Genomic DNA, 63,944 nt, shown 5'->3' with positions numbered 1-63,944 from the left:
AATAATGGGGTGCAGCTACTCCTGAAAAATGACCCCCAGTAAGATTTAAAGAGAAGCAAGGTAAAGGAGCAAAGATTCCTCTGATAAAGATGACCATAGGCACTTAAAAATGTTCTATTAGGCAGTTTTTCTAAAAAAAGAAGCACACTTTATGAGGCAAACTGGAGAGAAATGCACAATGCTATTGCCTTGGTGACTTGCGGCTCTTCTGGCACTTGGTAAATAAAGTACATACTGTATCACCTTAAAACGTAGAGGCCCAAACTCTTAAATGTCATGTTTTTAACTGACCTTTATAAAAGACCCAATGATGAAGATGAAAGGGATCATCAAGTAGCTTGTATCAGTCTGTGGCAAGTACAGGAGATGGGTATTCTAACACAGATAATTTCCAATTTGAAACCATCTCAGACAGGTGTCCCAGAGGGGCTCCTAGCTATTCTTTATAAGTCTAACCAGTTGTGGTGGGCGAATGCCCTAAGTTCCATTTTTTAAGGGGTTTCCAAAACAGGGGTAATTCTGAATTTGTGAATAGGTGCAGTAATAAAGCCCATCCACAAGAGTGGTTCCTGTGAGGACCCTGCAAATTACTGTCCTCTAAGATGTTAATGTTAATGGGCATTTGTTGAGCGCACTGTCACCATGAGTTTCCTGGCGCTGATAGACCACTGAGACCGTGCGAGAGGGATTTTATTGGGAGTGTGAGAAAAGCAGAGTTTTTAAAGATTTCCTAAATGATAAGAGGGAATATGAGGTCTTGAGTAAGAGTGGAAAGAATTCCATAATTTGGGGGCTAGATGAGAGAAGCTGTGGCCGCCTAATTTGATAAGTTTAAACCCGGGAGTGACTAGGAGCTGAAGGTGAGTTGACCTCAGAGTACGGGAAGGGCAGTAGGGGGTAACCAAGGACTTCAGGAAACCAGGAGAGGGACCAGTCAAGGCTTTAAAGACCAGGCAGCCAACCTTGAAGGCTATTCTTTCACTGACTGGAAGCCAATGAAGTTGATGTAATAGGGGTTTGGCCGACTGCCATCTGGGGATTTTGAATGCCAGTCTGGCAGCCTGGTTTTGAATGATCTGTAGCCTAGACAGCAGGGATTTAGAGAGGCCGAGATACAAGGAATTGGAAAAATCCAGGCGGGACATCACCAATGCTATTAGAACTTGTAGCAAAGCTTCAGGGGTCAAGAGGTGGGCCGCTTTCCGTATCCTGTGTAGCTGGAACATACAGGAAGATGTTACGGCGCTCACCTGGGCCTTAAGAGTGAGCTCCGAGTCAATAATGACACCGAGGCTCTTTACACAGCCAGCAGGAGAAGGAGACGGACCAAGCTCAGATGGCCAATACTGGGGGCCCAGATCTAGGCCCAGTCTATTTTTATATCCCTCGCGCTTGGACTTTTGGCTATTGGAGAATTCCTAAAGAGCAGGGTGGGTTTTGGCTAAAGTGTTACACAATTGACCATTGCTTCTCTTTCTGTGACTCTGCAAGAAGGGAAACAAGCACATAGGGTAAATTATGCTGCTGTTTTGTTGACTTCAAGATGGCGCATAAGGTAAATTATGCTGCTGTTTTGTTGACGTCAAGGTAGCATTCAGAGCACTGGACCATGGGATCCTGTGTGGAAAAATTAGCTAGATAGAGTTATACCCAATACCTGCTGGCCTTGATAAGGAAATGATATGCAAACAACTGGGTTCAGATAAATCTAAATGGGCTAGGAATTTTTACGGATCAAATTACGGTTTAAGACAGGGATGAGTTCTAGTCCCCTTACTCTTCAGTCTTTTTATTTCTGGTCTTACAGAACTGCTAGACTGTGGGTTCTTGCTTCCCCGTGATAGAAACCTTTGCGGTACCGGAAGTGTGGTGGGAAACGAGACGCGGGATCGGCGCTGCAAATCGACACAGCACCGGGAGAATCGATACCCTCCGATCAAAGCGGGTCCACTAGAATGCCGTTTAACTAGAGTCCACCCGCCTCCTGTGAATCCCATTGTGGACAGCAGCCACCAATTAACAAGGCTTGCTGTACCCGTGTCCCACATTTGACCTCCGTGATTCTGTTCACAAACTTGTGTTTCCATTGGATTTTATGTTGTCCCGTCGGGTTAATTGCTTAACCCCAGTCAGCTCTAAAATCTTAGAGCCTGTTGTCCTGATGAGAACTTGTGTGAGTTCGAAACGCGTAGATAATTTATGCCATCCAAACAAAAGGAGTAATCCAAAACTTTCGTTCAACAAAAATGTTATTGGTGGGAATTTATTGTTAATGGCTTACTGTGAATATTTCAATTCCAGTGTGTGTGTAGATGTATGAAGATATGAATGGCTGTGGATGGATGAGGGTATGATTGTTTCTGAATGTAGACATTTTGATATTGTTGATATTGTACAAAAAGGTTGTTTGTAAATATTGTGTAAATTCATATATGTATATGAGGTCTTGTAATGTATAATGAATTGGTGAAATAATAACCAAAAGTCTTTGTTTGAGAAGAAAATTTAAAAATAAAACAAAAGATTCATTCAGACATTGTTGTGTCAATGGACCATAGCGTATAATTCTTATGGTTTTTAAGATTTAAAGAAAATAGTGAGACAGTATTGGCATCTTGTTGTTCAATAGTATCCCTATGATAGATGGGCACATACTTGTTGCCTTATTTATGCAGATGACTTATGGTCTGATTTATATATTGGCGGAGACTACACTGTCTCTACTGTGGACAAACGTCTCTGATTGCCCTGATGAGTAAGTGGCATCAGAGAAATGGCTACATGTCCGCCCCCCAGTTTAGATGGGAGGACATGTAGTCATTTGTTACTGTTCTTTCCCATAGGTAAGACCCAGAGGCAAGGAACAGTAAATAGTTATAATACTCACTGCAGCATTGGAGAAGCCTCCCTTGGCAAGAGAGCATTCCTTTTTTTCTTTCCAAAAAGAAAATCCCATTTTGGGATTTTCTGTTGGAAAAGAAAAAAAATACTGATTACTACATGGCTGCGTCCTTCCAGCGCAGCCCTGTAGCAAACAGTAAAGTATATTGACAGCAACTGCTGTGACGAAGGATCTTTCCAATGCCTTTATAAACGCTTGTAAATTACATATAAATCAGGCCTTTAGTCTTGATGGATCTTAAACCTATGGCAGTGGCATAATAATAGCCCCTGCAGCCCCCGTGATGTGAGGGGAACCCTGAGCTCCTGGGGTCTCCTTCGGCACTGTGCACTGGTGGGTGGGCCCCTGGCCTTAAAGCTGCTGATTGGGTCTGGCGTGTGGGGGGCCTCCTCTGTTAACTTTGCAGGGGGCCCCCTCAAGTTTTGTTACTCCTCTGACCTATAGGCTTGAAACAGAAATGGCAAGCCTTATATGCCAGCTCTGAAAATAATGTCCTGACTATTAATGTGGATAAAACCAAGACCATGAGCTTTTTCTGACGAGGCCAAATACATGTTCCTAGTATTTGAATACCTCCACTTAAGGTAATCTAGGTATTAGCTTCTCCTGGAATCTGAAATTATCTGAGGGGATTTCATCAGCGATACGGGGGTCTACCTATTGATCCACTTTTAAAAGCAGTATCAGGGAAACTGATTCTTCTGGCTCTATAAGTTGCATTAAATAATATGTATATATACGCAAACACACACAATATATATATATATATATATATATATATATATATATATATATATATATATATATAGAGCGAGAGAGAGACAAGCTTGAAATGTATGATAAACTTGATTTATTTTAGTGAATGATTTTCTATAATGTATTTCAATTGTTTTAAAGAAGATACTGTATGATGAATTTGAGCGTTTTAGTGTGAATTTATATATTCTATTGTAGGCATCATTTTAAGACAATATCAGTGATCATATTTCTATACGGTGTATGTTTTAGAAGTAAAGAGCCTCATTTACGGAGCCCTTTGTGCCGTCGTAACATCACTTTTTGTGACATTCCGTTGCCCAGGAGCCTGCTCCATATTTACGAGGCAGCACTAAGCCACTTTTTTTGGCTTAATGCTGCCTTGTAAATATTGTCCCCTTTACTGCAGTTAAAGGGGCGTGCAATGGGTGTTGCTGGGGGCGTTCCCAGCAACATCCATGGCATTTTGACACAGCCCCAGATTTCCGTGAAATCGTAAATCTAAGGGAGCACCAAAAACATATGGCTCCCCAGGGGAGGCTTAAGGGAGGCACAACGAGGAGAAATATCTTTATTTCTACATGTTTTTCCTTTTTTCTGTGTGTGTGCTGCAGAATAGAAGAAGGGAAAAGCCTCTTGTGATTGTTTTTGTGCAGGAAGGTTTCCTTTCCTTTCCTTCACAAAAACAAACATTCCGTCAACGTAGTCACACTTGCACCATGGTGCAAAGGTGTCTGCGTTGGCGCACCAACCCCATTGTGTACCAGCGCAGAGGAAAAGGACAGGAATGCGCCGTATCTCATAGATACGGGGCATTCCTGCCCTTTTCTTTTACCGTATGGCAGTACAGCAGGAAGGCCTGCGGTGCTGCCGTACGGTAAAATCTCATAAATGAGGCCCAACGTATTTAACATGTCAATGCTGCCATAGAATGTGCAGAAATGCACTTTCCTGTAATATCCTATAGCATGCAAAAAGGAAACTTGTTGTTTTATATATATCTCCTTTCAACTGATCACTGTTCCTTACAGACCGGCAGCTGTAATAATGCTCTAAAATCTGCCTTCCATCTTCCCTGCTGGCTCTGGCAACAGGCATTATAATATCACAACTCAACTGTAATAACTTATTACACTTCATCATTCTTTTACAGATGACTAGAGATTAATTAACTGTAGTGTGATTAGGAAATAAGGGTCAAGCTTTATACAGGATGTGCAAGCTCCCCTTCTATTAATATATAGGGAGCTTGCACATCATGTAGAAAGTGTGTCCCTTACTATAACAGTATTATTCATCCTGTAATTCCACTCCCATACTAAGGACAATGTGGCAAAAGAGGTGCCAACATTGCATGCCTTTTGGGTAATATTGCTGTTAGTTATTAATGTGAATTTCCTACAGCAGGTTGTTAGATTTGTTGTGTGTTAGTGGTAAGAATATACCACACTTGAATGCCTCGCTTATCTAAATTAGCACCTCCACTCCCATTTTTCCATCTTTACCTGAAGCAGCTCTTTACCCCAAACCTCTCCACCCTGCAGTTTCCATGTGCTGAGGGCATTTCTATAGTTTCCAGAACACAATCTTAGTGTTGCCACACAGCACCACTCATCAAATCAATGACAGAAAAGTGGAATTATATAATACTGCATTTTATTTTAAAAAATCTGTTTACTAGAAGAATTACATGAACATACAAGACAAAACGCAACACTACATTTAGCCAGCCCCAATGTATAAATTAATATGTAACTGCACCATGGTCTAGGTGTGGGCAATGTCTTAAAGTCCTCATTCTGACCACATAGCCCATCCCTCATAAATTCTTTAATCTGCAGAAAAGAGACACTGTGTTAACTCCCATGCTTCTCTTCCATCCTCTCCAGCATGATAATTCCTCTGAGAGTCATGAATGCGCCTCATATTGTGTTGAAGACTTCTTACGGATCATGTTGTCTCCTCATGCAGCTCTAGCAATTGTTGATTTATTTGGAATTTCATTCATCTTACTTTCAAAATCAGGTCCTGTGGTTCATGTACCAGTATCAGAATATTTTTCTAGTGCAACAACAAAGGATGGGTACCTATTGTCTTGTGTGGTTCCCTACACCAGTGGTCCCTTTGAAGTCCATCAGGTAGCATATTTGTGGGTTGGTGGATGGGTGATTGTCCAAGATATGTTCTCTTCTCATCATAATCGCACAAACCTGAATATTAATACAGATCTAGCAAACATATGAGACAACGTGCCCTATCTGAGTTTTAAAAAAGACAGCAAAAATTGGGGTAGAGCCTGCTATGCCCCTAGCAGAAACATTATAACTGAGGACTCTATTCCATATCACTTACAGGTACCAATTTTAGATTAGAGCCCCAATGCAGTCACACAGTCAGGGGAGGAACAGTCACAGGTGCACAAGCTTGAAGAATGTGAGATTCTCTAACAGTATGTCAGAAGACCTGACATAGGTATAGATTTTAACACATGGAAGGTTCCCTGAAAATGTGTTAGCAGTATTGAGCACTAAAATGGCTGGTGTTGGAGTGAAAGTGCTTCAATTGATATACAGCTATTGTAGGTAGTTATAAGATTGTGCCAGGAGGACATTCATACTGTACCTAATGCAATCCTGAATAATGGGCCCTTTTTCTGTCCAGGGGCACTCTCTGCCTAGCGGGGTACAGCACAGATCTGATATGGGTGAGGCTGTAGTGTTCCACCAAATATAGGGTCCACAATAACATTCTTCACGCCTTCGGGAAGACGGACGGTGAAGGCCCGGAGGAGGCTTGTGAAGAAGATGAAGAGCTCGATCCTGGCCAGCGTCTCCCCTAAACACACACGGTGTCCTGCATGATGAAGAACAAGAACATTGCAGTCACTTCTCTTATAGTAATCACATGCAATGTTTAACATACATAATCCCCAATAACATGGGAGAAGGCACATCCCTGAATATCCCTGATGTGGGGGTGGGCAAGGTGCATAGGAGCGCAGAGGGGGGAGACTGCAGTGTGACAGCTCCAAACAACTTTGAATGCAGGAAGACATCTCTTGACATCCAGATTTTGGCAGAGATTTACTATGATTTTGTGTTGGGTTGTGTCTGTTTCATGGCACAGCCCAGACGCAAAATCCTATTTGTTATTTACTAAGCAATGCAACGTTTATTTTAGTGGCTTTGCGTGGTTTAATAAATAAAAAGTGACAGCAAGCTTCTGTTACTTTGTATTGGAGAGGTGGATTGGATAATATTGTTTTTGTGCAGGAAGGTATTCCTTCCTGCACAAAAACAATACTGCTTCTAACACAAGCACCCTTTGCTTTGGCTCTAGGCAGCCTCAGGTGCGCCAGTGCAGAAAGAGAGCTGAAGTGCGATATAGGTTAGAAGATATGACACTGGTGAGCGCTCTCCCTTCTTGCAATGCAGCATGGCAACTTTGCTTGCCATGAACTTTTAATAAATATGCCCATTTGTGCTATGGTTTCCTTGCTTGACCATCTCAGGTCTTTTCTCAAAAACATTTTAGTGGGAAATGGTCTTTTTAAGAATAGACCTTGCTGTGCTTTTTTCCAGCAAAAAAACAATTCTTGCAGCAATATATTTTAACCCTCAACGTTTTAAAACTTGGCAAACATCTTTAAGTTACATGTTCAGATCTTCAGAAATGACTCAGACAGCCTGAATCTAGAGTAAAAATTGGAGAAAAGTGGAAACATGCTGAAATCAAAGATGTTACCATAAAAAATAAGTATTTTTTGGAGTTGTCGGTTAGAAGTGTCTTTGAGAATTGTTGCAAGAAAAACTTCAGATCTGAGAGGGAAGGCTGGGAGGACAGGAAGAGTACTTCATACAACAATTACTGCATACCAGACAATTTTCTTTGCACAACTCGCATTTGTAAAAGCTGGTTGAAATGTGTGTTGTGAAAAATAGCAATATTTCAAATTCTCAGTTTGAAACATTGGGATTACCAGTTACTCCTCATTCCAGCCTCTAGAACTCAGAATACAAGAATAATATTGCACAAGAGAAAATGGGGCCTGTAGTATCTGCATTCCCTCAGCTGTATTACAACTCCTTGAGAAAGGAGAGGGATGGTGTACCAATCCTCACCCCTACCTGCATTTGGACAAATCAGGGGACATAGCTATAAGCTGCCCCTATGTATGAATTTGGACCTCCCCCAGCCCCACCTCAATGCACATCAGAGAGTGGGTGGGACATTGATGAAACTCTTCAACTCATATGGAACATATTCCTCCACCACCACTGCTGAAGGTTTGGAATGAGTGTACCAGCCGCAGGGTAGTGTAGGGGTGAAGGTCTTTTTTAATGTGATCTCTCCCTCACAGGTGAAGCAGGCAGATGAGAAAGCTGCATGTTTGTATGTATGTAGAACTTATGTTGCAGTAATCTAGCTGGGGAGAAAAGGACTCTGCAGGCATACGTATAAACACAAAAAACAATGTTGGAAGAATGAAATCTCTTAAGACGTGTGATGTCAACCTTAATGTACTGAGGAGCAATGCATTTAATAGACCCTTTTAAAAGGAATGCATACACTTTGCACCTTGGATCAGTACTCAAGTCTGCACCTGCATGAGTCAGACCAAAACCATGCATAGCTCCACCAAAAGACAAGTGGAGTAGTTGCTTTCATTATGTTTTACTTCTCCTGCGAGTTTTTATGTACTTTGCTAGGGCAAGATGTGGAGGTTTTTGCTAATACATCACATGTATCACTCACCTCTGACCTTATTTAATTTAGAAGAAAAACTAGAACCTCAAGCTACTCATGGAGAAGTATTTGTTTAAAATCAAAATTGCCAGTACCATATCACCTTAAACAAAAGGCAGAGAGACATCAGGTAGGTGCAAGGAGGCGTAGAATGAGATTTCTTGATCATAATACATTAGGGGCCTGGTTTAGAGTTTTGCAACATGATACGAAATAGCAAATGCAATGGAATACAATGCCTACCAAACCCTCAGTTTGCACTACTCATTTAGAGACTGGTGGACCTTAAATATTCCATCTATGTAGCTCCGTTTCCTCCATCATTCGAAAACTTCTTCTAACAGCCCAACGGAGTAGGGGTCACCGAGGAAGAATATTACACTGTTTGCCATATGTCGGGAGGATGGTGTAGTTCCTTTTGTTTCCTGTCCATCACAAGGACAGGAAAAAAAACAATAATGACTCCCACACCTCAGAGAAAACTCCCATGGTGTGGTGGAGATTATATTTTTGTTTTCTTAGAAACAAACTTGCCTGGTAGTTTGTTTCTGAAAAACTAAAAAAATTGGTGGACAGCTGTTAAAACTGACAGCAGCCCTCCACCAAGGTTTTAATGCATTGAAAGGAACCTCTATGACAGCAGTGGCCTCCAAGGTACAGAGATGACTGCTTGGCCAGCGGTCATCTCGAAATTTGGCGGATGAAGTACCATTATGATGAAGGAGGTAATGTCTTCCAATTTCCTGACGAAGCTCTGTATCAGGAATTACATCTCTTAAACCCTGACTAGGCGTACCTGCAGAAAAGGGTAAAAAGGCCTCCTTGCTCATGAACTTCCCTTCTTTGTCAAGGAAATGTCCTGGATTGAATTGTTGAGGTGTCTCCCAGTGGTCAGGATCAAACAGAGCAGAGGAAAGATTAGGTATGATGAGAGAACCCTATGAGGAAAAAATAGGTTATTGGATTAGAATTACAGGCAAAAGATATTACAATTATATATATTTTTTTGAATAGCACACCTCTCCCCAAGGTAGGTGTCAGTATTCTAAGCTCTGGTCGGAGAATGTTGGAGATAGACCGGTGTCTTAATCTTTCCAAACTCCAAAACTCGTGCAGTAATATGAATGAGATTAATAATGTACATTGAGAGTTTAAAGGGAAGATGACTATGGAGTCATACAATTTCTGGGGAAGGATAATGGAGAATTCTTTGAGGTAATACATGATTAATGTGAATATTTGAATGGCACATCAAAACAGATAGTGATCCAAGGGAAATTCAATATCTTTGGGAAGCAAGGGAGAGCCCCCGCCCCAGGAAATAGACCAATAGGTCCACTATGATCTCCTTTTTAAAAGTAATCTGCTTGATGGGTTTTTCCCCTTGAAAGCTCTTGCTGGCTTGTTGGATAATATTTTTTAGAGAATACCCTTATCAAGATCCCTCTCACAGAGCAAGTAAGAGTGTGCAGATGGGTTAGAGTTGATTTGGGAAAATTATGGACAGATACTCTCTGGCAGGATTATTTGGGTTATGTGGTGTTCAGTACATAAAAATGTGGGAAAGTTGAACTCAACACTAGAAAATACATTTGATTCATCGGCAATCCTTAGTAACACTAGGGGCCTTCAAGGTCCCACCAGAAATGCTAACTGAAAAAGAAGTGGCATAACAGGAATGATGTGGTATGACATTCATGAAGAAGCATACACATAGAGTACTAGAAGGAAATTAAGATTGTAAAGCAACTACTTTGGAGAAAAGATCACAGCTAGTTTAGATGTCCAAATAGCAGTCTCTGGAAACTAAGGTGACCCCACCTGTTAAGATGCAGAATAAGAAGCTTAATTTTTGGACACGGCATTGCTGATTTCTCCTACCCACAGGTCTATAGTTGCCTGCCTCTCTGGCCTTAATGTGGATGAGTAACTTCAACAAAAACATTTTAAATGTCCATTTCATACTCTACTTCATGTGTGAGGTGAGTCTTGAATGAGACTAATGGCAAATCTAATGTAATCTAATGTAATCTAATGTAATCTCTGCCACTGCACCAGTTTGTAATGCTGATGATTAGTTTATTTTCATGTGATAAATACTGGACTTTTTTCTTCCTATCCTGCCTCACAATGCTAGTGCATGTACCTTGCTCGTGGATGTACGACATTACAACGCATGCTTTTACATCGCATGCTTTTACAACGCGAGTTTTACAACGCATACCATTACAACGCATAGTGCTTTGGGGCGCTGGATAGTGAATTATTCAGTCCCCGTGGATAGTAGAGAAGGTGTTGGATAGTAAATTAAATATATTCCCTATCCTAGGAGCCCCCAGCGCAATGCGTTGTAATGGTTTGCGTTGTAAAAGCTGCGATGTAAAAGCACTGCGTGGTAAAAGTTGCGTTGTAAGTGATGTTTCCCCTTTATGCTCAATGTTATTTTTTTCCTCACTATAATACATTACTAATACACTGACTGATGATAACCCTGCTCTGTCTGCTTCGTATTTTGTCTCTTAGTGCTGGTCAATAGGTCTCTCAATGCTAGCAAATAAGTACCTTCTCAATGATGAATCCCTGTAATGAGATCTCCTTTACATTAAACCTAAGACCACTGATAGGTACAATGTTGCTCATGCGCTGTATCTCGTGAATCACTGCATTGGTGTAGGGAAGCCTCTTCCGGTCCTCGTATTGAAGGATCTGACACTCTCCAAGGACATCATCCAGCTCTTTCTGAACATTCTCTAGAGAGAGATATTGACACAGATCAGGGAACTAGTGACATTCAAACCCACTAATGTCTACAACTAAGATTGTTTTTGCAAGATAGATGACAATGTAAGCCCATCCAGTCCCTCAATCCATCCTAATTTAGAACAACTAAGCTCCATCAAACTCGTTGGAACTCAACTATGCTCAGTTCAATTCAAACCACCCAAACCTTATGACATGTGATAAAAAACACCATCCAAGTGCCGATAATATGCTCTTTCATTTGAATTAAGGAAGGGACTGGCACTCTGGAAGTGATTTCACAAATTTGTTTTCCACAATGCTGCAAGGATTAATCACATCAACGAGCATAGTTGTACACAAACCTTGGTCACAATGTGCATAGCCATCTTTGATGGTGCTTTCTATCGATTGTAAAAAACAAGTGAAAACAGACCATCATACAAACACTGAAAACTAAACATATTTACATAAAACTAGGAAATCATTTGAGCACAAAATAATTCATAATCAATTTACACGCTCAATTTCCAGAAATGAGAAACAATTAAGTTAACTCAATAAACCCTCAGTATTCACCTGTATTAATTCATCAAACCCAAGTGGGTTCACTTTTAAACAAATTGACCCACCAAACTCAACAATATTTATCAGGCATATCTCATAATTAACAAATATTCACATAGGGTATGCCTCTTGCCAAACTAAATAAAATAAATAATAAGGTATAATAAATTAACAAAGTTAATTATATTCCTTTTATCTCCTTAGCTTCCCTCATGTCCCAGTGGGCTACCACGTGCAATCTCTGATGTATAGTGGAAGCCCACTGGGGCAGGAGGTCTGATCAGGAGTTCAAAGAAATATATTTATTTAATTCACTTATAATACCGCAATAAGAGGAACATAGTATTTTTTGTTGACCATTTTTTGTTATTGACCAATTTGTTTTTAAAAGGAAATTGGTGGGTTTATGTGGATCAGAGGACAACCATCAACAAACTTTTGCCCTAGCATATCTCCCCCTTTTTCCAGAACGATACCAATAACCTTGTACAGTTATAAAACATTTAGGTGCATAATGTGCTAATAATATATGATTTAGTACTCTCTGTACTCTTCTAGCTTTATAAACGTCTGCTGTTTTTTCTTTTACTTTATGAAACGTTAAATAAAAAGAGTTTGAGATAAAAAAACAATACGATAAGTTTAAAAATGGTCAAGAATTGGTATGGCTTTAGCGGAGAGTTATTGTCAGCTCTTGAAATAGGTGGTTGCAGTGGTATGCCATGAGAGAAAGCAGTCTGTGAATTAAGTATTCACTTTATTAGCAGCTAATGGCACAGAATCAATGTGTTCAATGCATGAGCAAATAGTTTGAGGTTTTTAATACCATTGGAAAATTATGAAAACAGCAAATTTATGCTTATAAGAGACATTCATGAGAAGACCCAGCAATATCTTAGCACAAATACTAGCTATAGAGAAGCCTATAATGACAAAGGTGTATTTATAGTGCCTTCTTGGAAATTGAGATACCTATACATATTGGAATTTAATTGAATGGACCTCATATTTGGCTAAAGACATACTCTATTTCTAAAGTTAAATGAGAATAATACATTTATAAACTTTAGAATGGGACTAAAATTGGAAAGTGGGTATGTTTTAGCTTTGTGTTTTAATTATGTGGCAAGTCAATTATCAGGTTTCTCTTAATTAGTAAAGAATAATCAAGATGTAAAACTGTAACCATCTCCTTAGAGTAAGGGTCACTGTTGGCAGAGGACTCCTTTTACGGTGGTCAAGCAGTCTCACTATTTAGTAAGCATGGGCGAATTTAGCGGATTCGCGATCCGCGAATTTGCGGATTTGCGAATTCGCGATCCGCAAAATTCGCGAATTTTTTTATTTTTGCGTGTTCGCAGGGCGCTTTGCATGTTCGCGGGGCGCTTTGCGTGTTCGCTGGGTTTTTTTTGTGCGAGAACGCGATGCGCCCTCCGGTTCATCACTGCCACCCTCTCGTTTTTTGTGCCCTTCTGCCCTCTGCACCACTCGTTTTTGTGCCTTTCTGCCCTCTACCCACTCGTGTTTGTGCCCTTCTGCCCTCTGCCCCACTTTTTTGTGCCTTTCTACCCCACTCGTTTTTGTTCCCTTCCGCCCTCTGCCCCACTCGTTGTTGTGCCCTTTCTGCCCTCTGCCCCACTAATTTTTGTTCCTTTTGTTCCCTTCTGCCCTCTGCCCCACTCGTTGTTGTGCCCTTTCTGCCCTCTGCCCCACTCATTTTTGTACCATTCTGCCCACTGCCCCACTCGTTGTTGTGCCCTTCTGCCCCTTGCCCCACTCATTTTTGTGCCATTCTGCCCTCTGTCCCACTCGTTGTTGTGCCCTTCTGCCCTCTGCCCCACTCGTTGTTGTGCCATTCTGCCCTCTGCCCCACTCGTTGTTGTGCCCTTTCTGCCCTCTGCCCCACTAGTTGTTGTGCCCTTCTGCCCTCTGTCACACTCGTTGTTGTGCCCTTCTGCCCTCTGCCCCACTCCTGTTTTATTTTAGAATGGCGCCGGCAAGCTGCCCTACTAAGTTAGCTTCATCAGGAAGCACTAATAGATAAAATAAAGCAGGTGCTCGAGTTGAAGCTCGAATTCAGTTAAACTCGAGCACCTGCTTCATTTTATCTATTAGTGCTTCTTGTTGAAGCTAACTTAGTAACTATTTTAGAATGGCTCCGGCAGATTGCCGGCGCCATTCTAAAATAGTTACAAGCTTGAAGCTTGAACTTTTGCCCCCCGGATCCGTTCCGCTCGCGGATTTGCGGATTTTCGGCAAATTCGCGAAAATCCGCAAAATCCGCGAGCGGAACGGATTTTGCGCCCATGCTTACTATTTAGCCACTTGAGTGAACATCACACTCGATCTTCCATCTGCCACCAGGGCCACTGGAATAAGAGACAATCAATCTCCTACAGACCTGGGGTGAGTAAATATGTTTTTCCTACTCACACCAGCCAGGCAGTGGTGTGATTGGAGGCAGAAGTGTCAATTAATTTTTCAGGTTTTTGTCTTCCATTAGTTGGAGGACCATTGTTTCCATAAACAGAAGATAGAAATCTGTTTTTCTTTCTTGATAAACCCAACCATGTTCCTGTGAATTACCTTCATCATCTACTTATTGAGTTACACCTAAATACCATGCATTGGGGGCTCGTGGGAAGTGATATTAACCCTTTGCCACATAAATCTACTAATCAAGTGTTAAAATCAGGGAGATATTGGCACTGCTGCTATTCAGACTACACAGAGCATAGATAAAGAAACCCCTGAATAAAGTGCATACATTTCCTAGTTTAGGGAGGTGATATTAAATGCACTGGACCTGAGGAACAAACGTAACTAACACTTTTGAGTAAATTTATGCTTTCGAATAAGTTTATTATTTTTCTGGTATTCAAAAACTGTGCTTTTGTAGTAACCCCCATACAAAATAATGTTACATGAAATCAAACTATTTTAAATAGTTAAAATAGTTAAAAAGATACATTAAATAGTGTATATTTACTATTTGATTGTAAAATAATTTAAATACCTGTTGTGAATTTGAAAAATAATGTAATGAAACATTTTTATGAAAAATCATTAAAATACCTAATTTAATCAGTACATCACTTTTAATAATTATTAATGCACATTAAAAAATATCACCACGCTGACTGCCATATTCAGGGCGGTGGCCTCAGGATGGTAAAGTAAAGAGAAAAATGTAACAACTAATAATTGTTACAAGTGATGTAGAGAATTAATTATAATTCATATAATTAGTTTTAATAAAAATTCATGTTGCATTATGTTAAATTTTGTTATACTTAACTAATAGATATTACTATTTTTTAATATTTTTCAACCATAAAAAGTATGTACTATTTTTACAAATTATGTTTAGAATTCATTTATATTTCTAGGTATTTTAAATAATCTGATTTAATTTAACATTCTTCCCGATTGGGTTTTATTTTAAGTCCTTACCTCCATTATTTTGGGAAGGTGTTACTATAACTGTGGCTGGTCCTTTGTAGTGCTGGCCTTACTATAATATTGTAATTTACTAGCAAAGTGTAAGTGACGATGGTTGGTTACTACAAATGTTTGTGAATAGCACCTTGTAGTAAGTTTTCTAGTAGTACTACTCTGCAACTACAAAAAGAAGCACAAAGTGCAGTTTGTGATTCGGGCCTGAAGTCTGGATGTTTGAAAAGTGTTAGTTTGCAGCAGACCTATGGGTGCTCTGCATCTGACGTATAATTAGAATATAAAGAGGAAATCCCGTAGGAACTTTTTTCACTCATTACATCAGTTGTTTGAAAGATTAATCTGAACTGTATTCAAAGTCAGGTGTAAGCAATCCATTAAACTATTTATTTAAGCATAGTTCTTTCAATACCAAATCACACTATGATTATTGTTTTTTTAAATACATACAACAACAGTCCCCTTAAATTAGTCCACACATCAGTTCGTAGAGACATTTGATAGTGTATGAACCAGTGAGACAAAAGAGAAAAGTCTTTGTAGTCAGGCTGATGGGAAATCACCTGACATATGGAGGCTACACCCTGGTTATATGTTGTCATGAAATCAAATATATCTGTCCACAACTTTTATTATTATTAACTTTTGTGATCTATTAATTGTGCACTTTTTTAACTTTATTTACTGCTAGCAAGACATTTTTTAACATCTCTTCCTGGTGTGTTATGGTGGTCAAAGGTAATGTGATATCGCAATTGTGAGAAGAATAGAGGCTTTATTAAGGATATGAGGCATATTTACAATAAAGTGGTGAAGCGTGTTTTTAAGCCAAGAAGGCTAACAACACTCTTTAGAAATGCAGGGTTGCATCATATTTACTAGAATATGGTGCCTGTCTGGGGTCTCCCCTGCGCTGGCGCTTAATTAAACTGCATAGCACCAATGCAGGCTATAGTGCAAGTGTGCCTGTGTTGAGGGGAAGATTGTTTATGTGCAGGAAGGTCCCCCTTCCTGCACATAAACAATCTTGAAATGCCGTTTTGTAATGTCAAAGTGTGCTGCTTAATGCTGCATACATAGAAGTTGCAAAAGTTTTGTTTTTTAAATGATTGTTTATGTGCAGGAAGGGGCACCTTCTTGCACATAAACAATCATAGACAATGTACTGTTTCTATGGGTGCTGCACAAGGCAGCACAAATGGAAACAGCAAAAACAAGGAGAAATAAAGCATTTCTGCTTGTTTTGCCTGTTTAAGACCAGGTTTTACCTGGTCCTAATTCTGGCACTGCCTCCTATTTACACCACACTTCTAAATATGGGGTAGCATCAATATCAATGGGTGTTGCAGTGAAGCACCCACATTACCACCCATTGCCCTCTCCTTTCACGCTAAACACATTGTGAAAGGGTGCCTTATTTACAAGGCAGCGGTAAGTCACGTTAAGTGGCTTACCGCTACCTTGTAAATAAGGCAAGTCCCCTATCGCCATCACACCGTCACTGAAAGTGACGTTGTGGTGGCGATAGTGGTTTGTAAATATGCCCATGTGTGACTTCACTTCTGTAACCCATGGCATTTTGGTGAATTACTGTCATTGACTGTTCGCCTATGCATGCCCTAAAGGAAATTCTGCAAATGGTGCTTGTTTTGAACTGGTTTGACAAATCTCACACATTGCACTGAAGCTGTAAATGAACATTCATCTCTCAGTGGAATATCATGCACCCCAAATATAATTCTTTAGTTACATTTTCTAATGTATTGAATATGCTCATTCCTTAGACTTCTAAAATAATACCATGTAGGGTATAACAACGTTGTGTAGTACCCATCCTAGCCCTCACCTTGGATTTCTGGGTATTTCACCATGTAAAGGAGTGCCCAGCGTAGGGTGGTGGTGGTTGTCTCTGTCCCAGCTCCAAAAAAATCAGCTGCAAGCCGGACCATGTTATGCTCATCAAATGTAGAGGTGACATCATGAGAGTCCTGAATGGAATATTAATGTGCAAATTCAGCAAATGTGAAATAATGAAAGAGTCTATTGTGAAGACATCATAACTTGAGGAACTGATTGATGATATAAAGCAGTCTAGTCTTGGTCATTAAATCAAATTGGCGGAAATTATTATGTTTAATTGCATAATTAAATTACACAGATTGCAAATTTATTTTTATCATCGGTATGGATAACTATGGGTTAGTTATTAGGGTAAGGATATATTATAAACTCTGACATGGAAGCATAATGAATGTGGATGAGTGATCATGCTTGCAGTAGATATGGTGAGATTAATTGATTATCCAGAAGAATGGAAGTGAAGAAAGAAATCTGACGGATGGACAGATTCAATAACCCTACAATACGGAGTGATCAGAAGTTGCAATATTTCCCTTTGAAAAGAGGAATGGAACAAATTAGTAGCAGATATGAATTTAGAAAAGGAAGAAAGGATGATAAAATCAGTGAAGGATATTGTATTTATTCAGCTTTTTTGTTCTGTAAATTGCCATATTTATTGCCTTTCACTTCCTTTGGACAGTTGTGAAACTATCTCTGTCAATAGGGTTTGGTTGACTTGCTGGGGCTGTGTGCAATTTGATCCTGTAAGGACCGAAGTGAGGTCCTAAGCTTGCTGAGTTTGGGGGCCTACTCCCATGATACAGAGGAAGACTGGTTACTCACAGAATTGACCAGGGCCCGTAATAAAGAATAGGGCTCACTCTCTATGTTACTGTGGAGGGCACCTATCAAAAGGTGCGCTTGATGTTAACAAAGAGAGTGCACCGTATTGAGTTGAATGTGCAGCCCCCAGGGCAGCAACAAAGTTGAGCTGCCCTGGGAGCAGGGCAATCATCTGAAATATGGAGCAGCTTTAGAGATCCCCTTGCAGGCGGGTGCAGTGGGTGACTGCACCCCCCTTTCCTCCCTCTTGAGGGCTGTCATCAGAGAGTGCTCTGACTGTGCAACACCTTTTAGGTGGAACACTGTCAGTGCTCCTCCTGACAACTTCTTAGCCTCTGCGTACGTATCTCTAATGCGGGGCAGAGGCAATGGGATTCCCTAATTTGCATGGAGCCCCGACCCGATGAAAACGAGGGAACACCCTCTAGTTATAGCGCTGTCTCTAAATGTGCGCTAGCACTATTTGTATTACAAGAAGGGTAGCACAAGTGTCAGCGGCTTTCTCTGTAATACCAAAGTGCCCCCAGGGTGCGTAAAGTGGGAGGACATGCCTGTTGCACCCCAGGACACTTTGTATAATACAGGTGCTGAATTAAGACCTTGAAAAGGAATGACTTTTAAAAGCTCAGTTGGTTTGTTAGTTAGGAGCTGAATCTAATCAAACTATTGAAATACAGAAGCTTTAATTTTTTATGTGCACACTTTATTCTGCAGTTAACTTTAATTAAATACCTATTTGCATGAAAAACCAATGATTCATAAAGATTCCTGTTGTGTGACATTTTTTCTTATCATCGCATGGGATTTTTCATGTACAAAGCACCTCCTGGGAGCTTGACTAGAGCAGCCAACATGGCCGAAGTAAACACTTACTCTTGCTATTTTAGCTTGGTAGTAATCAATCACGTCCTGGGGTTCCTCAGGCACTCCATTCTCTTTGTGACACTGGATTTCCTTCTTTACAAATTCTTCCACAAACGCATTGCTCTTGAAGACATCCTGGTGAGGTCCTGGAAGATACCGCATCAGCCAGGGGAACGCATCAAAGAGCTTGAGTATAAAAAATTGCATTGATTAAGCAGAGTGCCCTTTTCTGATCATACATTCAACTAAAATATTGTAGGAACTTAGCAGGATACTCCCTGAATGTTCTTGTTTGATACAATCTCCCTCTAATACAGATGTATTCTGGATTATTGACAATCATGAAGCATCACACTCTTATTTATGTGAGTAGGTGTGTGGGACACGTGTTTTACTGTCCGCGTGTCTAATACAAAATGAAATTAGAAACTGCATTGTCAGGAAACTTAGAACACAAGAAATATTCTGTTATGGTATGAACTGTACAATTACAGTAGTAGCATGTAAGGACTAGGCAAGAGAAGTTTGATTAAACCTAATCTATACAAGTTCTGATTCTTCTGTGTATTCTCAAAGGAAAGCCTTGCTATTTGTGTCAAGCTGCTATGGTTGAGCTCAGATTTCCTTCCAGTGACTAGAGTTTATTTCTAGGTGCCATATTTTTTAAAATGTGTTAGAACTCAGCCATAGCTCACATCACTTTTGAGGGTTCTCTCTCACAGCTTCAAAGTCCAGTTTCCTATGTACATGAACCCTCCTTACTCTACCTCTTGTTCAAATGGTCCCTGCTCACCAATCTTCTAAATCCTTTGGTGCCCACCACCCACAGACAGGTCCCAGAATAACAACAAATCTTTGCTACTTGTGTCCAAAAGCATTTCCTACATTCCTACAGTCGATTTTCTCTGTGAGGCAGTTCCCTGAACTCCAGTGAAAAATGTAGGCACCAAAAGCAAGTGACAGAACATCCATGTAGTTGGAGACTTAGAATCTCTCCTGAGGCCTGCATGCTAAATGAGAAAAACTGTAGCACATTTCAGAAAGGGAATTAAACAGAGTCAATGTGAATTTGTTTTTAATGGCATTCTGTCCTTTACTCTAAACCTACGTATGAAATTCAGAAACACATCATATTTAAGTATTTGCTTGCTGTCCTGTGTCCAATCTTAATGTATGATAAAAAAAAGCTCTCTCGCCGCCTCTACAATTCTTTAAAGTGCTTTGAGGTGGATTAATTGTGGAATAATGCAAAACATAAAAGCACCTATGTGAATTCCCTACATAACACTGTAAGAGAGAATGGTGCTAAGATTATCCCTGATCATGAGCATTTTAATATGATGTCAGCTACTGTGGGATTTTTCTATCTCTGAGAACATCCGCTTCCTTAACAAGTGTAAACTGCACCCCGCTGAGTATAAACTAAACCAGTCGATATTTCGGAAAGGTGTTGGTGTGAAATTGTGTAAGATTGAGAACAATGTCATCTCATCTTTTGACTATTGTATTCATCTCTTTCTCTTAAAACTTATATTTGATCCCACTTTCTAATCTAACTTCTATTTTTATTTTGTATCTTTCTATCTTCTCTGTCTTTGGTGGTGTGTTCCCTCTCTTTTATTTTATCTATCATTGCATTTGGCCTTTATTTTGGACTTGCACATGTTAATCTCACTGAATACGATGTCAATGTACGCCATGATATATGCATGAATAGCAATGTCAGTACCAGTAAAAACCATGTCAATGTATGCTATGACAAATGTACGCATAATAATGAGAATGTCTGTAAATATCATATCAATGACCTCCATGTTATATGTACACGTAATAGGTAACTCATATCATTGCTGTCTAATTCACCCCAGATGACCTACCCATCAACCCCAAGTCAGAAATATGTGATCAGACAGGTGCTGTGACCCAAACCCACACCTTCCGATTGATAGGTCATAGTTTGGGTTACCTTTAGCCTGAAGACAAATGCGCAAACATGGTAAACCCTGATCAATCCCACAGATAGGCAGTAACACCACAAACAGGTCCTAGGAGATTGACCCCAATAAAACATGGTTGGCCTAAAGCGTGCATTCCCAAATTACCAAAAAGTCAGATGCCACTTGTAGTTAGGAACAATCAGCCAATCAGAAAACAGCCTGCACACCACACGCAGTGATCAAACGCTCCCAATGACGGCTATCTGGACAGATACCCACTGGGCCACTCTATCTAGCCATGAGGTCGAGAACCACCAGTGCACCCCCTTATCAGATGGTTGTATTTATGGTTCATGACTAGACCTGGATCTACATGCTTCACAGGGATGTGTAATTATTCAATTGTACCTCAGGAACTGTATATTACTGGTGAAAACGTCTGTACTTTGAGACTGTGGTCAGACACAACTCTGTTGATGCTCTTTCAGATGCTGCATTTAATTAAACTAACCTGTTTCTATTTTGCCAAACTCCCCTTGTCTTTTCAACTTTTCAAGGTAAATTCTTATCCGAGCAACACACTTGTAATATTAATATTAGCGCTGGTATACCCTATTTGGGTAGCTATTTGCTCTACAAACTTTAATAATGATAATAATAATAATGTTCTATCGTCTTCTGCTGCAGTTTTTACTAAACATCTCTGCTTTCGTGTTTTAGCATACTTTCTCTCTTTTTTTTCTTACTCGCTCCTCTCCATTTTCCATTCCTGTTGCACTTTCCTCTCCTTCTCCCTTTTCTTTTTAAGTGCTCTTTCTCCTTTAACTACTTTCTCATTTTATTAAAGCAGTTTCCCTCCATATGGGCATTAATCTTCTTCCTAATTTTCTCTCTCAGTCTCTAACAGAAAGCTTACATGTCTTATTCCTCAGATTTTCTTTCACAAGTTGCATTCAAGTTTCCGTGCACAAGTTGTTCCCTCTGATTAAGCACTCACTTACAATATGAAGTCATCTTAACACTCACCCTGCCCCACGAGCTGACTAGTTTGCTAACAATGACATCATTTGCTTCAACGAGCTGATGGAATTCTTTATCGTCTCTGGAGAAGCGGTGTCCAAAAACCACAGCAGAGATCACATTAGTGACAGAATGGACGATCGCCAAAGACGGATCCAGGCTTTTCCCTGCAGCAACAAAAAGAAGCGACATAACTCACTCAAATAAGTTAACGTAAACCAGAGAGCTGTGGGGTCCACGGCTGATCATACCTGACAAACTGAGGAAAGCAACCGTGGACAGGAATGCTTTTCAGAGTAATTTAAGAGGTTATTTCAAGAATTCGACCACTCCACTTTTTTGTCAATATTTAGCTATCAGCGTTATTCTCATGTTCTCTCATGTGCCAGGACAACCTACTAAAGGGTGGTGAGATTCCAAGTGTTCAGCACTCACCAAGATACTGATTACTCTTTTTGCAATGAAAAGTTTGTTTCCAAAGCCCCCTTGACTTTGGTGGTAGTCAAGGTCTGTGTCAAAGGATATAGAGTGAGGCTAGAGTTTATATACAGTACAGATCAGATGCAGCTGAAATAAAGATTGTAAGAAAACAGGCGTTTTTACAGATGCCCCCCACTCTTTGCCCCAGTTTGACTACTAGATGCTTGTTTTCAACTCTGACAGTGCCCTGGAGCCTGCTGACCAGGCCCCAGTACCACAACTCTTTCCCCAAAACAGATATGTGTCAATTGGTAACCTCAAATGGCAAAGGACTTTAACCTGCTTATAAACCCCACATTTATGGTATCAGCGGTACCCAGGACATGAGTTTTAAAAGGGGCATCAGGTCTTGAACACTGTTTGTGCTACCCTGAATGATCCAAGTAAACTCCTCACAAAAGGCCTGCCAATGCAGACTCAACTTGGCCCTCACCATGTGTGGCAAAGTCCATTGCACTATTTTTAATATATGCCAGTCCCCCCTAAGGAAAGCCTCCATATTATATTAAAGGTGTGAACATGTAAGTGCAAGCTTATGTGTCCCTAGAGTGGCCTTTACTATTAAAGGATACTATAAGTGATAGACGGTCCATAGGATTACATGGGCTGGCACGCGGGCAAACCCGAGGTTGGCAGCTTCATTACTGTACTGCTATATATGTCATGTTTTGTATCAAACAACATCCCTCCTCACCCCTAACACGATTCTTGTGTTGAGGATGATGTGTCATGAAATCGTTCCTGGTAGAGCGGAGCTTTCAGGTTAGACAGGGAGGGCACTATTCCAGGGATATCAAACTGGAACAGGGTGTGCCTCAGGGCTCTGCCCTTTGTCCTACCCTGTTTAACCTGTATGTGACACCTTTGGCGGAGTTAGCGCAGGGCTATGGAATTGGGGTCGTCTCATATGCCGACGATACCCAGTTGGTGATCTCCCTATCCCGGGCGCCGGACGTTGCTGCCTCTAACTTCAGGGCATGCATGCAGGAGCTTGCCTCCTGGATGGCTTAAAACTGCCTGAAGTTAAATGGCGGCAAGACTGAGGTGCTTGTGGTGGGGGCAGATTCATCAGGATAGACGTCGTCGTGGTGGCCTCTGGTTCTGGGCCCTACCCCTTTACCGTGTACCCTGGTGAAAAATCTTGGTGTCTGGTTTGACCCTACTCTTTCCTATGAAGTCCACATCAGACATGTAGTGGGGAAATGTTTTGGAGTCCTCAAAAAGCTACGAAAAACGATGGACCTCCTTCCTATAGAGGCTAGGAAGACGCTGGTGCATGCCCTCATTACATCTCGCCTTGACTTTGGCAACATTCTTTATCTGGGCACCACGGCTAAATGCGATACACTGCAGGTTGTGCAGAACACTGCTGCACGGTTGGTATTGGCGCAGCCTAGGAGGACTGCCTCTAAAAGAGCCTTGGATACCTTGCATTGGCTACCAGTCAGGAAAAGAGTGATGTTTAAAGCCCTATGCACATGCCATCGCATCACCCAGGACACTGGTCCTTCGTATTTGAAGGATCTTGTTACCAGCTATGTGCCGGGAAGGTCCCTGAGATCTAGTGGGACCGGCCTGCTGATAGTGCCTAAGGTGAAGAAGGCCAGAATGGGAGGTATATCCTTCCAGTTTTGGGCAGCCCAGAACTGGAACAAACTCCATGTAAATCTCCGGATGGAGACTTCTGAAGCTAAGTTTAGGAAAGCGTTTAAAACCTATTTGTTCTCAGCCAGGTGGGCACAGTGGAACCGGGCCACTGCCATCCCCCCTCACCCCAGCGCGAGGACACACCGAGATGGCATAACCATGCGCTTTATAAATCCCTTTATAATAATAATAATAATTATTATTATTATTATGCAGTAAGGTGGCTACCTTAGAGTTTGCCCACATGGTTGACCCAGCCTTTTCTGTTAGTTGGGCGCCAGCCTGTGCTTGCTGCAGCAAAGACTGGAATCTGACCCCCTGCCAGGTCACACCTCCCTCCCTGGCAGGTTGGCTAGTGAAGTGGCACATCAAGGTGGTGAGCTTCAAAGGCTACCCGCCTGTGATATCATCCAAGCTGCCTTCCAAAGGAGGAAGCAGCCATCCACCTGTCCACAGGTACATTTGCACTGGGGGAGGTGGGAACATTAGATAATCAGAATGTGTACACATCCTGAAGGCAAGCAACACCTCTAGGTGGGGTACCTGGTTCCAGAAGGCACACTACACCTCTAGGGTGGGGTACCTGGTCTATACAGTTGAGGAAGACTTTTGCCATTTTTAAAAGTGGTAGAATAGTGGTTTTAGTGTAGAAAAGATGACCTACACCCCCGGATCTGGTCACTTTAGGGCGGATTAGCCACTGGGGCTAGTAGCCAAATGGCCACTTGCACCCACACCTCTAACATCCCTAAATCTATGATCTAAAGACTACCCCTGACACCAGAACCTCTTCTCTGATCCAACATGCATCAAAAAGGACAAAGAGTAAATCGAGTCTGTGACAATAGGGCTTGAACAAACTAAAATAGGGATACTACACTTGTGGCAACACTTGTGGAACTGCAAGATCGAGGCACGTCATTGGCTAAAGATCAGTTCCCCCAGACAGAGGGATCCCCGTGAGAGCCAGAAAAAATGTCAGACTCCCTTGGACTAGTAGCATTAATCCCCTGCAACTGCAAGTACAAACAACATACCAGAACCAAAGAATCAGGTCCTCCGAGGGATCGTCCAGAAATAGATGGTCCAGTCCATTATTGGAATTGAAGTCCTGCCCTCCACAAAGTTGCTGGTAGCTACCACGTTCCCCCAGACGTCAAATTAGCTTTCTACCGGGCTTACCGCTGCCAATACGTAGTGGTTGTCAGTCCGACAACCACCACCTTTACCTGACGCTTCACCCCAAGGCAGCACCGCAAGACCTTCTTTCTACATCAACATTGGCTTCTTTGTCAACATTTTGCACTCTGTCCCCCTCCTGTACTGTGTAAGCTGTAGAACCAGCAGTCATGTGACTCCTGCTTCAGCACCAGGGACTGCCAGGACAACTCTTCACCCAGGCTTCTCGAGCCAGGTAAAATGGAGCTGACTGTCATGAATTGGTCCTGGGACCCTACTGCAAACCTTTTGAAAAGGTTTTAAAATAGCACAAACCTCACACCTCACCAACCCTGCTGGGCATTGCAACTTTTAAAACTGTCCAGTGATGCACATATTTGCATATAATCTTTCGAAATGGGGCTCATTTACTTAATGAATGGCTGTCCTCTATGCCTGGCAGGGTCCAGCCATGAGCCGCCCTGCTTTAGACCCAGTGAAGCAGGCACTCTCAGGAATCCTTAGTGACATGTGCACCTGTCCCTGTGCATTAACCTTATGCACAGACAGGGCGGGAGCAGAGCACCACAGTGGTCTATCAGGGGGGTATGTTTCTGCACTCGGGTTGGAGGCTGGGCTGGGCACGAGGTGTTGTCCCAGTGACAGTCCCTCTGCGCAAACTGCTCTCTCTCCGAAGCTCTGACCCCTCCCTGTGCCCCGGACGGTGCCCACCATCCCTGAACAGCTAAAGAGGAGGGATAGAACAGAACAGGGCATACTAAACAAGGGATACCCTTAAAGGGCATCGATTGTGAGGTGAATGAGGAATACAAACAGCGCAAGAGGAAAACCTACCAAGAGGGGCCAAGCGGAGAGTATGTGAGTGAGGACTCTGTGGAAAGGCCCGGATGAATAATGAAGGTTTCTGGTGGTGGGCAGAGAGTGTGATGAAAGGGGCGCTGCAGAGGAAAAGAGAGTCCCGAGGAAGACTCAAATAGAGTTGCAGTAAGAGAGAGAGAGATGGGCCTCGGAGAAAAGAAACCATTGCTTTCACTGTCTGACGCTCTGCAACTGCTCTGCCCCTCCCCCTGCACTCGTGCCCACAATATATCCCTCATTGTCATGGACAGAGTGGGGGCCCTAATCTCCCCATCAAAAGCCCCCACCCAGACGTCTGTCACTACTTTGTCACATGTTGTGTAGCCAGGGACCCTGTACTGGGGTCTGTGGTACCTCACGGCCTCTAACTCAGGTCAGGTGACCGGGCAACACCACGTGCAAGAAAAAGCAGCATTGGGTTTTTTATTACTTACTGTGATCGGTTATTGCTCGTGGCACTGCCAGCCTTTTAAGAGGCCAAGCCTGCTGCGCAGCTGCTTTAGATCACCCGCCTCGACGTTGTGCTAACGTGCTACTCTTCCTTTGGAGTGTGTGTGCGGGGGCGTGCTCCACCGTACGTGAAAAAAAAAAGCTTACGCACGGCACACGCTGCCTGCCTAAGCCCTCTACCCTCAACCAAATTCAGCCCACTTACTGGCCCGCCCCGCCCACCGGCAGACACTGAAACGGAAGGCAAATTTATGTTAATAATTGGTACAGATTTATTATCGGGCTCGCTGCACTCTAAGCAGGATTGCGCTGTCAGCAACACTCTACTTCATCACAGAAGGAGAACGAGACTGTAACAACGTGTGCACACTGCATAAAGCCGGCAATCATAAATAATTACCTTTTACAGATGGCGTGCAGACTGCAGTCATGTAAGCTGACAGTGTAGACCCGGCCCTGATTAAAAGGTGCCGGTGCTAAGCACCGGAAAGCTCCGGCACAAATTAAGCACTGCCCTCATCACTTTTACCCTCCTTGGAACTCACACAACTCGACTTGCAAGTGACTGCTTGTCAAAAGTGATTTTCACCATTGACTCTAATGATAAAGTTTCACTGTATTATGTTGCACTGATTTCATATTGCTTCTAAAATGTGATTGTATGTATCTGATTCAGTTTGCTTTGGGGTCTAAATGAAGATCAAATCTGCTTTATTTATATAAATTTGTGTTGAATTTCTTTTGAGTCTTGTTAATTATTGATCGTCCATATTGGTACTCTGAAATGCTTAACACATGTTCCTCTAGTAAATACTGATTGCTCTTTGCCACTAGTAAAGCCTGACTGCTCTTTACCAGAACTGAGCTAAGGATTTATTACTGTGAATCCAAGGACCATCTTTGGAGTTTGTGAGAGTATTGCATGGTGAAGCCTAACCACCAACACCACATAATACTCCACCTTCCACAAAGATGAATGTTGTCCAGAATGCCTTTTGTGTATTATAGAAAAAAACATTTGTATCAGCATTATATATATATCACGCTCAATTTCCTCAGTGATTCTTTCAAAAATCAGCACTCGTAGACAAAAGGGTAATGCCTCTCCTGGGTTTATTTTTACAGTGTCAACAGACGCGTTTCAGCTACAAGCCTTCGTCAGTGTTGTCTACGCGCGCCTGGCAGCCAAAACATTTAAAGGGGTGTCATGTGATCGTATTCACGTTGCCGCCCTTGTCTGAGGGCTTTATAATTATATCCTCTTCTTCCTGCAAGGATTTCAGCGCTTTCCTTTCTTCTGTTGTTAAATTGTCCTTCCATTTTGATTTACAGGTTCCTTGGTTCCCCCTCATGTCCACCAGATCTTTAAGTACTGTTTCCGAGAATGCATCAATTGCATCCCAAGGCATTACTGGGCAAAAGGTTGAGGCTGTTTTAAAGGTGCTTTCCTCCCTTTCTTGTTCGATATTATGCTGTATAGCTTTATCGAGTATAGTTTCATTCTGTGTAAGTTGCTCAAGTCTCAGATTCTCCAGGGTGTCAATACCCTTTATATCCTCACATGATAATTTATCTGTGGCCGTCATCCTTTTTAGTGTTAGTACTGGACCTTTGGTTGCTGATCTGAGTTTATGATATTTATGTAGCTTCAGTTTTCTAATGAAACTATATAGATCGATCCTTGTTTGGGTGTACTCGCTCTTGTTGTTGGGGCAGAAGCTCAGACCCAAACTTAGAAGTTGTTCTTCCGGTTTTGTTAAATGTCTTGGGGTGAGGTTTACTACCGTGAGGCAGTCTTTTAAACCTAACGTTTGTGGGTCTTCTTCTTGCCTCTCCACGTTTGCCCTCTTCCTCTTCCGGCCGCCTCCGGAACCCCAATACTAGGATGATTGGCTGATCCACGGCTTCATGCTTTGCAGAGCTGGGAAATGCATACATGCTATTATAGCATTGCACTTTCCAATATGGCGCGACCCCTAGCACATCGGTCACAGTCCCTTTTCTAAATGTGAATACGATCACATGACACCCCTTTAAATGTTTTGGCTGCCAGGCGCGCGTAGACAACACTGACGAAGGCTTGTAGCTGAAACGCGTCTGTTGACACTGTAAAAATAAACCCAGGAGAGGCATTACCCTTTTGTCTACGAGTGCTGATTTTTGAAAGAATCACTGAGGAAATTGAGCGTGATATGAGTGCGGGGCCCCGCCGCCGCAGACTGCACCCACTCGCGAGTGACCCGTCACTTCGGCAGGGAAGAGAGCTTTGAATATTTATATATATATATATATATATATATATGCCTCCTGGGCACCTGCTTCGCCCCCAGCTATGCAAATTTGCATTTGGGCTGGTGGGAGAAGCAGGTACTCCAAGGGCCAGAAATGGAAAAGTGGTTGTCACACATAGTGGCATGGTTACGGTATATTGATAACCTTTTTATTCTTTGGAAGGGTAATATAGCCTCTGTGACAGAGTTTGTAGATTGCATCAATTCTTACAATTTGAATCTACTATTCAGAAGCAGAATCAGGGATACCGAAATTGAATTGTTAGATGTGAAAGGAACAAAGTCTCTGCACTTCCATTTACCATACTCCAATTGCAGGTAACACAACACTGCATGCAAACAGTTCACACCGACAACCACTCAAGAATAGCATCCCTTATGGCGAGCAACTAAGGGCCAAAAGAATTTGCGGCTCCAACAGGGACTACGAGTATGCTGAAAGAGAAATGTGTGCTAGACTAACAGCCTGAGAATTCAAAGTCATGTTTTAGCACATGCCAAACTTAAAGCCAGTAAAGTGAGAACAGAACTTCGGTTTAAAAAATCGGAGGAAGAAGGGAAGGTGCAGCTTGCGACTAAGTTTATCACCACATATAATCCACAACATAAGGAATTGAGGAATGCTCTAAATAGGCACTGGCATCTGGTCAAGCAAGATCCAACTATAGGTAAAGATATGCCTCGTGAAAACGATTTGACATACCGTCATTCACAAACAATAGGGAATAAATTAGTTAACACCTACACTATCACACAGCAACAGTGGCTTACACCTAGTAAAGGGTTCAAGAAATTTGCAAAATGTAAGGCCTGTCAGCATGGCAAGAATGTCACAGAGGTAACAACTGTTTTGGAGAGCACTTAAAAATTTCAAAACCACTGAGTTGTAAGTCAGAACATGTGGTATATTTATTGGAATGTCCATGCCCTAAAGATATGTTGGGAGCACCAAACTAGAGGCCCATAAGCAGGTCTTACAACATTTGCGTGCAATTAAGAACCCTGACACAACATACCCAGTAGCTCGACAGTTCATGGAACACCGCAATAGGGACCCCTCCAAATTGACATATTGTATCCTAGACCAGGTTGTCAAAACCTTGAGAGGGGGGGATAGAGAGAAAGCCCTGAGACAACTCGATTGCAGATACATTTTGAGAATGGGTACAATTGAGCCAGTAGGCATGAACATCGAGGAGACATATACTTTTTTATAAAGAGGTGCCCATGTCTCTCTTTTACAGAATGATTATGAACTTAAAGTCCTTATTTCTCTGTGTTCTTCATTTGGACTCTGCTGGTTGATGATCTGTGCGTTGCAGTAAAATGCCTATAAAGGCCTTTCAATTTATTAATTTTCATTTTGCTATATAAGTCACCAGGACAAGTATTTTAATAATCAATGTCTTTTTATTTTTGTTGTAGGTTATGCAGATTGATTACCCAAAGATGACATCTAAAGAGCTAAGATATCTAATTCCCTATTTTCAACTAATATTTTTTACTTTTACTTTATTATTTTTATTAATATTTTTGTTATTATATTTCTTTTTGGTATACACGTGACAGTGTTGTGCACGTGCTACCTTAAGACAAATAATCTACAACTATGGTAAAAAATTACTTTTGTCACAAAAATCTTTGTCTACTGGCATCAACAGTCGTGTGGCTAATATTCAGAAGGGGATGTCCTTTGCATATGCACGGATGACTTTGACCACTGTGGCTGAATTTCATCTATAATCTCTGTTTGTGGCTTTGGTGATACGTTTACAAGTCCTTTTTTAATTTTTTGCACTTTTGTCAGGCAAATATGTAGGACAAGATGTTCCTGATTCATATATTGTGACCCATGCCCAATGGGGCTGAATTTACTTTAATTGCATTTCAATTCTGCTTGTATATTTATGATAGGATTTGTAATGCACAACCATTCCATGTGTAATTACCTTACTTTTCGTTTATAGACACGCATTGTAAACATGTTCTAAAATGGCCGACTATTTTACTCTAAGACTGATTGCATAGAGTATGTCACTTTCTATGACCATGATGCCTGTAACTTTATTTGTTACTTAACTTGTGACCACAGCAGCGTTGTGAACAAGGTTTTCAAGCCGAAAGACGTTGTCTGCCTTTGCTTTAAGAAAATGAAGCTGTTGGAGCTGAAGAAAACATAGGTTTCAGGGGCCTTACAGTTAGTTGGACATTTCTTTTTTTTTTTTTTAAATATATTTTTTATTTTCCAATTAAACACAGTGTACAGACAGTGCAACACAATTTCCTATATAATTAGCAGACATTGAAAATAACTGAGCATTGAACATAACATTGGAAAAGAACATTACAGCACTTCATCTTGATCCAATACAACCTAATAAATCACCCAGTACATACATAAACAATCCTAAAAAAATAAATAAAAAAAGATTAAAAAAAATAATTAAAAAAAAAAAAAAAGAAAAAAAAAAGGTTTATAAAGACAATCAAAATTACTACTATAATTAATACGCATTACAGTACTTCAAACCATGCACAGTCCTACTGGACATTTCACCGGAGAAATTCAGCTGTTATAGTTAGTAGAGCTAACTATAACTCGCGCCCCTGCAAAGCACTGCTGATGACGTCACATATTACTTCACTCATAACATGCTCAGTGACATCACTGATGACATCACTGATGACATCTCAAATGATATCACTGATGACATCATCTACATGACTGAGTGTTTCTAAAAATTTCAAGAATGTTATATCTATATATGCTAAGGTATATTGTAGAATGATTGGTTGCCTGAGAACCTGTATGGGTGCCTGAGTGTATGTGTGGGTGGAGGTGTGTGACTCCGTGCATGGATGTGTGAGTGGGTGATTCACTGGGTATATGCGTTTATGAGTGCATTTGTTAGGAAGTGTATGGGTGAGTGAGTGGACGTTCTAGCTGTGTTGGTGAGTGAATGGATGTTAGTGGTATATGTGTAAGTTATTACATATGTGAAAGGCAGCATTTGTAGTGTTGGAATATATAAGTGAATATATGTGACAGTTATTGATTGTGACAGTGGCTGCATGGATAAGTGTGTGCTTATGTCAGTAATTGTTGAAGACAGTACGTATCTGTATGAATAAGGGAAGTGGTGTGTGTATAACTGTATAGGTGACTAAATGGCAGTGTAATTAATTATTTGGGTGACTGACTAGGTTTTGGAGAAACTCTTTGGGTGAGTGGCAGTGTGTGAGTGTCTATATGGGTGTATGAGTGGATATATCAGTGGCTGTATTGATGAATGACTGAATGTATGAGTGACTGTATGGGTTAGTGGGTGGATGTATGTTTAGACATATGAATCACTGAGCGGGTATTTACTAACTGCTATTGGTGTGTCTGTGGTTTCAATATTGGTAGTCTGTATTTTAGAGTGGGTGTATGAAAGGTTTTATTAGAGTGTGAGGAGGTGTATCAGACAATCAAGTGTCATGCGTAATGTCATTTGAGATGTCATCAGTGATGTCACTAAGCATGTCATGAGTGATGTAATATGTGACATCATCAGCAGGGCATTGCGGGGGCGCGAGTTATAGTTCGCTCTACTAACTATAACAGCCGAATTTCTCTAGTTTTGTATGAGTGAAATGTCCAACTAACTAGAACATCCCTGAAACCTATGGTTTTTTCAGTGAATTTTTAAGGTTTTTTAAATGCTAATTTCTAACTATAACGCCCCTGAAACCTTTGTTTTTTTTCTGTGAATTTTGAAGGTTTTTTAAATACTAATTTCTAACTGTAACGTCCCTGAAACCTATTTTTTTTGGTGAATTTCTAAGGTTTTTTAAATGCTAATTTCTAACTATAACATAGCAGTCGCATTTTCAGAGTGGTGGAGAAAGGTGAGCATGGCATCCAAACACCTCTTAGCAATCCCATTGTGTGGGATTTACTGGAGGTAACAGGAGGGGTAGTTAGTCCCCAACATCAACCTTGGGGGCCAAGTACCCCTTCTTTTGCCTCCAGTAAGCGCAACAGAGCTGGATCACAGAGAGGAGGTATGAGGCCATGCCCATTTTAACAGCACTCATAAAACGCGCCTCTGCACTGCTGGAGGGCGATGAGGTCCTCTTGTGTCCTGAAGACCTCAGAGCACAAGTGGACTTCATCCTCCAAGCAGCAGTGCACCAGGACCCACGTTTGCAGAGTAGTGTAAAAAGGGGCTTTACGTTCTTTGCTTTTGAAAAAAACAGGGATGGGGGCTGGCTCCGAGGAACCTCTCCCACAGGACCTGGCCTCTCCGTTGGGGACCATGGTGGGAGCCCCAATGCCCTAATGGTCCCGCGAGTTCCCTGTCTCCTGCGGGAGCCGGCATTGCTTTTGCACAAGGGGGGCTGATGACAGGCAGCTCTCCTGGTGCAAAAGTAATCTGCTTTGGTTTTTGGAAGCGAGAGCAGGTTTCCTGCTCTCACTTCCAAAAACCAAATCAGGAGGTTGTTATGGCAGGGTGGGAGCCGTGCTCCCGCACTGCCATAGCAAACAGCAACGTCCCGGGGGTAGGCACCCCGGGACATTACAGGAGCTGGCCATGGGGGGTGGCCATCCCCAGGGCCATCGAGGGCTCAAGGAGGGGGACCGCACGGCCCCCACCCAATGTTTGCAAAGCCCCAGGGAGGTGGTGGTCCCCGTGGGTCTGCAACGAACCCCCGCATTCAATTGATTAGTGCCCCAGAGAGGTAGTGGTCCCCGGGGCCATGTGGGTGGGGCAGGATCCCCCCACACTTTAATTCTTTTAATGAAGCCCCAGGGAGGTGGCGGTCCCGGGGCTTGGGGGGGCCACGAGGCTCCTCACCCTATAATTGTAAAGCCCTGGGGAGGTGGCGGTCCCCTGGGCTGCAGGGGGCTGCGTCCCCGTGGTCCGTTTTAAGTTGGGGGATTAAGTCCCCTTGAATCCTGAGGGTTACCTGGGGGCCAACTAGGCCACCGGGTACCTCTAGTAAGCTCCAGGGAGCTGCCTTGCAGAGTGGTGGTCCAAGGCCACACCCCCTTTTTACAGCACTCTGCAACACAGCTGTGGCGTTTACTGGAGGTAGCTGCTGGGCTAGTTGGCCCTCAGGGACCCTCAGGACTCAAGGGGACTTAATCCCCCAATGTACATCGCACCAGGAGGTGCGTCTGACCTGTGGTGCAGGGAGGGGGCGTGGCCTGATGTGACAAGTGTGCAAACATGCCCTGTGGCGCATTTTAAGTTGGGGAATTAATTCCCCTTGAATCCTGAGGGTCCCTGTGGGCCAACTAGCAGGTGGTGAAGGGAGGGGCGGGCCTGCTTTGACATATGTGTACTTATCACCCAGCGAGCACCATGTACTTATCCAATTACTCAACCAAAACCCAGGCACTTATAAATTCATAATGCACTCTCCTTGCAGTACTCTAATCTTCCAGTCAGTACCCATGTATTCATGGAGTGACCCAGGCACTAACGCATGCACTGCTACAATCCCCTGTGCACTACCCATGCAAACCTCTAATCACCTACACATTACTGATTCACTCCTCCAATTACCCAGGTTGTACCCATGCACTCCAGAAATACCTCTGTCAGTACCCATGCACTCCTCCAATCACCCATCCAGCATCATGTACTTATCCAATCACTCCGGCAAAACCCAAGCAATTATAAAATCAACATGCACTGTCCTTGCAGTACTCTAATCTTCCAGTCAGTACCCACGTACTCATGGAGTGACCAAGGCACTAATACATGCACTGCTACAATCCCCTGTGCACTACCCATGCAAACCTCTAATCTCCTACACAGTACTGAATCACTCCTCCAATTACCCAGGTTGTACCCATGCACTCCAGAAATCCCTCTGTCAGTACTCATGCACTCCTCCAATCACCCATCCAGCATCATGTACTTATCCAATCATTCCACCAAAACCCAAGCAGTTATAAAATCACCATGCAGTGTCCTTGCATAACTCTAATCATCCAGTCACTACCCATTTACTCATGCAATGACCTAGGCACTAACTCATGGCAAATACAGAGGAGTTCATGCTAATTACAGGGGTACCCCAACGCATAGTGTTCCCTAGTGCATGTAGGTGTTTTTTTTGTATTCTAAGTGTCTTTTAGCATAGCACTGGCTCCGGTCCTCGTTAGTCAGAGTCAGTTACCACCAGTACCCGTCACTAACAAGTTGGGGGCACAGGAGGACTTTCTGCTCCTCTGTTGGTTCTTTCTGCACATCTCTTGCTTGTTCCTGCACTTTTCTTCGACTTTCTGGACTTTTGTTGCCTCTTTCTGTATTTGTTTTGCTTCTTGCTGCGCTTTTCTTCCTCCACTTTGTTGGCATAGTTAGAAATTAGCATTTAAAAAACCATTGAAATTCACTGAGAAAACCATAGGTTTCAGGCATGTTATAGTTAGAAATTAGCATTTAAAAAAACATTGAAATTCACTGAAAAAACCATAGGTTTCAGGAATGTTATAGTTAGTTGGACATTTCACTTGTACAAAACCATAGCAATTCCCCCATTATACTTAGTTCAGTTAACTATAACTTGCGCCCCTGCAATGCACTGCTGATGATGTCACATATTACATCATTCATGACATGGTCAGTGACATCCCTGATGACATCATTGATGACATCTCAAATTACATCACTGGTGACATCCCTGATGACATCATACACGTGAAACTCTGATGCACCTTCTCACACTCTAATACAAACTTTGATACACCCACTGTAAAATACAGACTACCATTTTCTAAACCATCAACACACCAATACCAGTTACTACATACGCACTCACTGATTGTTAGGTCTAGACACAAAGCACTCATTTACCCATAAAATCACTCATACAATCACTCATACATACAGTCACTCATCAATGCAACACTATCATATGCACTCATACATCTATTCAGACACTCACTCACCACCACTAATCCATGGAGTTACTCACACCCCTAGTCAGTCATACAAATAATCAATCACACTACCATTTCCTCACCTATACAGTTGTACGCACACCACCTCACTTATTCGAACAAACACTAACACATACTTACTCTCTTATACAATCACTGATACAAGTACACATACATCCATACAGCCACAATCACTGACTCACATATAGTCATTTATATACTCCAACTCTCACATACACTGCCTTTTACATATGTAGTTACTTGGACATGTTCCACTGAGACATCCAATCTCTCACCAACACACCCATACACACACTCACCCGCCCATGCAGCTGTTTCCACATGTACTCTTGAACCCATACACCCAGTGAATAAACCACACATCTATGCACAGAGTCACACAACCTCCACCCACAAACACACTCAGTCTCCCATACAAATACTCAGGCAACCAATCAATAACCCATATAGACACTCATGTAGCTACTGACCAACACATGCAGCAGCTTATACAACAACAGACATACTGATACACACATTCAGACAGTTTAGTCACTAACCCATGCATTCAGTAAGACACATTTAATCACTCACCTATACAGTCAGTCATGCACCTAATAAATCCTTCATCCAGACACTTATACACCCACTTATTCTTCAATACACCTTGGCATATATGTAATATGTGACATCATCAGCAGTGCATTGCGGGGGGAGAGAGTTATAGTTAGCTGAACTAACTATAACAGGGGAATTTCTATGGTTTTGTACGAGTGAAATATCCAACTAACTATATTGTCCCTTGTTTTTTTCAGTACATTTCCAAGGTTTTTTAAATGCTAATTTCTAACTATAACGTGCCTGAAACCTATATATTTTTTCAGTGAATATATATATATATCCGTATATGTATATACATATATGTAAACAGATATATTCCAAAGGTAGCATGTACTCTCCCTCCAGTACCATGCAAACAAGCTAACCAACGTGTTGTAGTGAAAATCCTTTAATCACAGCAAGTCTCCCAGCAAAGGAGAATGACGTTCATTTGCTCTTTTGTAAACACAGCTTCGAAAACAGTGAGGAAGTACCAAGGTATACAAGCATTACACCAAGTATTTAAAGTGGCAGTGGGCTGGTCTTTAAAAATATTCTGCACAGATGTATTGCATGAAAACAGTGTAAACTTCCAAAATTCCATGTGATAGTCAATCCAATAAAAGTACAGTAATTCACGTCTACTGATTTCAACTCTGCATTCACGTTGCTCATGTACTAAAGTCATAAGGACCACAACTACCATAATACTTTGTAATCGTTTGTATACACTGTCCCAATCCTTCAATGTCTTTGACTTGATTCATTGATTACCTTTGGTTGCAAGTATCAGCATGCCCTTTTTGTGCCATCAAAGGATATGATTCCACATATAGCAGAGCCATTTGGCATCCATGTAATGTCAAAGGAAATGACACTCTTGTTTTAAAACCCAGTTATCTAATGGTTGCACGACTTGACTGCTTCAAGTTTTCTTCAACACGGAGTGCACGAGTCTAATGCTCCCACAAACTCTGGCTGTTTCAACAAACTTTCCAAGTTGGGACGGGCCTCCTGGACCCGCCAGCCACAATTTTCTGTATCCTGAAATTCAGGCGGCAGCATCCCTTTCCAATATGTTCCAAAAGCATGTGACACTGGGGACGCCCATCCTCTCAGGTCGGGGCCTAACAAAGGTGCGTCAGTCACAACATATTCCAAAAGAAGCATGTACTCTCTCTCCAGTACCATGCAGACATCTCAAATGACAGCACTGAGTACATCATCCAAAGAACCACTTACACACTAACTCACACCCCCATACAACCTACCATATATCCACTCATACCCCCACAACCACTCATATACTCATTCAAAGACCCATACAAGGACTCACACACCCACTTACTCATGCATCGAGCCAGTCACACATCCACTCACTAACTTATACAGCCACTCACACAACCATTCACTCACCCATACAGATAATCACATTCCCACTCACTTACTTATACTGATACTAACACATCTACTCAGCTACCTAAACAGTCACTGAGACAACCACATATTCCCCAAGAGCCTCTCTAACGCTTGCTGAACTCACCTATAAAGCCACTCACACACCTGCTCACTCATCCATACAACCACTTTCAAAACCACTCATGTACCCATACAGACATGCATGTACCATCTCCCTCAGCCATACAGCTACTCATCCCCACTTCATTCACCATTTACAGCCACTTACACAGTCATTCATTTACCCATACACCCACTGATTCACCCGCTATTTCACCATTTATAGCCATTTACATGTCCACTCACCCACCCATACAGCCACTCACACAGCCGCTCACTTATACTTACAGCCAGTGACACATCCACTTGCTCACCCATATAAAAACTCACACACCCACTCACTCAACCGTACAGTCTCTCACATACCCACTCACTCATCCATACACCAGTTACAACCCACTCACTCACAAACAGGCACTCGCAGACCCACATATTCACCCATGCAGCCACACACACCACTCACACATGGATACACACAGTTACACAGACATGCACATAATCTATGTTTTAAAACAAAATTACTCATTAGTAGTACACAAACTAAACTAATCAAATTTTTGGGGTACCTTAGTATATATCCTTAACACTCGTAAATGTTTAGAGAACACTGTCAGAGCTTAACACCAAGTGAATTGTGCAGGAGCAGACTGACGCTAATTCCCAACTTCCCTATTCACTTTCCCAGCCACACACCTTCAAACGTAATTGGGCTGAAGAAACCAAAAGGGAAAAGGGGTAGAGGACAAGAAGAGACTACTACACTTCTTCCAGGTTCTCTCCTTGTTGTTTCTTGCGTGTTTCTTTTTTCGTGAACTGCAAAAGAAACCTAATATTTCAACTTTTTTAAACACACTGGTATTTACTACAATGCCTTAATAACTCTAATTCACCCTGAGACTTAACGTGATGAACATTCCCGTCAAAGACACTATATTTCATTTACTCACTAAACAGCTAGTAAATATTATGGAATAACCCTTTGAAATCTAGTATTACCTCCACTGGTAAACAGAACACAATGTCAGGAGAAAACACACTTCAGAAATGGGCAATTCCACACAAGCGCATGTATTTAGATAACGAGCTCCAACAGATTTAAATTGATACAACAATGGATTTTGTTTCGGGCAACTCTAGGAATCAGTCACCCCTCACAATATGAGTTTCTATGACAACCAAAGAGTAGACTAAAATGGTTCTGATGGATCAGGATGTAGCAAAATGAGGGCTGTAGTAAAGGGCTCCTTTAGCAGCACAAATGCTTCTTCTGCCTCCTTGGTCCATTCAAAATGAACTCCTTTCTTTAGCAATTTCATAATAGGCACCAGCTTCTTAGCAAATTCTTTGATAAACCTCCGGTAGAAGATTGCAAATCCAATCAAGCTCTGCACCTCCTTGACGGATTGCGGTGATTTCCACTCCAGCACTGCATCCACCTTGTGTTTGTCTATTGTTATTCCTTCAGGAGACAAGATAAAACTCAGGAACTCTACTGAAGTTACTCCGAATGTACAGTTTTCCAGCTTTACAAAAAGACTAGTTTCTCTCAGTTTTTGCAGTACTCTTTTGACGTGCTTCTCATGTACTTCTTCGTTATCGGAATATTTCAAGATGTCGTCTATGTACCCATAGAACACTGATCTATATATTCCATCAGAACGTCATTGATAAAGTATTGAAAGGCTACCGGGGCATTGCAGAGGCCATAGGGCATTAATTGATATTCGAAGAGCCTGTATTTAGTCCCGAATGCAGTTTTCCACTCATCCCCTTCTTGGATATGTACAAGATGAGGGGCCCCTCGGAGGTCCAGTTTGGCTTAGATTCATGAGCCTTTTATTTGATCCAGGAGGATTGAAATTAGTGGCAGGGCGTATTGATTCTTTACTGTAATTTGATTAATGGCTCTATAATCAATAGATGTATAACTATTGCACTAATTCTCCCTAAGACTTAACATAATGAAAATTCCCGTCAAAGACACTATATTTCATTTACTCGGCAAACGGCAAGTAAAGATTATGGAATAACCCTTTAAAATCTACTATTCTCTCTGTTGTATATCATTTTAGGACCCTAGTGTAATTTTCCCTATTCATGCCCTTATATAAGTACAAATCACCTTGCCCTTATATAGGCATAGAAATCATAACCATATTTAGACATAGCCCATGCAGTACAAATACAGTCATGGATACTTCCACTAGTTTCGAAAAGCCACAACGGTTTCTTGGAAAACTCGGCTTCAGCAGTCAGGGACTTCCCCATGCTTAAATATTGATTTATCCAGGAACTTATGGAGTTTTCAAAGAACTGCGATTCTTTGATGACGTTATTATGTCCAACTTTACGTCAAACTCGGCCCCTTCAAGGTATAAATATGCCAACACTTGCCTTAGCAAACACACAGTGGTTTGGAGCAGTTCGACTATCTACTTGCCCGACACAGCTCGCTACAGCAAGTGCCCAAGGAAGCCGACCCTCCAGCTGACGCACTGAGAGATGCTGAGAAATCCAGCTCCAGTGTTTCCAAGCTCCCCATGCGGGGTGTTGGGAAATCGAGTCCTGAGACAGAGAGATACCAGACGTCCTTCTTTCTAAACCAAGGTACGGAACTGATTAGACCCTAAGAGAAAACTTGGATAGATTATTGGCAAAGAATATTAGACCTATGCTACACGACCTTTACTTCTTCCCTCCTAGTAGACCTAGGTTAGGTACATTGGGGTAGGCGTATTTTAGAAGCACCAGTTGAGTACTTTTAGTCTTTATTTATTTATGTATGTATTTTATGGCTTAGAAACCATATCATGCTTTTACAGTATTATTTTATAATACTCTTCTTGCTGTACGCATTATACTTTACAGCCAGTATTACGATTCTAGCAGTTCATTTCTTCTGCATGAGAAAGAAGACTGTTCAATAAATACCTTTATTGAAAACGCCCGTCTCTCTGCACCTCTGGTGAAACGAAGCATGCACGATTGACTGAGTGAAATATCTATCTATTGTTATCACGACTCTGAAGATACGTTTTATCTTGGGGAAACAAAGTTGTCATGTTTATGCGGTTGTCAGAAACAAATCCCTTCTTGTGTATTCGAGAAAGTTTCTAGTGACCTCAGAGCTCGATGGCACTCACAATTAAGTTTAATATATTCGATAGAGACCTAGTCGACCTAAGTCCTACGTCAATTCTATAGTATATATTATTCCAATGCGCAAAGCCTATTGGGAATATAGGAACTATACCTCTACTGATAAACAGAACGCTATGTCAGGAGAAAACCTCACTTCAGAAATGGGCAATTCCACACGAGCGGGTGTACATTAGATAACGCGCTCCAACCGATTTAAATTGATACAAAAATGGATTTTCTTTTGGGCAACTCTAGGAATCAGTCACCCCTCACAATATGAGATCTATGACAACCAAAGACTGTGCTAGCAAGCGCAACAAGAACTCGCTGTGTAAATGCTTCTGAGCTCGATAGTTATGCGAGCTATATTAGAAGACCAGTGATACTAGAAACACTCTCTCTTCAACTCAGGGAATATAAGAGCGATGTTGTAAATACCGGTAGTGAATTTAGACTCCCGCAGAACAGTGACGTCAGAAACAAGACTCTAGTTCAAAACCTGCCTACTAAATACAACACAGTAATATAACAACTTCTAGCATCACGCAACAATACCAATGAGACAGACAAGCGACGGGCACTACCCTTACTAGCTAACGTGCCTCAAATTCATTGAAAGACTTTCATTACCTTCCAAATCCTCAGGTGAAGTGTGAGGATTCCAATGCCACAGCTGTCAAAATTCTATCTCTGACTTTAATTACAGGAACCACTAAAACGCAAAGTAGAACCTTTCCCTCTCCTTCTGGCGGCCATCTTAGGGTTCTTCCAGGAGTGGAATCTGAACCTGGCTGCTCCATTTCTAACCCTGCGCAATGCCTGTTGCCTGACTAGGTTGACTGACAACTTCACTTTTGAGTCATCTGGGTGAGTTCTGACAAACACTCACAATCACTGGATGATGTCATCAGTGATGTAATTTGAGATTTCATGTAATATGTGAGGTCATAAGCAGTGCATTACAGGGGCATAAGTTATAGTTAGCCAAGGTAACTATATCAGCTGAATTTCTATGGTTTTGTGTGAGTGAAATATGAGTCTAACTATAATGTTACTTTAACCTTTGTTTTTCAGTGAATATATATTTTTATTTACATACAATACATGTATACGAATACCTACATATATATATTATACTCACTGAAAAAACAAAGGTTAAAATATATATATATATATATATATATATATATATATATATATATATATATATATATATATATATATAATATTTACTGAAAAAAACAAAGGTTAAAGTAACATTATAGTTAGCAACCTCCCTCCACGAGCTGTTATCGGCCCATGGGACCCAACCCCTGGGGCAGGCACTATGAAAGGTGCGTGTTCTCATGCCCACCCAGGGCAACCACCATATACATGTTGGTGGCCGCAGGGAGTTTCTCAGGACCTCAGCCCCAGTCAGCTACCCACATTCAGCAGGAGCCGGCACTGCTCCCACCTGGAGGGAGCAGCTAATGATGTTGCTCCCTCCTGGTGGGAGCAGTAGCTTGATCTGTCTCTCTGCCTGCATCACAGTATTTTTAAGTTCCTACCAGTTGGAAGCAGATTTAGTGTTTGCTCTCGCTTGGCGGGAGATTAGAAAAATACTCCTGCCAAGCCGTAGCAAACAGAGGTTTCCCTTCCCACCCCAGTTCAGGAAGGAAAACAGTTATCCCTAGGGCCATTATTGGCACAGGGAGGGGTACCATGTGGCCACTCCCTTTTCAGTAGGTTAGTAGCTTCAAGAAAGGGTCCCTGGTGCCTGTAGAGGCTCAGGGAGGGGGGCACACAGCTCTCTCACCTTTATTATTAAAATTGGCCCTGGGGGACGGGCTCCTTGGGACCTCTGGAGACTCAGGGAGAAGGGCTGCATGCTCCCCCTCCCCTTTCATGCAAATATTGGCCCTGGGGATGCTATGTGAATGCCACGTTGTGACTTGTTCCATTGTGAATTTAAACTAGACTGATGACAGTCTGGTTTTCTTGGCCATTGCATCTTGTTCTGATTACAACGGCCATTTTGAAAGATAAATTGTGCCCGCTTGCTTTTCTTTAGTTCTTGCCTTTGGTTTGATAATCTCCACTTACCCTCACAGCTAAAGTGCTTATCTTTCTGTTAGAATACGTTAATGTGGATGATTGGTGCTTTAAATGTATGTAACTACGCAAAATGTTGACCCATATCCTAATCCATACATATTGTTTTGCATGATGCTTGTACGCAGTAGTTACTGTTTATTTAAAGCACTTAGAGATCTATTCGGATCTGGTTTATGCTAAATAAAATAAATACATTAATTAATTAATTAATTAAAAAAACATAAATGGTGATTGCTGAAACTGAATGAGACCAATATGGGGCTCAGGTGTTTAATATCATAGAAGTGGCACCTGGGTCTGAAATCATTTACCTTTCTTTGTTACAAAGAAGTCCACCAAATTCTGGGCCTCCTCCTGGATTCTTGCTTCTAGACTTTTCTTCCCGAGTCCGAGATTCCTCAGAGTCGTGAGGCCGAAACGTCTCTGCTGCTTCCAGGTGTGTCCAGAGGAAAAGACAACTCCTAAGTAATCAATTGTGTGTTAGGTTTTAGTTATTTATATCTTCAATGTAACATATGTATTTAATTTTTCAGTCTGGCTAAACAACGCTTTGGTCCTCTCTGCTAACGTAATGCCTGTACAAGTAGAAGTATTCTGTGCAAAAGGCTGAAAGAGTAACTTGGGTTTTTGAGCTTCAATTATCAGGCTCTCCCTCTCTCGCTCTCTCTGAAACTCATTCAATTCTTGCTGCTGCCTTTACTGTTATTTTATGGTCTGGCTAAAGAATGCTCTGGTCCTCTCTGCTAATGTAAGGCATGTACAGGTAGAGGTACAGTATACAAAAGGGGGAACAGCCATTACAACGTGGTTTTTACCACGCATTGCCATTACATTGCATGCGTTACAACGCATACAATGTTACAACACGTGGTAAAAACCATGCATACCATTACATCGCATGCGCTTTTACAACACATGCAATGTAATGGCTATCCACGTCGTTGTGAGGAAACTAAGGCTGTTTCCTCACAACGACGTGCACCTCTGACGAGGCAGGAAGCAGGAACCGGAAGCAGAGATGGCGACGCTGAAACCCCGAGGAAAGAGGTAAGGCTGATTGTGCTTCGGGTGGGTGTTTTAGGGTTTAGGGTAGTGTAGGGGTGGAAGTAGTGTGGGTAGTGTTGTAGTGTTTTAGGGTTAGGGGTAGTGTAGGGGTGGTAGTAGTGTGGGTAGTGTTGTAGTGTAGTAGTGATTTAGGGTTTAGGGGTGGGAGTGGTGTGGGTAGTGTTGTAGTGTTTAGGGTAGTGTAGGGGTGGGAGTAGTGTGAGAAGTGTTGTAGTGTAGTGTTTTAGGGTTTAGGGTAGTGTAGGAGTGGGAGTAGTGTGGGTAGTGTTGTAGTGTAGTAGTGTTTAGGGTAGTCTAGGGGTGGGCGTAGTGTGGGTAGTGTGTAGTGTTTTAGGGTAGTGTAGGGGTGAGAGTAGTGTGGGTAGTGTTGTAGTATAGTAGTGTTTTAGGGTAAAGGGTAGTGTAGGGATGGGAGTAATGTGGGTAGTGTTGTAGTGTTTTAGGGTTTAGGGTAGTGTAGGGGTGGGAGAAGTATGGGTAGTGTTGTAGTGTTTTAGGGTTTAGGGTAGTGTAGGGGTGGCAGTAGTGTGGGTAGTGTAGTAGTGTTTTAGGGTTTAGGGTAGTGTAGGGGTGGGAGTAGTGTGGGTAGTATTGTAGTGTAGTAGTGTTTTAGGGTAGTGAAGGGGCGGGAGTAATGTGGGTAGTGTTGTAGTGTAGTATTGTTTTAGGGTCAGGGGTGGTGTAGGGGTGGGAGTAGTGTGGGTAGAGTTGTAGTGTTGTAGTGTTTTAGGGTTTAGGGTAGTGTGGGGTGGGTGTAGTGTTGGTAGTGTTGTAGTTGTTTAGGGTTTAGGGTAGTGTAGGGGTGGGAGTAGTGTGGGTAGTGTTGTAGTGTAGTGTTTAGGGTTTAGGGTAGTGTAGGGGTGGGAATAGTGTGGGTAGTGTTGTAGTGTAGTAGTGTTTTAGGGTTTAGGGGTGGGAGTAGTGTGGGTAGTGTTGTAGTGTTTTAGGGTTTAGGGTAGTGTAGGGGTGGGAGTAGTGTGGGTAGTGTTGTAGTGTAGTAGTGTTTTATGGTAGTGTAGGGGTGGGAGTAGTGTGGGCAGTGTTGTAGTGTTTTAGGGTAAGGGGTAGTGTAGGGGTGGTAGTAGTGTGGGTAGTGTTTTAGTGTAGTGCTGTAGGGTTTAGGGTAGTGTAGGTGTGGGAGTAGTGTGGGTAGTGTTGTAGTGTAGTAGTGTTTTAGGGTAGTGTAGGGGTGGGAGAAGTGTGGATAGTGTGTAGTGTTTTAGGGTAGTGTAGGGGTGGGAGTAGTGTGGGTAGTGTTGTAGAATAGAAGTGTTTTAGGGTTTAGGGTTGTGTAGGGGTGGGAGTAGTGTGGGTAGTGTTGTAGTGTTTTAGGGTTTAGGGTAGTGTAGGGGTGGGAGTAGTGTGGGTAGTGTTGTAGTGTTTTAGGGTTTCGGGTAGTGTAGGGGTGGGAGTAGTGTGAGTAGTTTTGTAGTGTTTTAGGGTTTAGGGTAGCGTAGGGATGGGAGTAGTGTGGGTAGTGTTGTAGTGTAGTAGTGTTGTAGGGTCAAGGGTGGTGTAGCGGTGGGAGTAGTGTGGGTAGAATTGTAGTGTTTTAGGGTTTAGGGTAGTGTGGGTAGTGTTTTAAGGTTTAGGATAGTGTAGGGGTGGGAGTAGTGTGGGTATTGTTGTAGTGTTTAGGGGTTAGGGTAGTGTAGGGGTGGGAGTAGTGTGGGTAGTGTTGTAGTGTCGTAGTGCTTTAGGGTTAGGGGTAGTGTAGGGGTGGGAGTAGTGTGGGTAGTGTTGTAGTGTAGTGTTTTAGAGTTTAGGGCAGTGTAGGGTGGGAGTAGTGTGGGTAGTGTTGTAGTGTAATAGTGTTTTAGGGTAGTGTAGGGGTGGGAGTAGTGTGGGTAGTGTGTAGTGTTTTAGGGCAGTGTAGGGGTGGGAGTAGTGTGTTGTGTAGGTGTAGGGTTAGGGTTGTCACTTACCTTGCAAAGTTTAACCACAAGTATAGCTTTACCACGCATGACTTTGCGTTGTAATGGCATGCGTGGTAAAGGCATACTCGTGGTAAAAGTATGCGATGTAATGGCATGTCGTTGTCATTGACATCATGTAGTAATACCCGCTATGTGATGGCACGAGTGGTATTAGTATGTGATGTAATGACATACATCCATACAAAAGGCTGCAAGGAGACTGGTTTGTCAATTACTTTTTCATTTTTGAGCTACAAATATAATTCTATCTCTCTCTCTCTCTCTCTGGCACCCATTCAGCTCATGTTGCTGCCTTTACTAACTGCAGAAAATACAATTTGATAAAAGAGTCGCTGATACAGAGTGGGATCTACAGTTGTCTTCCTCCCTTGCACATCCAGAAGCACTGTATCTGCAGCATAGGATGCACGGGGGATTCACTCTGTTTTTGTTTGATGTGTAGAATGCTAGCTCTTAGATTCTGATTGCTGCACATGTATGCCCACGCCACTGTGCAGGGCCCATGCTCTTTCGAAAGCTAGCTCAGTGTCAGGCTACCCTCTTGTGTGATAGTGCGCTCTACAAATCTGCATAACATAACAGTGTACTTTGCTAGATTTGCAGGGTAACACCACTGCAGCCGCTGTCCAGTATTACACACTTTAGGGCCTAGACAGAGAGAGCACTGATCGGTATCCCACTGGAGAGGGAAGGCTTGCTGACGGGCTGGTCACTATACACACTCTGCCCGAGAGGCGGCAACTCTGTATTGTGTAAATAATGCACAATGTTCACAAACTGCCCACTTTGTAAGCCCTAGTTCTTCATTGTCTGTGGTATTATTGCCCCACAGTCCATCCGTTTTTCCTTCCTTCTATCCATACATCTATCCATCCATCCATCCATCCATCCATCCATCCATCCACTTCCACAATGTATACCCAATTCACAAAGCTTTACTCCATGAGTAGAAATAGGTCAAGAGTAAGACAAAGAAATCTGTATACATCCGCTAAGTAAATTGTTACAGCAGTCATGAATATCTACACAAAGCTTGGATTTCATCCATTCATAATCCAATCAATGGCACCTCTTGCTCTCTGACCCCTGCCTGCTTTTTAATACTCTTAAAATCTGGATGAATGGCTTATTGAGTTACATCTTTGAGGCTGGAAAAGGCTGTGCAGATCACACATTCAAATACTTGCATCCTCTTGGTCTTCAAGGTTGGTAAATTAAGTGCCATTAAACTGAATCTCAAAAATCCTATTAATTACAGAGCTTAGAAATGACTAAAGTGCGGTATGAAGCATTATATAAAAACAAGTTATTTGCTGCTTAATTATGCTGTTGTGAAGCAAGAGCTACCTACCCCTGCCCCTTGCCATCTCATGAAAAGTTGGGATTGTAGGGCGTCCAACAAGCTCTTCGGAGTGTGAGATTAGACCATCTCTTATAGCCTGGCATCCATTCAGCACAACCACTGGCTTCGGCCCCAGCCACAGAGTGAAAACATTCCCGTAGGTCTTCGCAAGCTGGGGGTGAAAGTAACCATGCAGTTATTGAATAGAACAGCAAACAAGAAGAAAGCATTTACTAACCCTACCAAATAAATATCTGATCTCTTGGGGGAAGGTAACTATTATCTATTTCAGACTCTGGGCAGCCTGGGCAAGTCATGTTACCCATGTACAACGTAAGTTACTTTACGTAGGGTAGTAAAACTGGCCTACCATCCATGAAGGATCACTGACATAATATCAATAACACAAATATCGATGTAGCAAAATATTGAGTAAAAAATGTAGAATACAAAAATATCAAACTCCTATCTCCAAACAGGTAAGTGCAAAAATATCGAATCAAAAATATCGTTACTATTCCAGAGAGTGCAACAGTAGGGAAAGCATTGGATAGCAGGAGGGTAAAAATTACTATTCCCACTTCAGAAAGTGCAACAGTAGGGAAAGCGTTGGATAGCGTAGGGGTAAAAATTCCTATTCCTACTCCAGAGAGTGCAACAGTAGGGAAAGCGTTGGATAGCGGAGGGGTAAAAATGACTATTCTCACTCCAGGGAGTGCAACAGTAGGGTAAGCGTTTGATAGCGTAGGGGTAAAAATTACTATTCCCACTCCAGTGAGTGCAACAGTAGGGAAAGCGTTGGATAGCGGGAAGGTAAAAATTACTATTCCCACTTCAAAGAGTGCAACAGTAGGGAAAGCGTTGGATAGCGTAGGGATAAAAATTACTATTCCCACTCCAATGAGTGCAACAGTAGGGAAAGCGTTGGATAGCGGGAGGGTAAAAATTACTATTCCCGCTCCAGAGAGGGCAACAGTAGGGAAAGCATTGGATAGCGGGAGGGTAAAAATTACTATTCCCACTCCAGTGAGTGCAACAGAAGGGAAAGCGTTGGATAGCGTAGGGGTAAAAATTACTATTCCCACTCCAAGGAGAGCAACTGTAGGGAAAGTAAATAATTCATATATAATTAAAAATAAATTAAATATTAATACCAATTACAAATTAATTAAAATTAATTACCAATTAAATATATTATAACAATTAATCAATTAAAATAATTAAAAAAAATTAATTACTAAAAAATATTTACCGATTAATGCAAATTAATTACCAATAACAATTAATTATTTAACAATTGAAAAATATTTAACAATTAATTAAAGAAATACCAATTAAGAAATTAAAAAATGTAATTACAATTAAATTACTTCCCACCCAATTCCCCTATAAACACACAAACCACTACAGAAAATAAATTATAAAAATGAACATAATTATCAATTAATATATTAATAAAAATTAATTACCAATTATATTTTATATAATTACCAATTAAAAATTAACTAACAATTAATTCAAAATAAATACCAATAAATAAATTAAAATATTTAATTAATTATATTTAAATTACTTCCCACCCTATTCCCCTATAAACCCACAGCCCGCTACAGAAAATAAATAAATAAAATTAACATAATTATCAATTAATTAATTAATAAAAAATAATTACCAATTATATTATAGTTATTTACCAATAAAAAATTCATTAACAATTAATTCAAAATCAATACGAATAAATAAATTAAAATATTTAATTATTTATAATTAAATTACTTCCCGCCCTATTCCCCTATAAACCCACAACCCGCTACAGAAAATAAATACATAACATTAACATAATTATAAATGAATCAATTAATAAAAATTAATTACCAATTATATTTTAATTAATTACCAATTAAAAATTAACAATTAATTCAAAATAAATACCAATAAATAAATTAAAATATTTAATTAATTATATTTAAATTACTTCCCACACTATTCCTCTATAAACCCACAACCCGCTCCAGAATTATATTACGCAAAAAATAAATACATAACAATAATTAATTAAAATAAATATTAAAATAAAAATACACTTTTAACACATATACTAACATAAAAAACATTTACCTATTATTAAAATATAAATATTTACTTACTTACCTAAAATTCGATATTTTTGTTGTCTATATTCTGTCCATTCGATATTTTGTCCATTCTATATTTTGGATTCGATATTACTGCTATTCTATTCGATATTTTTGTACTCTATATTCTGTCCATTCGATATTTTGCCCATTCTATATTTTTAACTCGATATTTTGTCCATTCAATACTTTTTTACTCGATATTATGACTGTATACCCCATGAAGATAGTGGCTCACCCAAACCTTCCCCCATCCTAGGCATTATTTACCATCTGAGAATTTAAGGTAACACGACGAAGTCTAAAGGTGCGCAGATTACAGTTCATGCATCCAAATGGCTGTCCTAAACTAATCGCCCCTTCTCTTTTTTACTTTGCACTTTGAAAATCTCCCTTTACACATTGCATTGTGTTGTAGTCTTCCTTTTACCTGCTGCACTCTCCTTTCAATAGTTCTCTGCCTACCTGCTCAACTTGTGATGAAGTCATGCAGAATGTTAGAGTGGGTTTGTAAGAGTGGAATGTCAGTTGGATCTGGATGGCTGAGCAGCCAGGAGGCTGCTCCTGGTGGGGCAATAACTAGGGTAATTACTGAGGCAACTTAAGAGGCATTTAATGAACTAATCATCTTCCTGTAACTAAGAATAAATATACTTGAATATCTACAAGACCAGACTACGCATCATCCTTCATTACAATACTGGCGACGAGTTGGAGAACCTACATAATCTACATTAAATTGGCTTGTACATATGGATATGGAGAAGTGAAAAAGAAACTAATTGACTGTTCATATGAAATTGAAGAAGCGCAAGCCATTTGAAACTGAAGAAGCATAAGATAAAGAAGAAGTGCATGAAGCAAAAGCAAACTGGCTGTCCACTAGCCCCACCAGTGACCAAAGACCGATCGGCCCCAACGTGGATGTGCCAGTGCTTGTTGAATTTGGGTGAGTGTTAATAATCCCCAAACTAGTGATTCACTATTTGATTTTGCTGGACTAGAATGACTCTTCCCTAATGTAATCAGACAACCTGTGTGAAAAGCTGATCTGACTGAGTAAGCGCAACATAGTTTATTGCAAAAGTAAACTACAGCAAAACTTTTAACCGTTTGGAAATTACACGCAGCTAATATTTGGAAAGCTCTTGTTTCTGTCACAGCAGCAGTTTAAAAGTAACGCATGAAGTGTACTTTTCCAGATGTAGCAACGCTTACAGCGCGTTTTCGCTGTAAAGAGACTTTAGTGCGCTCTAACTTAAGAGATTTTTAATTCGAGCCAACAAGTATTCAGCATGCAGCGCTGTGAAAGGAGGCACAATTTCAATTTGCCTGTGAAGCATTGGGTCTGACTAACAGCGAGCTTGCAGCGCGTCTTGGCAGCAAAGAGAATTTCATTTTAAAATCGGACAAGAGTTTCCTCCTGTGCTAGCCGACTCACCGTTGGTCAGAGTGACGGTTGGTGTGTGGAGCTCTTCCCTGTTCGCCTGCCTGTTTCAGAGTGATGACGTGCTAGAATCCTTCGTGGTGTTGGTGAAGGTTTCCTTTGACCCTTATGACGTTCAGTGCCTGAGCGAGCCCTACTCCCTTTAGAAAGCGACGCTGTACGACGCTGTGGCGGCCATTTTGACACATTGGGATGAATCCCTTATTATCCTGAGTTTCACGACGTTTCATCACCAAGTTTGATGCGCAGATACATCGCAAGGGAGTGATGTTAACTTTTGCCAACATCTCATTACGTGAAGACTAACTTTATTTTAGCTGTGGCAAACCTTGTTTAACATGCGCAAATCTGGATTTACAAGCGCAAATGAGAATTCATGGTGATTCTACATCCAACCATGAGGAGAGTTCTTGTGTTGATGGTGCTGTTTGAGGCGAAATTCTCTAATTACACTGGATGTTACCTACAACATTATGACTTTGGATGAATGATTACTTGAAGTAGACTTTTGGGAGAAGTATTGGACTTTCGGGTGAGGTTTCGCTCATCTATGATTTTGACTTTCTGATGAAGTTTTACTCATCTTCACATGGACTGGACTTTCGGGTGAGGTATCGCTCATCTACCTAGACTACGGTGACCACGTTTATTGTTTTAGTTTGTTGTGTTAGATTACCTTCAGTTTTTACATCTGCATTTTCACAACATTGTATAAGGGGCATGTTACTGTTGTTGGTTTGTTTGTAACCTTGAAGTGTGTTTTGCTGGAATTGTGTTGTTTTGCTGAGGACGTCGCGAATCTTCCCGTATTTACAACATTCCTTACTTGAGACAGCTCACCGGAGCATGAGACATTCTTATTTTGCTGGTCATTTGTAACTTTTTGTCTCTTGTTTTCTGGAATGGTGTTAGTGAGCGTGAGTAGTATTTCTTTTGACTCTGGTGTAGTGTTCCCTTATACAGTTGTACGTGTGTGTCAAAGGTTTAAAGGTTTTCCTAAATTTAGTTTGGCGTGGATTTTTGATTTCCTTGGATTTAGTTTCCCGAAATCTGTTTGCTTTAGGTCTAAAGAAACCTACCAGATGTTTGCCATGAGTAAGGCGATTTTCATTATTTTGTTTTCCTTTGGGTGATGAAATTCCCAAAAATTTTGTCTATCTTGGGATTATTTTCCCTTATTTTGTTGTCCTTCGGGTGAAGGAGCGTCCTTAGGGTGAAGGAGTGCCCAGGGTGGGTTGCCTTTGGGTTGGTATGGCTCGCTGTGTGCTTGTTTTTGTTATGATGTACTTTTGGGTTGTTGTTTTGCATTTGCAGTTGGCATGACATTTTTGCTTTGTCTTAGGGTGACCCATGTTATGTTTACCTTGAGTTCTAAGTACTCATAATTTAACAGTTTTGGATTTACTGTTACCCATAGTTTTTTTTATGGGTGTTGGACCTCTCATGTGGCGTTTTAGGTACACCGTGTGGTGTGTTGTTTTTGGAAACGCTGTTTGTAGTTTTTGATTATATCTTTTTGACTTACATTCTTTGTTTTCCATATTTTATCAGAGAGCTGGGTGTATTATATGTTTTGTAGTGCATCCTCTCTCTGCCATATATATGTTATACCATGTGTGTTTTACCATCTTCATGCATATATGAGTAAAGGGGTAAGATGTATATTATGTATTACTTCATGACGTTGGTAGAATGAGATATGTTTTATTTCAAACAATTTTCTTCCACTCTTAATTATTATTCTACCACACTACTTCCTTACATTTGTTTGTTATAATTTTCACAACAAACGGAGGTGGTGTACCTTTTCGTTTTACTGCTTCCCTCTGAGTTTTAACGTGTGAATAATAACTTCCCTTTAAGTTTTAACGTGTACATAATAACTTCACACTTTCTATTTGATCTTTCATATTATAATGAGGGAGATGTGTTGTAGTCTTCCTTTTACCTGCTGCACTCTCCTTTCAATAGTTCTCTGCCTACCTGCTCAACTTGTGATGAAGTCATGCAGAATGTTAGAGTGGGTTTGTAAGAGTGGAATGTCAGTTGGATCTGGATGGCTGAGCAGCCAGGAGGCTGCTCCTGGTGGGGCAATAACTAGGGTAATTACTGAGGCAACTTAAGAGGCATTTAATGAACTTATCATCTTCCTGTAACTAAGAATAAATATACTTAAATATCTACAAGACCCTGTCTACGCATCATCCTTCATTACAATACATTGCGGATCCAAATCTGTCCTCCAGCTTTCAAGGATGGAATTATCAGCATCATTAATAATGGGTCGTACATCTATCAGCAATCACTTGACTTTAGAAATATCTTTTGGTGTCCCATTAATAAAGAGTTTTCTGTGAGTAGTCTTGTCTGATTCCAGGCCTGGGCATTTTTTATCCATGTACTTTTAGGAATAAAACATGCATACCAATGAAAGAAGCTATGTAAAGCACATATTCTCTAGTCTGCATTACAATTTGGTCTCAATTAGAGCTACCCACACACATGAATTTCCCTCACATGGTCCAGACTCGTTTGTAAATCCTCTCATACACCTGTTTAAAGACTTTGCTTTGGAAATAGCATACAGGAGTTTATTGAAGTGATGGCCTTTCACATCAAGTTCACTAGACTGCCTAAAAGAATGACAGTGCCACATCCATGCACTATCACTTAAAGTCCTGGGTCAACCTTGTAAACAGAGATGGCAATTACCAGAGACTTGCTATAAACAAAATGTCTTGTGGGAACTATGAAGATAGACATGTGCCGCAGATACATGCTCTGCACTACCAACGTCTGCACCCTGTCTTTGGATATGAAAGAATATTTAATGTATGATTACAATGGAGATGGCAACTCGCGTGCAGTCCCCAACATTATACAAATCGCCTGCAGGAAAAAGAACAGTTTATGCCACCCCACTCGTATCATTATCTTTCTGTTACTATGTTTGTTTGTGTGATGGGGCAATGTGTGCTTTACAGGATCAAAGTGGACATCACCATGGTCATTTGATAGGCAACATAGAAAAATACACAGCAATGTGTGCTTAACTGTGGCAATGTGGAAGCTGGTTTGATAATGTGTGCTGTCTGGGGCATACTTGAACACTTACTTATTGCACATTTTGAGAAGCTTGAGGGTAAATCTCCTGCCTCAGCATGGAGAGCCTGTAATCTCTACCACCAGCTCTTTCTAGGAATAGCACCTCTCCTGTCTGAGTTGCATCACTGCACTTTGAACATCTGTGGCTCATTAGAGCCCCATCATTTACAAGTTGACTGACACTGAATACCACCACCAAAGCCCAGCAATATGTAAGAAGCACAGTGTACTATCTGAGCATCAGATACAGAATGGATTTACCCAGATCTTTGAGGCAGAACAAGGCATGGAATGTGGCATTCCAGAAATAAGTAACATTTGTTGGTGGGCTAATAACTGCAACATCAGCAAAAATATTACATGCATCAGGCACCACGGTCCTCTGACTGAGGTGTTTGTGTTTTTAGTATTTTGTGTTTTGCTTGTGTATGTAGTTTTCTAACAGGTACAGACATGATCTGCTGCAGACAATAATGAGCATGGGACTGAGGCAGACCTGGCTGTAAGGATGCACATATTGCATCCTGAATCTGACTGCCACTGAGGCTAAGGCCTACCTCTTTGCCTCAGCCCTCTTTGCTTATGTTAAAATAATAATCAATTCACACTTGGGCAGTTATACTGGCAAACTGAGTCAAGCCTAATGGAATAAACACCCCAACAGTGTTGGTGTTAAAAGGTCACATGGCAAAAGTAACAGGGACATGTGAGCAGGGACATATACAAGTGGTTACATAGAGTTTCTGCAATAGGCAGCTGCTTGTCTTGAGCCAACAACAATAGAAAAACATGGACTAATGAATCTCTGAGGAAATCCCATGGCTGATTCTTCGGACTTTAGTGCAACATTGAATGAGGCGTCCTCATACTCTGCTAATTAACTGACTCTTTTTTTTATGTCAAGGGGGTCAACACTCAGTGCTAGAAAGGCCTGGCTAGCAACCAGGACCCTCGGGGGCATATTACCAACAACTAGCGATAATTATCGCTATGTTGGCTTAGCGGCAATATTTTGATCGCCGAGCTGCGGCGATTTTTATCCCTTAGGAACCTTGCTATTATCAAGGTTTATCTCCTAAGCGATAAAAATCGGACGAAATGCATGAATATCGCTGAAAAGTCAGCGATATTTATGCATTACCGAGCTAATGCTCTTAGCCATGTTATCCACCTACCATTGGATAACATGGCTAAGAACTGCTCAGGGGCAGGTGTTAGCTTTTGGAGATATTCGCGCTTAGCGCGAATATCTCCAAAAGTTGGTAATAGGAGATAGCGGTGTTAGCGACTGTTTCCAGTCGCTAACATCTTGGCACGCCCACTTTGCATGTCATTAGTGATAAATTTCACTGACATGCAAAGCGGGGCCCAAGATGGTCGCTATCTCCTACTAGCTGTCGCTAACTGGTGTTAGCGACAGCTAGGTAATAGGGAGATAATTTTATCTCCGCTTTCTTGGCTTTTAAAACCAAAAAAGCGGAGATAAACCCCCTTGATAATATGCCCCTCGGTTTCTTGAAAAAAGCCTCCCAGGAGCCATCTCTGAGAGTTTCACTGAGATAACTTTGTAGTAAATGGTGAGTGCAGTTGAGTTTAGGAAAAATGTATACTTGTTGCAGTAAAAACTGCTCCGCAGGAACCGTGTCTGAACCTTTGCACCTGAGCACATACCCATAAGAACCATATATCTACCTATCTAGCTTTATATAGAAAAGCACATCCTTTTCCTTGGCTCCTGTTCAGTGCTCGGAGCTTATGCCACAGGACCGGATGACTCATTTATTTTGTAAAGGGCCAATTTAATTGAAATTGACCTCTTGGGTACAAATACGGAATAATTGCTCTAGGTATTTTTAAAGAAAAGGTGACCACAGACATGTTAATAAGATAATGTTAGTCTTTTACATAACACTCCGGGTTATCACCTCCATGGTGGATCATTTTCTGTTTGTCACTTTCCTTTTATCGTGTGACCTCTCTAAAGGGCTTGCAAATGAAGTGGAAACAGAACAGTCTCTCTGGGCTTTGCTCCAGTGCTTGGTGGCTGTGCCTGAGGACCTGATTGCTCAAGGGTGTCCACTTGCCTTGTTAAATGAATTTTAATTTAAATTACTCTTTAGACAGAAACATAAATTGTTGATTGTGGATGTTTTAATGTAAATTACTTTGTGCAAGAAACATTGTCCTTGAAAGCAGAATGTGAAATTAGATCAAATGACAGCATATGGATAGATATGTCAGAGCTGTATTCCAAACAGACCTCATCCACCAGCTTTCCTCATCAACTGACTGACTGACTACCTGTCGAAAATTGCCTCCACTTTCCATTACATCACATTCTTGAACATACGTCTTCCCTTTTTTTTAATCCACAAAACAGAGATACCACCATACTACTAAAATAAATAAAACAATATATTACGTGCAACAAAAACTACACTTTCTTAAAAAAATATTTTTAGCATGTTCTTTCATGTAGTTATGGTTCTGACTTTTTCTAGCACTCCAGCTTCTTTCATTGCTTTCTTGATGATTTTCATCATTTAGGTTCACAATCCTTGACAAAGAGTATTCCTCCCTTTGCTTCAGTCATCTAAGAATATCATCAACCTTTCAAAAACATACGTTTTTGTAATAGCTAATTTGTCTCTAAACATGGTCAAAGACAAACTCCAGCCTTTCATGAGCCACTGTGATAGAGCAACTCACCTGCACATTTTTCTTATGCCCAAGTATCAGAGTGTGTGTCTGTGTAAAGAGCGCTATAAACTATGGGGCCCATTAGGATGGCGGGCGGATTGCCCCCGCCAGGCTGGCGCTAGCCAATCCGCCCGCCATCCACACCTAAATTCCCCCCGGCCATATTAGGATGGCGGGGGGGACCGCGGCGGACGGAAAGGCCGTCCGCCGCTTTTCCGTCCCGGTCGCCTTGAGGCCGGGGTGGAAAAGGTTTATTATGGTGGCGGTGTCTATTAGACACCGCCAGCCATATTAGCATTGCCCAAAACAGATGCCTTTCCGTTGTGGCATCGGCATGCGGTCTTCACTTCGGGGGCCCCCTGCGAGCCCCCGGAGTGAAGGACAGGTGGGGGGTACCTGTGGTACCCCCCTGCATTTGCATTAACAAAGCGGAAGGCACCGTTCGGTGCCTGCCGCTTTGTTAATGCAAATGCTGATGTGCAATTTTAGCATTGTGGTGGGCGGTGCTGAGAGCACCGCCCGCCACAATGCTAGACATGCAGGATGCGCCCGCCACAGTGGTGGGCGCATCCTAATCCCCCCCACGGGACCCCCGCTCTTATGGCGGACGGTCCCAAACACTGATAGGATGGTGGGCGGACCAAGTCCACCCGCAATCCTAATGACCCCCTATACATTCAGCTGGGAAACATTTGCACACTCAACAGAAGTAACAACCACCTTGTAATCAGTTGTACAGTACCTGCATGAGGACCTCGTGGTGAAGCACAAAATTCAGGGTCCACAGGTTGCCAATGATGGGGAGGGGAGCTGGTCCTGGAGGGTATCTTCTCCTCAACCACTGAAGCTTGAAATAATGTGCAATGAAGAGAGTAAGAAACAGAGCAATCAACAGCTCAGTGATTGAAAGCATGGTAGGTGCCTGTCTCTGCTTCTAGCAGATCTCATAAACAGGGCTCTTAGTATAATGTATTCCTAGTTCTTTATGAATCCTATATCTATTTCTCTAGCTGATCCTGTCCTTTTTTCTCTCCTTATCTTTTTCTCGCTCTATCTCTTCCTTTCTCTCTCTTTGTCCCCTTATGTACACTGAGTCTATAGCATGTCTTTATCTGATCTGAATGTCTGTTTTCCTTTCTTCCCCTTTTCTTCTAACCCTTTATTTTACTCCATTTCACCTCCTTTCTCTTCCTTTATCTACTTTAAAGTCCTCTTTTCTTTTTGCCTTTCCTCTTTTATGTCCAGCCTTAATATCTATGTTCTTCAGTATGTATGTATCTCTCTCCTCTTTCCGATTTCAGTAAAGGTCCCCTTCTCACTCGCATTCTTTCTCACGTTCTCGCCCTTTTTATACTTTTTCTAAGAACCTCAGAGGAGGCGTATATTCTCAAAGTGTACAAGATAAGAGATTGCTGTTTGTGTAACATGCATGCTTATCACCTGCAAGTTGAATATTTGCTCTCTTATCACTGCCCTGCTATGGTTTGACCTCCTGTAAGTTCATGCACATGTACTGCCAATAAACACATCTCTTTTCCTGGGCTCCTGTCTAGTGCTTGGAATTCATGCCACAGGACATGATGACTCATTTATATTGTAAAGGGCCTCTTACATTTTTTGTGACCCCTCTGGTACAAATAATTAATAATTATTGTGGGAATTTTTAAAGAAAAGGTGACCACAGACATGTTAATAGGATAATGTGAGTATTCTCCAGTTAGTGTTTTACATAACACTCCGGGTTATCACCTCTATGGTGGATCATTTTCTGTTCGTCACTTTCCTTTTATTATTTGACCTCTCCAAAGGGCGTGCAAATGAACTGGCAACAAACCAGTCTCTCTGGGCTCTGCTCAAGTGCTTGGTGGCAATGCCAGAGGTCCTGACTGCTCAAGGATATCCATTTGCCCTGTTAAATGCATTTTAATTGAAATTACTCTTTAGACACTAACATAGATTGTTGATTGTGGATCTTTTAAGGTAAATTACTTGGTGCAAGGAACATTGTCCTTGAAAGCAGAATGTTAAATTACCTCAAATGACAGCATTTAGATAAATATGTCAGAGCTGTATTCCAAACAGACCTCATTCACCAGCTTTCCTCATCAACCGACTGACTACCTGTGGAAATTTGCCTCCACATTCCATTACATCACATTGTTGAACATAAACCTTCCAGGACATTACATGTCTTCCCCTTTTATTTTAATCCACAAAACAGAGATACCACCATACTACTAAAATATATAAAATAATATAATACCTGCAACAAAAACGTCTTTTTCTTTTAAAACGTTTTTGAACATATTCTTTCAGATAGTTGGGGTTCTGATGTTTTCTACCACTCCAGCTTCTTCCATTGCTTTCTTGATGATTTTCATCATTGAAGTTTCCAATCCACGACAAAGGGTATTTCCTCCTTTTGCTTTGTTTATTCAAGAATATCTTCAACTTTTCCAAAACATACATTTTTGTAATGCTAATCTGTCTCTCAACAGTATTTACCATAAAAGAAACCCAGCATAGGGATTTCCTATTTATCGTAATCTCTTGGTTTTACATCTAAAATGTCCAGATTATTACATTCTCTATACAAACATTGGTCGTTTTTCTCAGATATTATTGCAATCCTGAACATGAGTCGTAGAACATTCTTACCTTCACACATTCACACTTACAGCTTCATACAGGTTGCCAAATACGCTGCGACACAATTGTAAAATAACTTGACTGCAACTTTCATTGTCCTGATACGTTTTTGTAACATATATGAATGACCTGCAACACTTCATAAAATTATCAGTTTTCTGCATTTGTTAAAAAATACCCTTTTTGGGCAGGGCAATATCTGAAATTGGCCATATGTCCGTGCTGGACATGCCTATAGCATGTTCCCTTAATCCTGCTATCACCCTTTTTACTTCCCTTTTATTTCACACCTTTCAAAGCTTAAACATGTGACTGTTCTTTCTCACTTAAATTATTCTTTACCTCCGACATGCTCCAATCTATTAGATGTCATTGATACTTCACACAAACATGGCTCATCTTTTAGCAAAAGTTCCTCCCTTAACTCCTTCTTCTTAGAAGAAATGCTGGTGCTGTGGGTTCACAGATGCAGGCCCAGTCCTTCTCACCCAGACAGGCAGCGGGTCAGCACAGCAGGGTAGCAGTCAGTCAGAGCAACAGTGCCCAGAGTGGCAGTCCTTTCAGCTGCACAGCAATCCTTCTTCCTGGCAGAGTATCCACAGGTCCAGAAGTGTACTCAAGACTTGGTGTTTGGGATCCTATATTTATACCTGGGCCTTCCTTTGAAGTTTGAGAAGCTTCCAGAGGTTTCCCTTTGTAGTGCACAGGCCTACTGCATTCCCTGTCCTTGCTCCAGACTAACTACAGGGGGTATGCAGCTCTTTGTGTGGAGGCAGGATACAGCCTATTCAAATGTAAGTAGGACTATGCCCAGCTTAGACATCCTATCCTGTCAATGATGGCCCTTCCGGACACACCTTAAGTCTCTATTGTATGTGATGTGGCTGACTAAAAGGTATACACAATGCCCAACTGTCAGCTACACCTAGTTATGTGATCCAGAGACATGCTGCAGACACTAAATGGCTAAGGCAGGAAAATGCCAACTTTGTAAAAGTGCCATTTTAAAATTTGCAATTTAAAATCCAACTTTACCATAACAGAGAATTTCTCATCGCATTTTCAAAGACACCAACCATGAACTGGTTACCTGCTCCCATTTGGAAATGATTACGTATTAGATGTAATAATAGTTAACTTCAATGTTAGCCTACGGGAGAGGTAGACCTTCACTCGGAGTCCAATGGTTGCCCGCGGAAGGAAAGTTTAATGCCACAATAACAAAGTCTCAATAAAATGAAAAGAAAGGAAAAAGAAACACTTGATTCAACTGGAGGGTTTATTTCGAGTTTGGGCAACAACACAGTGTTCAAAATTGGTATTTATTGCGGCAGTTCAAACATACCTATAAGAAGCGTGGTTCATTGGTTGAACATATGAAATGGATCTCTTTTAATGTTGTGTGTCCTGAGGAGAACACTTAAAGAAATGTGCCAGGGTTTGAAACACGTTGACAGCTTCTTTTTCCAGACAAATAAGTGTTCAATACATGGGCTACCACCGTATGCTCATAACCAAGTATTGTTGAAAAGTGCAGAAAAGAATATTTCATGTGAGCACAGTAGGGTCACTATTTGGTGACTGCACCTGCCAAGACATTTGTATTTTCCCTAGTTAGGTAGTAGTCCGGGGCATCATGGTATTATTGCAGATGTAACTGTACAGAACCTCAGCTCAGAATTTTTATTTTTTTTGTTATGTGGAATATATATTTTATTTATATGTGATGTAATTTTCATGTTTGTCTGTATATGTTGTTTGCATTTTGAAATCTTTTGATTCCTGTGTATGGTGAAAAACAATGACAGTGCCCGTACAAAATGTCCTAAATGTGGTCTGGTGGCAGCAGACCTCATACATATGATCTACTCATGCCCTTTGCTAGCTAAATATTGGTTAGAAATTGAAAATGTCTTACTCCAAAAGCAACTAATCAATACCTCAATTACTGCATCTTTGGTACTACTTTCTATATACCCTACGGGTATTATAAATAGGAGTTGGTTAAGTATAGCTTTGTCTTGCGCCAGATTGGTGGTAGCTAGGGCTTGGATTTCACAGAACCCACCTCATACGATCGAGTGGTGGAATCTTTTACATGAAATTTATACTATGGAAAAGGCACTGGCGAAGGGTAGAAGCTTAAAAGCAACTATCAAATTTGAAAAATTATGGGATAACTTCTCGTAAATCTTACTTGGATTTGTTTAATGGAATTTCTGTGTTCTGGATGACATTTCTGATCTTGTTAAGATCTTGTTAAGCATTTATATTTATATTTGACTGCGATTAGTCTTCTTCTTTTTAGGTACCCTTTTCTGCTGAATGTTGATTTGTCCCGCCAACGATTGAACATTATTATTTTCTGTATGTATATGAAAATTGCATTGCTCCTGGACTTGCCTGTCAAATAAAAATTTCAAAAAAACAAAAAAAACAACAAAAAAAACAATGACATTCTAAATAAGCAATTACGTTTTCAATACGTTTCTCAAAAAAACATACTTAATAAATACAATACAAAATAAGAAATCAGATTTTTTTTCAATCAATCATAGAAATTGATTTGAGTGATCAGAAAATGAATGGGTGATTGAATTATAATCAGTATAGTTATTGTTTCTGATATGTTGTATTTATGGCCCAACCTTACTGATTATGGCCAAACCCTTTCTTGGTATGAGACTTTCTAAAAGTGGCATTTTCAAAATTGCAATACAAAATCCAACTTCACCATGACAGAGGATTCTTTATTACAATTCCAAAGACACCAACCATAAAATGGTTACCTGCTCACATTTAGGGATTTTCACTTATTTAATGTAATAATGTTACTCCTATCTTAACCTATGGGAGAGGTAGGCCTTGCAGTAGTGAAAAACAAATGTAAGGGATTTTCACTACCAGAACACGTACAACTAAAAAGCACATGTCCCACGTTTTAGAAACATTGTACCCTAACCTCTGGGCTGGCCAAAGCCTAGTTGTGACTTACATGTTTTTAAAACAAAGGTTTGGGGCTGATAAAAGGTTTCCTTTGCCAAGTGGACAACCCAGTTTAAAACTGCAGCTATAGGTTGTAGTGGCAGCACTGAGATATGGTTGAAGGGCTACTTAAGTGGGTAGGACAATCAGTGCAGAAAGACCACTAGTAGCATTTACTTTACAGGCCCTGAGCATAGTTAGTGCCACTAGAAACATACAAGTAAATTAATTGGGCAAATGGGTAATACACCAATTCTACACTGTTGTAATTAGAGAACACAATCACTTTAGCACTGGTTAGCTGTGGTGAAGTGCACAGAGTCCTAAATTCACCAAACAAATAAAGGCGGAAAGCAGGAGGACTGAAGGCAAAAAGTAAGGTGGAATACCACACCAAGGATTTCAGGTCTAACACTGGGTATGTCCCAAGTCAGTGCACAAATATTAATCCTTCAGAAGTGAAATGGTGTGCCAGTCATCAAACATGATCCAGGTAAGTAGACAATATTGATAGATCAGAAGTGTAATGGTTTGCCAATCACCAAATAAGAGCTGATTCAGCCCACATTTTTAGTTAAAAAAATCATGGACTAATATTTCTACATTAGTGTGCCTTCAAACAAAGGCAATTAAAGTCAACAGGACTTCGGACAGTGTCTATCTCGTGTGCCTCTGTGACATGCTAATTATGACATCACAAATACCCAACCTGGCATGGGTGGAGTTGCACAGAATAACTTGAGGGCATGTGAAACACTTTCTGTAAATGCACCAATTCAATTTTTGCATATACAACATAAGCCTCAATATTCATTATGCAACAATGCTGTAATAATGTACTGTTTGTAGCAACTATTGCAGAATCATTTACAAAGTATCCCAAAGTCTCAAGATGTCTGTCAAATATTGCTCAACAATCCCAGTAACATTCACTCATAAAGTCATACCATTTCAGACTGCCTCAGGCAAATTGAAAAGTTTCCCATTCCTTGTGACAGCCAAGATTTGAGTATTTCCCATTATCACAAACTGTTGGGTGAGGCTAAAGTGGTAGGATGGTAACAGGGTGGGTGTTGTGTATTAGGTGACCATATAATGGAGAGAGATTTTTGATTTTTGAAGAAACTAGAACTAATTTTGAAATAGGGTCTGATCAAATCCTGCTTAATGGTAGCATGAAGCAGGCTGCACACCAAGACCACAGAAATTGACTCCAATGGCAGTAATGTGTTAACTCACAAATAGTATTAAACTGATTCCTAGTATGTACAAAACCCTTGGGGCCTGATTTAGATTTTGGCAGATGGCTTACTCCGTCACAACGGTGATGGTTATCCTGTCCACTGATATATAAATCCTATAATATCCTAAGGAATTTATATTTCGACGGACGGGATATCAGTCACTGCTATAACGAAGTAAACTGTCCACAGGAATATAAATCAGCCCCAAATATACTGGCCCTAAAGATATTCGAAAAGGGGGCAATTACCTTGATTTTTAGTGTATAATGAATTGGGTGAAACACTAGTTTAGCATAAAACTGTGACAAGTAATGCAAGATTACATTTTACCCAGGTTAAGACTATGCAGGAAGATATCCATAATTGCTGGGTAAAATATATATGCCAGTTAAAAAGACCACTTTTGATGTCACAGCAGGGAGGCTGAACGTTTTCAGATACTATGGTATGAAGAAATACAGTTTA

General features: G+C 41.2%; 1 protein-coding gene across 1 annotated transcript; it reads right to left on the bottom strand.

Annotated features, from left to right (window-relative positions):
* Positions 1-5,297: 5,297 nt before the first annotated feature.
* On the bottom strand, positions 5,298-57,924 carry LOC144790641 (cytochrome P450 2J4-like). Its single transcript, XM_078665373.1, has 9 exons — positions 57,344-57,924; positions 47,224-47,386; positions 43,182-43,331; positions 21,679-21,839; positions 18,725-18,901; positions 17,013-17,154; positions 10,967-11,154; positions 9,201-9,342; positions 5,298-6,511 (listed from the first exon to the last, which is right to left on the bottom strand). The coding sequence occupies exons 1-9, from the start codon at positions 57,512-57,514 to the stop codon at positions 6,333-6,335; spliced, it is 1,473 nt and encodes a 490-aa protein (XP_078521499.1). The 5' UTR covers positions 57,515-57,924; the 3' UTR covers positions 5,298-6,332.
* Positions 57,925-63,944: the final 6,020 nt, after the last annotated feature.

Source organism: Lissotriton helveticus, chromosome 11 (assembly GCF_964261635.1).
Source record: "Lissotriton helveticus chromosome 11, aLisHel1.1, whole genome shotgun sequence".
Classification (NCBI taxonomy): Eukaryota; Metazoa; Chordata; class Amphibia; order Caudata; family Salamandridae; genus Lissotriton; species Lissotriton helveticus.
The sequence above is the reverse complement of the archived record's forward strand: the minus strand, read 5'-3'. Positions and strand labels throughout refer to the sequence as shown.

Excerpts from the sequence above, each read along its gene's own strand:
- LOC144790641 (XM_078665373.1), bottom strand. The coding sequence starts at position 57,514 with ATGCTTTCAATCACTGAGCTGTTGATTGCTCTGTTTCTTACTCTCTTC. Across the intron at positions 17,155-18,724 it reads ACCAAGCTAAAATAGCAAGA|GACTCTCATGATGTCACCTC; the intron begins GTAAGTGTTTAC and ends TATTCCATTCAG. Across the intron at positions 11,155-17,012 it reads GAAATACCCAGAAATCCAAG|AGAATGTTCAGAAAGAGCTG; the intron begins GTGAGGGCTAGG and ends ATCTCTCTCTAG.